This window comes from Mytilus trossulus, chromosome 1, assembly GCF_036588685.1.
Source record: "Mytilus trossulus isolate FHL-02 chromosome 1, PNRI_Mtr1.1.1.hap1, whole genome shotgun sequence".
NCBI lineage: Eukaryota > Metazoa > Mollusca > Bivalvia > Mytilida > Mytilidae > Mytilus > Mytilus trossulus.
Genome location: NC_086373.1, coordinates 54,253,723 through 54,314,670, shown reverse-complemented (window position 1 = coordinate 54,314,670; position 60,948 = coordinate 54,253,723). Strand labels below are relative to the sequence as shown.

General features: G+C 32.1%; 2 protein-coding genes across 2 annotated transcripts; one reads left to right on the top strand and one right to left on the bottom strand.

Moving 5' to 3' along the window:
- Nucleotides 1–3,313: 3,313 nt before the first annotated feature.
- On the bottom strand, nucleotides 3,314–29,824 carry LOC134727670 (polypeptide N-acetylgalactosaminyltransferase 5-like). Its single transcript, XM_063592086.1, has 11 exons — nucleotides 29,731–29,824; nucleotides 17,736–17,892; nucleotides 17,069–17,235; nucleotides 16,206–16,370; nucleotides 14,187–14,409; nucleotides 11,616–11,733; nucleotides 10,219–10,401; nucleotides 9,270–9,404; nucleotides 5,222–5,305; nucleotides 4,223–4,348; nucleotides 3,314–3,436 (listed from the first exon to the last, which is right to left on the bottom strand). The coding sequence occupies exons 1-11, from the start codon at nucleotides 29,822–29,824 to the stop codon at nucleotides 3,314–3,316; spliced, it is 1,575 nt and encodes a 524-aa protein (XP_063448156.1).
- Nucleotides 29,825–46,949: 17,125 nt separating this feature from the next.
- LOC134727450 (uncharacterized) lies at nucleotides 46,950–54,937 on the top strand. The gene is made up of 4 exons (XM_063591836.1): nucleotides 46,950–47,510; nucleotides 50,100–50,269; nucleotides 52,827–53,044; nucleotides 54,514–54,937. The coding sequence occupies exons 1-4, from the start codon at nucleotides 47,210–47,212 to the stop codon at nucleotides 54,692–54,694; spliced, it is 870 nt and encodes a 289-aa protein (XP_063447906.1). The 5' UTR covers nucleotides 46,950–47,209; the 3' UTR covers nucleotides 54,695–54,937.
- The last annotated feature ends 6,011 nt before the right edge of the window (nucleotides 54,938–60,948 follow it).

The window sequence follows — 60,948 nt, the reverse complement described above, 5'->3', positions numbered from 1 at the left end:
TTAAACCTGGTTCTATAGCGCTCATCAATTTCCGTTATATTTACATGATGCGTTAAATAAAAAGTCACAATTAATAAAATGGTCAAAATATGGGTACATCAGTCATCATCGCATAACAATTTTAAAAGGGACAATTTAACAGAACACAAAAACATCTATCTACGAACACATGGATTGACTTGAGTGTCTGACGTCATAAAATTTGTATACGTCACATAAATTTGTCGTTCATATGCATACAAACAGTTTCAAAATTTACATAGGCAATGTAAGTATACAGAGTTAAAAAATCAAAAGTATGTAAGAACAAATTACAGAAATTACAACCTTCACTTACAAATACAGCTTCTTTCCTAGAACCATACAAGAACGGAACAGCTTATCAACAAAACAAAAACATGAATGATGCATAGGCATTCAAAATCAGGCACGTTTAGGATAGGTTTTTGTGTCCTGTTAAATTGTTCCTTTTAAAAGTTTTGGATTCTCATAAATTCTATGTATAACTTTTGGACTAGTTTGATTTCTAAAATTGTTTATAATCCAGGTACTTTGGATAACTATTGTATGCACATTGAACGACAAATTTATGTGACGTATATAATTTTTCTGACGTCAGACACTCAAATCAATCCATGTGTTCGTAGATAGTAGATGTTGTTGTGTCCTGTTAAATTGTTATACGATGATGACTGATGTTCCCATATTTTGACTATTTTATTGATTGTGACTGTTTATTTAACGCATCATGTAAATGTAACGGAATTTGATGAGACTGTTATTAAAGTGAGAGGGTTAGCGCTATAGAACCAGGTTTAAACCACCATTTTCTACATTTGAAAATGCCTGTACCAAGTCAGGAATATGACAGTTCTTGTCCATTCGTTTTTGATGCGTTTTGTTTTTTGATTTTGCCATGTGATTATGGACTTTCCAAATTGATTTTCCTCTGAGTTCAGTATTTTTGTGATTTTACCTTTTAGTTCGTTCATGTTTCAAACATTTGTTTTTTCGTAATTTGTTTTGTTTTATAAATGTGACCGTTAGTTTTATCAGTTGATTTGTTTTATATATATTTCATGTTAGCATATATAAAAAGAAGATGTGGTATGATTGCCAATGAGACAACTCTCCAAAAATGACAGCAATTAACAACTAAAGGTCATAACACGGCCTTCAACAATGAGCAAAGCTCAATACCGCATAGTCACCTATAAAAGGTACCGAAATGACAATGTAAAACTATTCAAACGAGAAACTATGCCTAATTTATGTACAAACAAGAGGCTCTCAAGAGCCTGAATCGCTCACCTTAATTCTTTTGGTTAAATCTCTCATCAATGATTATTTTGGCTTTTCAATTTATTTAAATGTTCTTTGGATCGTCCTGTTTTCTTCAAAAGCCAAAAAAAATAATCATTTTCTCCTATGTTCTATTTCAACCATAGGAGCTATGTTTCTTGACATACAAGGAAATAAAATATAAAATTTATACTAGATACTCTGAAACTCATTAAGCCTAAGTTTGGCTGAAATTGATACAGCAGTTTCAAAGGAGAAGATTTTTAAAAGTAAGTCAACATGATGAACAAATTGTGAAAAAAGTCTTTAAAGGACAATAACTCCTTAAGGGGTCAATTGACAATTTTGGTCAAATTGACTTATTTGTAGATCTTACTTTGCTGAACATTATTGCTGTTTACAGTATATCTCTATCTATAATAATATTCAAGATAATAAACAAAAACAGCAAAATTTCATTAAAATTATCAATTAAGGGGCAGCATCCCAACAATAGGTTGTCTGATTCATCTGAAAATTTCAGGGCAGATAGATCTTGACCTGATAAACAATATTACCCATGTCAGATTTGCTCTAAATGCTTTGGTTTTTGAGTTATAAGCCAAAAACTGCATTTGACCCCTATGTTCTATTTTTAGCAATGGCGACCATGTTTGTTAATTGATCAAAACTTCGGATACAATTTACAAACTAGATACCTTAAGGAACATTCAGTTAAAGTTTGGAAGTATTTGGCCCAGTAGTTTCAGAGGAGAAGATTTTTGTTAAAGATTACTAAGATTTATGAAAAATGGTTAAACATTGACTATAAAGGACAATAACTCCTAAAGGGGTCAACTGACCATTTCCGTTATGCTGACTTATTTGTAAATCTTACTTTGCTGAACATTAATGCTGTTTACAGTTTATCTCTATCTATAATTATATTCAAGATAATAACCAAAAACAGCAAAATTTCCTTAAAATTACCAATTCAGGGGCAGCAACCCAACAACGGGTTGTCTGATTCATCTGAAAATTTCAGGGCAGATAGAACTTGACCTGATAAACAATATTACAAACTAGATACCCTAAGGAACATTCAATTAAAGTTTGGAAGTATTTGGCCCAGTAGTTTCAGAGGAGAAGATTCTTGAAATAGTTTACGACGACAGACGACGACGGACGACGACAGACGACGGACGACGACGGATGCCAAGTGATGCTAAAAATAAACCAAACACAAAGCAGGAACACACACACACACACACACGACAACCACTGAATAACAGGCTCGTGACAAGAGACAGGCACATACATGATCCCAACCCTCTCCCTAACCTGTGACAGTTGTGCAACGGGACAACATAAAAACGAACTATAAAATCAGTTGAATAAGGCTTAACTCATCAAATGGATAAAAATGCAAATACATGTGGAAGTGGCCGGGTACTTGTACATCATAACAAAAAATAGATACTAAGTACAGATCTGCGAGTACAGGTATCCCGATCCGATTAATTCCGCAGAGGGATTCGAATCACGAGAAACGTCAAATTTGGATCCTATTTCCCGGAAGAATTATGCTTCGGATCATTCCGCAAATTATGGATTGGGACACATGGTGTGATGTAGAGAGTACTAATCTGATATGTTCCATTTTATTGCTCCTTTTAAAGGTCTTTTTATCATATAGACAATATATCTTATTGGAAATAATGCTACAAGTAAACTTATTTTGGAGTGTCTTTCCCCACTTAAACTAAAAAGCCATCACACGTAACAAAAAAGTTTTTTAGAGTGAAATTCAAATTAGTCTAGTATAAAAATTAAAAAAACAGAACAGCGTTAGAATATCAAATATAATAAAGTTCACATTGACATATCAATATCGCCAATGGGTTCAATGAAATTGGACCAATCTACAAAAATCTACTTGATTGTCATGACCTTTTTTTTTTATTTATTGAATTTTAAAATAAATCAGTTCAAAGTCAAAGAATATTTATAAAATTGGATATACATGTATTGTTTATTTCTTTCTATTCCATATCCAAATCTGTTCTCCACTTCCGGTACATTGAGCAAGTTTTAACTTTTTGTTGTTATAAACTGTCAAACACAACCCAGAATCTTTATGCTGTATCTGATTGTCCTAAAATTGATAAATAAAAATATCAATAAAAGTTAACTTTATTCGTTTAACCTCAACCAGAAAGCAATAGTTCTGTTATGTGATGCTTTCCATTATTACACATTTGAACTATGCATATACTGATTATTTTCACGTTCGTTACTGCTCAATATTATTAACATCTGAGACTACAATTTCTAATGAATCTTGTAGTCTATTACCTTCCAGTTATTATTTTCTTATTTTACTTCGCATCAGGGGTTCCTCTTGAGATTATTTTTTAATGAAAACAGGTAAAACAGTTATATTAGTTGCTTATTAGTGTTTCCAATATATAAGTTCTTTGGTTATTTATATTTTGGTTATATGTCTCATATAAGTACATTCATCTTCTCTTTTTACTTATATTTCACAAACAAAGAATGACATAGAGATGAGATGAAATTGCTGTAATATAATGCTTTTTTCTTCAAAACTTTGTGTTTATATGTAAACGAAATGTCTTCAAAGGCGCGATTATAACACCGTCAGTCCTCAAAAGACAATTTTATCATGTAGTGTCTTCTATAATAGACAAAGAAGTACGGTGGCATATAGTTGTTAATGTCTGTGTCACTTTGGTCTTTTGTGGATAGTTGTCTTCTTGGCAATCATACCATATCTTCTTTTTTATAAGTATATACATTGATTTTATCACCATAAAATGCATACATTCGTTCTCACTGCAAGACCTGCTGTATTTATTGGTATCTCTCCGATCAAATATATTGAATAAGTTTAAATTATTTATTAAAAAGCTTGATCTACCTGTCGATATTCCCATTGCACAACTGTATTGAAATTACAGTTCTCCTTTCCAACGCCATCCTTTCCTTTTGGTACCAAACAGTCAACTCCATGTCGTATTTCTTTATCCGCTGACCATTCCCAGAACTAAAACGTTGCATTGAAGTTTTAGATATACAAGTAGAATATACACTTGAAACAGTTAATGTGTCTTAGAGACAACAACCTGACCAAACCAGCACAGACCGCCGAATGGTCTTAAACGCAGCTAGACAAACCCGAACCCAGATGGGTGATAAAAAATACTGTATACTATATGTATATACTTTTATTTTGAATAACTTAGAAAAATAAAAGTAATACTAAGGATTCATTTCTGTTCTTTAGTACCGACTTTCGCAGATGAAGAAACAATTGTATTATCTTGAATATTTGATTTCAAGTTTATACATAATTCTGCATATAAGCCTATGGAAAATTTGTACTCAGTTAAACATTTAAATTCGTGGTAACGTATACTTACGAAATCTACGAAAATGAGCATCCCAAAAATGTGATAGAGTTTATTTTAAGTATGTCATCGTTGATTGTTAAGAATTTTTAAGTGTTCTACTAATTTTTATATCTCCCATGCTGTTTCAAATAAACTGATTTACATTCAAAGACCCCAAAAAATTAAGAACTTTCATAGCTTATCACATTTGCAAAATAAACATCTGTCCTTTTATTTTTTTGAGAAAAACTAATCATAATGCTCATAAGTTTTGTGAAAATATAAACACTCATGCTTATCTTTCACAAACGTCTCCCAATTACTAAGTTTTATATGTCGGTAACTCATTAATACCCCATATTTTAGATGATCTTGAAGTTCTAACGAACATATTTTAGGACACCCTATACCAAATATATAAAGTCACCACGTGTAGTCCTTTAACCAATCATATCTTCATAACTCTATAGGAGGCAATATTTATAATAATATTACTTGGTTATTAACATTCTTAACCGTAGCCTTACCTGATCTTTTCCTCTCCAGTAACATTTATCGAGGACAATTTTTCTATAAATACTCAAGCAGGTTTTCTGTCCAGGTCTTATAATCTACAATGTTAATATTGGATAAAGACCTTTTTGAATTTAAAGGAATGTTCATTCCTTCAAATAAATTTTTAACTCTTATACTTATTCATAAATGCTAGTTGAATAAACCATTTCTTTTCGACCACTGCTCTTTGATATAATAGATTTAGGAAGATGTAGTATGAGTAATGAGACAATTCTCCATACAAGTCATAATTTAACCCCTAACATTTATAAAAAAAAAAACCGACAATATTTTATTCTTGTTACAAATGTTTGAATAAATGTACATCACTCAAAATTACTGAACGTATTGGTTGTAAACAATAAACAATATTATAGTAAAAAAAAAGTAAATTAACAAAAATACTGAACTCCGAGGTAAATTCAAAACGGAAAGTACCTTATCAAATGGCAAAATCAAATGATAAAACATATCAAACGAATGGACAACAACTGTTATATTCCTGACTTGGTACAGGCATTTTCAAATGTAGAAAATGGTGAATCGAAACTGGTTTTATAGCGCTAAACCTCTCACTTGGATGACAGTATCATCAAATTCCATTATATTTACAACAATGAGTGAAGAACATACTTAAGAATGTTCGCTGCTCAGTTTCAAAATAAATAATTTTTCAAAAAACTAGTATGTATTGATAGGGAATAAATTGAGGGATAAAAAAAGCTAAAACAAATTGTGGTCAATGTGCGTGTTTTCGAGATATATCCATTGACAGTTTGGCGGGAAAATGTTCTCTCTTTATTTTTCATAGCTTTATCATTGACTAGTTAAGGTTCTCAAATACTATTAAAAAATAAATAAAATTTTATAAGACTTTTACAAATGGCTTATGATTATACATATAAAAGATTTATAAAAAGAAAAATGGTGGTTCATGGTGAAAATTTGTTAAGAATTCAAATGGATAACACCAGATGATTTCAAAAATCTGCAAAAAAAAAATCCAAAACATGACAAGTAGACATCCTTAAAATGTACAATTGTTAAAATATGGGTACAGCAGTCATCACTGTGTCACAATCTCAATTAGAACAAAAAAAAACAAACAAATATTTAACAAAGAAGAACAAAAAGCATCTATCAAATTTAACAACTACATTGATCCCTTGCTTATATATGTATTTTAACTCAACCTTTGCATAAAGTTACCTTTATTTTGATAATTATATTGAGTCTTAAAAAGATATAAAAAATATGCTCATTATCTTATTAACTCGAAAAAGCTGGGCATGAAATACATGTTTTACTAAATTCCTGAGGTGGAAATCCTATTTTCAATTGATCTCTTCATTGTGATAAAGGATAATGAAGTATTGTACAATCTGTAGTATCTGCATTGTATAACATATTTTATTTAATGAAAATGTTATGTGATATCGCCGAATATGAACCTAACATGAGTAACACGACGGGTGCCACACATACAGCAGAATGTGCTTACAATGCCGGACCACCCAAAATAATCCCAATCTTTATCTTTCTATGCAGTGTTTTGTGAACTTGTTTGCCTATTTGTGGTCGTTCGTTTTTTACCATGACGTTGTCAAATAAAAAAAAAAAATGTGGTTTATTATAAGCAGATAGTGTTATACAATAAGTGACGGATACAACAGTTGAACGGAAAGACGAACAAATAAACGGAAAGACTAACAAATTGCCATTAAATGATCTGTATTGGCAAGCAAGATAAAATTGAGAATGGAAATGGGGAATGTGTCAAAGAGACAACAACCCGACCATATAAAAACAACAGCAGAAGGTCACCAACAGGTCTTCAATGTAGCGAGAAATTCCCGCACCCGGATGCGTCCTTCAGCTGGCAAACAAATATATACTAGTTCAGTGATAATGAACGCCATACTAATTTCCAAATTGTACACAAGAAACTAAAATTGAAAAATACAAGACTAACAAAGGCCAGAGGCTCCTGACTTGGGACAGGCGCAAAAATGCGGCGGGGTTAAACATGTTTATGAGATCTCAACTCTCCCCCTATACCTCTAGCCAATGTAGAAAAGTAAATGCATAACAATACGCACATTTAAAAATTCAATTCAAGAGAAGTCCGAGTCTGATTTCAGAAGATGTAACCAAAGAAAATAAATAAAATGACAATAATACATAAATAACAACAGACTACTAGCAGTTAACTGACATGCCAGCTCCAAACTTCAGTTAAACTGATTGAAAGATTATGATTTCTTCACATGAATATCAGGCACAATTCTTCCCGTTAGGGGTTTAGTATCATACCATCATAACATATATGAAAAGAACATAACCCGTGTCATGCCAACAACTGCTTTTTGAATAAATGTGTTTTGATGCAAAGACCCTATAAGTGAATCAATATTAACGCCAAAATAAGCCATCTTTAATGACCTGACAACAGTATCGTAACTATATCCCTTCTTGATTAGTCTATTTAAAGGTTTTGTTGGTTTCTGAGGTGAATACTGACATTTTTGTGCTTTATAAAGAATATTTCCATAAAAAATTGGATGTGAAATACCTGAACGTATAAGAAGTCTGCATGTTGAGCTATATTTACGAATGATGTCCTTATACCGATGATAAAATTTAGTAAATATTTTGACTAGTTTGTGATATCGAAAACCCTGGTGTAATAATTTTTCAGTAATACATAAATTTCTCTCGTTAAACTCTAAAACATTGTTACATACACGAGCGAATCGTACAAGTTGAGATATATAAACACCGTAAGATGGTAACAATAGGAAATGAAAAATCATCTCTTTTATCATTAATTTTAGTATTAAGCTTTCCGTTAGTGATGTAGATAGCAAGATCGAGGAAAGGGCAGTGGTCATTGTTAGTATTAGCTTTATTTAAAGTAAGTTAAACAGGAAAAATTTCTTTAGTATACATACTGAAGTCGTCATTATTGAGAGCCAAAATATCATCCAAATATCTAAAAGTATTATTAAATTTGTTTACGAGATGTTGTTTCGATGGGTCTTTGCTGATTTTTGTCGTAAATTGTAACTCATAGCAATACAAAAACAGGTCCGCAATAAGGGGTGCACAGTTAGTCCCATGGGAATTCCGATAACCTGACGATATACGGAACCTCCGAAGCGAACAAAAATGGTATCTAGTAAAAATTCAAGGGCGTATATAGTATCAAAGCATGTCCAATTGACATAGTTTTTTTGTTTATTGCTACTAAAAAATTACCTAAAAGAGTTTGAACATATATATTCACATTTTCACTTTTTAAATGCCCATTTAATTAGGTAGGTGATTTTTTTCTTAATGAGAATGCGAGGCAATGCGGTATACAGGGTATAAAAATCAAAATTCAAAATCACAAATATAAGCATATATAAGAATATAAGAGAATAGTTATGCGTTGATATCATGAGGAATAAAGCGTTTAATTCGATATCAATAATCTTTGCATTTTAATTTTAGAATATCAATAATTTTTAAATCGGAGACAAGAAAAATAAGTACATCTCATATCTTATAAAAGAATTAAAAAGTAAAAACACAAAAAAACTGAACTCCGAGGAAAATTCAAAAAGGAAAGTCCCAAATCAAATGGCAAAATCAATAGCTCAAACACATCAAACGAATGGATAACACCTGTCATATTCAAGACTTGGTACAAGCATTTTCTTATGTGGAAAACGGTGGATTAAACCTGGTTTTAACGCTAGCTAAACCTCTTTACTTGTATGAAAGTCGCATCAAATTCCATTACATTGTCAACGATGTGTGAACAAAACAAGCAGACACATTGTTTGAATATAAATAAAACTGGTATTCATAAAGGACAAAAAGGAAACTGCGGACATACGAGAAAAATAGTTATCATCTATTGTCATCTTCAAGCAAACCATACCTTTATCATAAGATGTGTAATACAAGAAGTTAGTTTTATTTGTATTCTCAAAAATGCCATATCAGTCATTTGTATTAGAATAAAATACTCACTGCACCAGATGCCTTAAGATTATCTGGTATGTAAAGATGTACTATTTCTTGTATATGATCAAGAAAATATTTAAACGATTTGCAATTATTCCGTTCTCTTATCTTTTTCCTCTCGGAAACATCTCCAGTTTGAAACTGTAAGTAAATGTATATGTTAATAGCATACGTATATATGAACTTGATAACATACTACTGGAGATTTAGAATTGGTAACATTCAGATTATTGATCAATTTTTTTTAACTCCTCTCCTCCTTAATTATTCCAATCATGAGCCAGTATGTATAAAGCTGCTTAAACCGCTCTGATTCAAGCACAAAATGCTCTCATACTGACATCAACAAGATCGTTATAACTTTCGAAAGACGTGATGTTAAAAAAAAATCGGCTCTGTTTAAAGATAGGGAGCACATATACGTTTTCATTACTCTTTTGTCTAAGTGACCTTAACCAAACTCACAGTAAAGGGGATATTAACAAATATTCAGATATACGTTTGAATCCATTTATATTAGTAGATATATTTTTCGTCTGTGTAACACATGTTATTGATACTTTAGATTTTTTTGAAATGTGTCAGGAAATCCGAAATAACACGATTAATATTTTGAATTATTTTCCATTAAAAATGCTAAAGAATATATGGACAGTTATTTAACATAAAGTAGGACTTAAGGTAAAACTGCAAGTGAAGTTCGATTCGAGCGTCACTGATGAGTCTTTTGAAAACGAAACGCGCGTCTGGCGTAAATATAAAATATCAATCCTTGTATCTATGATGAGTTTATATTCATTGTAATTAATTAATATGCAAAAGAAGATGAGGTGTGATTGCCAATGAGACAACTACTTACAAAAGACCAAAATGACACAGACATTAAAAACTAAATGTCACCGTACGGCCTTCAACAATGAGCAAAGCCCATAAGCTCTTTTTTTGTCACACTTACAGTATAGTTACCATCTCTTTCAAATAACAGATGCTTATATTCATCCATCCATACTTCTGCTACTCTGTACTGGTTTGAAGTCTTAAATTCATGTATCTCTTTGTTCCATTTCATTGAACTCCTGTAGACATGTCCAACATGTGAACAGGGAAGAGATTCCATATCACCACCACACATTACATACTGATAAATGACAATAGTAATATAAATATACAGAGTTTTAAAAAAGTCAAATTTCCTTTTCAAAAACATAAATGAAATATAAACAATAATCAAACAAAACATTTAAAACTCAACTGACCGAAAGGGCCAAGTGATCTTTTCTCATTACTTTGCGTCAGTCGTCCGTCGTCCGTCGTCCGGTAACGTTTAAAAACATCTTCATATCTGATACTACTTCGAAAAATTAAACAAACTAGACTATAATCATCACTAGGGTATCTATTTTAAAACATGTGTCCGATGTCTCCGCCTGCCTACCAAGATAGCCGACATGACGAAAAATATAACAAAGGGTTAAAATGCTATTTTTGGATTATATCTCTGATATTTCTTATACATACGAGACATTGAATATCCAGTTCTTTATCATTATAACATATGTGGTGTAGATATACTAGTAAATAAAAACCTGGATTATCCCATTGAACGATCTTAGCCAAATATTTGAAAACCCTGTATGATTGAAGCGAGACTTAGTAGTTGCTTGCCTGTCAATTACAACTACAGGATGACCTTAACTTGTTTATTCTCTCATATTCTCTAAGGTCATCCAAATAACAAAGATATCATATAACATTTGCTCTTATTAGTTTCCTTTTCATCACGACTTATCTATCAATCGAAGCCTGATTTATTATAGGTTTGTGATAATAGAATTACTGGAAGATGATTGATCGAAAGTACACTTATGTAAAACGAGAAAAATATACGATGCCTTGCATTGATTTAAATATGAAAAAAACAAAACCAGTGATTGCTTTTCCTAAACAGTTTAACTGAAGTCAAAATACATGTTTAAACTATATCCATAATCGGTGTTATATTGAATTTCAAGGTGAAGACAATAGTACACCATATATCTTTTCTATCTGTAGTATCCTTCAGTCATATTGATGCACAAAAGCTAAAGGGAAATAGAAGCATGATGGTGATATCATACAAAAATGTTGGTGACCTTCTGTTGTCTGCTCTACGGTCGAGTTGTTGTCTCTTTGACACGTTTCCCATTTCCATTCTCAATTTTATTTGGGTTTAAAAAAAGCCTTTTATAAATACTCCACAAGATATATTTTTGAAAAAAAATGTCAACAAGAATCAGAGCAAACTTGGAATCCATAAAATATCAATAAGAAAATACTAATGATTCGTAAAATTAAACCATTGCACCGATTTACCTTAAACATGAGTTCCATCTGTATTGCTCCCCAAACTTTCATTCCTGGGTCGAACCCTCCTAATTGCATGAAGAAATTTGTGTTTACTGCAAATGCGTTTCCCTGATGTCCAGGAATTCTGTCAAAAAAAGGTTAGATGATATATTTAAAGCAAAAAAAAAAACTACATTACTAGTCTCATGTTCTATATTCTCCTTCCAAAAGTTCCAGAATCTCAAATCAAATTGTTCATTATCTCACTTCAAACTAATATTTATTATTTCACTCAAAACTCCGTTTAAAAGGAAATCAACCTAATTTTTTAATCAGCATGACTCAAAACCCAATTATAAACTTATATAAAGAGTATCGAAAATATTATAATCATATCAATCATATTGGACATGAATGAAGATCTTGCCATTCTTGGTATGTTGAGATCAAACATAGAGGGTCGGCTTTATATTTTGGTCAATTGTCTTGGATATTGACACAATTGGACGATTTTAAACTATAACCTCTGACAAATATGATGTTATCAACTATTTTACTGTCAACTTTCCATTATTCAACAGTAGCATAACTTCAATCATCGTTATATCTCAATTATATTGTAACACTTGTGCATGTGTACACTATGTGGACTTCATTTATAGGGATGTGCTTCATGTACAAAATCTGTCAACACAGGATGAAGAGGAAGACCGACTGGAATCGACACTACATAAGATTGATCAAGATTCACGATCATCATCATGATTTAGTTGCATGATAAGAAATGTGTGTGTTACAACACATAATCGACTTGTGTTCCTGGTCTTAAACTTTTGTTTCTAGAAAAATAATCTTATGTTTAAGTTTACTGATTGTGGCCTTTTCAGTATCGTAACATGTTTTCCTGCCCGATTGCAGATTTTTATGGTGGTGCATAGAGAGAGACGCTTATCCTGTCGACGAAACCTGTCTCGCGACTTTTTTAGTTTTGGTTTTGATTTATATTTTTTTAAATGATTTATATTTTCTTAATGGATTTATATTTTCTTAATGGATTTATAAAAAAAACCAGCAATACTTTGTCATTAAAAAAAAAATGACAATACGACATTGAACAGTCCATGAAACATAACCCTTTAAATGAAACATAATACTAACACAACGAAAAACCAGGGGTAACTTCGTTCCCCGAAAGGAGAAGCAGTTTCTGCTCCACAACATGCAACCGTCAACATGAGTATTACGCGTAAAACAATTTGTATTCAATTTTAAATATCGAGACTAGTGTGTCATGTCTATTGGAAAAACGTATTTGACTTTACCATCTAACCTCGCGTGTAAAGTCTATTGGAAAATATCAACAAGTGTAAACGTGGTCAAAGTGGTGTATATTTTCATAGTGAAATAGTAAAACCTTGCTTTCTCTTTTTAAATGTGTTTGTAAAAAGAAAACCACGTTCATCCCTTTATCAATCCCTTACTTGTTGTGGTGGTATCTTTTTCTCTCTCCTATGATCCCATAAATCAGAGACGATTATTCCTGGTTGTTATTCTAATGTGTAAAATGTACATCAAAAGTAAAAACATTTCCAATATTCGATCTCATATACTTGTCTGAAATTTACTAGATTAATAAATTTGCCGACTTCATATTTTGTTGTACAATATTTCAGAAATGTATATTTTAGCTCCAAATAACGAAAGGTTGTATGTCCTTTTGTCTATAATAATAAATAGTCTCATTGACAATCATACCACATCTTCTTATATTTATTCAGAAAACAAAGTCACAAGTCGCAAAATATCGAATCTATTTTTTGCAGTTACAGAGTTTATATTTCTTAGAATCCCTGCATTTGTACGTTAATATTTTATGTTTAACAGTGAAATAAACATAATGTATGATTTAACATCTGTGTAGCTATAAAACCAGGTTTAATGCACCCTTTTCAACATTAGAAAATGCATGAACTAAGTCAGAAATATGACAGTTGTTACCCATTCAGTTGATGTGTTTGACTTTCCATTTTAAAATTTTCTCGTCGTTCAGTATTTTGTGATTTTATTTTTTAGTATCAGCTTAAATTTTGCTTGCATTTCCTATCATGATTTTCTTGATAGAGGGTTGCTGCTTACAAGGAAGCTATTAAACCAATAGTTCCAAATGGTAAAGTTGAAATCATCCCTTCGTAAATTTTACGGACGCCATCACGAGTTGGTTGACCGTTATGGAATAAACATTTCACAAATGATATCGGATATGTTCCTTACATCGTAACTACAATCCCCTTCCCTTTCATGAATGTGACCTACCGAATTAGACTATTTACTGGATTTGTAATCACATAAGCAACACGACGGGTGCCACATGTGGAGCAGGATCTGCTTACCCTTCCGGAGCACCTGAGATCACCCCTAGTTTTTGGAGGGGTTCGTGTTGTTTATTCTTTAGTTTTCTATGTTGTGTCATGTGTACTATTGTTTTTCTGTTTGTCTTTTTCATTTTTAGCCATGGCGTTGTCAGTTAGCTTTAGATTTATGAGTTTGACTATCCCTTTGGTATCTTCCGTCCCTCTTTTAAACAGTTACGCTACATACCTTATAGGTTCTGTTGGTTTCAATGTTTTAATATATTCTTTCTTAAACGGTGACCATTGTTGATATAAAAAGAAATCGAACGTCATGCCCTTAAAGTCCTCGTATAAGTCCTTTGGATAATGATAGAAGTACTTTAACGTGCTTGAATAGATATTACCAACCATGGGTGTGACAAATAATTTTGGATTTTCTGTCAATCTTTGGAGTAACGGTTGTAGCCAGCCTTTAAAATATGAATAGACAGTTTTATATGTATTTTAAGATTTTTACACAAGTCGTTAAATCAAATGTCGACAATATAACATGCAAAAATAAAGATAAACTGTAACTTGAAAAATCAATTTAAACTTTTTAAACAACGGCATACCATTGATAACTTTGACTATCTACATTTAACTATTTTTTTCGTTGTAAATTTGAAATGTTCATTGGGTTGGTTTACAAAACCTAATTATGAATACGGATTTCGATACTGTGGTATCAATATTATTTTTTGGATACCAATTTTCTCGGGTTTTGTGGGTACAGACAAACACCAAATTCGAATTATCAACGAATTATCCTTTTATAGGCTTTCATACAGACATTGGGAGAACAAAGAGTACCACAATCCACGAACATGCAAGTTTTTCCTCAATCCACGAAAATAGCTTCCCAAAGGATAAATGATTCCACTGTAAAACAAGTAACGTTTGCTATTCAATTATGGCAACCGCTCAATTGTTATGCTATGAGTTCAAAACATATGTCAATAAATTCATCAGAAAATATAAACATGGGACACAATTTAGCATAACAATATATATACAAACAATTACTGCTCTGGTTCTGAGCATTGGGAAAAAATATAAACATATGGTAAAGTTAAACTAGTTTTTCTGTTTTCTTTATAACAAAAATAACAAAATCTCACTAAAATTGCAAGGCAGTGGCTTATAATTTGAAACATCAGGAATACGCGCGCTTCTTCGTCTTTCGACTCCGCAGTATCGTATTAATAAAACACATAGAAGACAATGTGAAACGTTTTATTGATAACATTAAAAAAATAACGTGTTTCAGCTTTGATACTGGCATATGAGATAACAGATCTCGCTACAAGTGAAACAGTACATCACAATACCGCATCAATGTATGATCGCAGATACTGAAAGCAAGATCAAAATCATCTGATGCAGAAAGCATGCCGTCGCCCGTAGCTGTACTTATTTTCCACAACAACGTCATGATCCGTGTAGGATGACAGATCTTATGTTTGAATTGAGTTTAAAAGAATTTCAAAAGAGAACCGATGACAGAAACAATTTGCATTCTGTTTATCATGATACATTTATTTTGTACAAAAGGATGTGCGTTTCTAATTTAAAAGGCGAATGATCATTGCCAGTTTCTCCACTGTCATTTATAACTGAATTAGGAAAAGTATCAATTTGAAGAACAAAACAGTCACATAAAAAATATACCAATAAGTTTCAACAAAATACAAAATACATTCTTCACTATTTCGCTAGATTGAAAATGACAGCAAATCCTAAACATAGCAAAATTACCACAATTAGTTATCAATTTTGAAATGTAACTTATAAGATAGTTAAACACTAAGAATCGGTATTGTCCGATTAAGTTAGCCTAAAATTGTCCTTCAAACCCACATCCATGTATTTGCTATTTAAGCCCACTGCATTTCTTTGTACCCATCAAAAGTCAGGAACCTATTGTTCATTGGTTGTCGTTTGTTGCTGTGCTTCTTAAGTGTTTCTAGTTTCTTGTGTTTAATAAATTAGACAGTTGGTTTTCCTGTTTGAATGGTTTTACAATAGTCATTTTGTGTCCCTCTATAGCTTCGTGTGGGCCATAGCTCCGTGATGAAGGCCGTATTGTGACCTATAATAGTTAACTTTTACAGATTATGACTTGGATTGAGAGTTGTCTCACTGGCATCTTCTCATATCCATTACAAAATATTTCATTGATAACTTTGGATCTTCAAGAAAATAGAAGTATTCCATTTGTTCTTACCGTCGTATACTTCAGAATGAGAGTCCAAAAGGGCAAAATGTGTTGTTTTGACTAAGTCAACTGCTTTCTGGCATGCAGCCATTTTCCCTAGGCTTTTTTGCAAACGCATTATTCTTACTTTAGGAAGGTATGACACATATAAATCAAGCTTGTATTTCAAATCATCTGTAAAATAAAATTATATTAATTCATACAATAATACGGGTTAAATGCATTCTTTTATATTTTAGAAACTGTGAAAATATTCACAATTCTACTTTAAACATTAACCAAAATATGTCAACTAAGAAAATCATATAATGCAGAATTTCAATTGAAGAGATATTTGTTATACGTCATTGTGTGCTGTCAACTCCAAAAATGATAGATATCAAAGTGTTTTGTATGATGTACAATCTCAATAACTAAATCCTCATCACAGATACAGATTCATTTTTATATCTTAAACATATTGTAAAGATGGGTGATACTGGCATTCGAATTGTTCAAAATCTATGCAATACTTTTATGTTGATACTGTAGAAAAAACATAGTTCATTTATGATGCCCTAGACTTTTTACCCCAATTGCACGGTCCACTAAACACAGAAAATGATAGTTCGAGTGGGGCATCCGTGTACTATGGACACATTCTTGTTGTTATTGCTGTGCAATTCAAACAATGTATATACTACAAGCAATCGAAAATATAATAGGATAATGTGTAACATGGGGTTATAATTGTCCCTTTCCATTTAATCGTCTTGATTTGATTTTATTTTTGATTTAATATAAGAAAGGCGTACTATTGTTCCTTTCAATTTGAAAAGATGGTGAATGTGTGTACAAGCTGCAGTTGTCATCAAATGTGATAATCTATGTACCTTCTGTTGATCCGTCATCCACTAGCACAATCTCTTCCAAAATTGAATGAGGGGTTCTATCTAAAACACTATGCAGTGTTCTAATCAGTAAACTCCAAGCTTCATCTCGGAATGGTATTATCACTGTACATGGATCCAAGTTCTCGTTATACATTATACTTTTACACCTGACAAAAATAATTAAACATTTGTCGTAAAATAAGCCAACCTCTGTGTTTTTTTTCCAGTAGGTTTTAATGTTTTCCTTGTTATTTTTCTTATTTACTAATTCAAAAGCTTAAGCTGTTATCATATTTTAAGGAAACAAGAGCTTCAATCAGTGACTTTTTTGTTAGAAGTTATTCATTGTCTCTTGTGGGGGTTGTCTCATTGTCAATCATACCACATCTTATTTTTCATGAAATTGTTGTACTTTCACAATACGTGTTTACTTTCATGGAGTTATGCATGTCATAAACGGTACAAAATATGAGACTAAACTGAAAGTCTTCTTGGAACTATTTAAGTTTAACTGTTAATAGAATTCTACAATTGATTCGTCTCTTTTTGTGACTAGATCTCTAAATCTCAAAACTGAATTTAAATTAAATGCGGTTATTTAGAGACATATATCACAAGACATCGATTATTTAGCTCAAGAATTTATTAATTTTAAACACCTAATTACCTGGGATCAACCATATTTGGGTCTAAAGTTCTGTGCACAGAGACCAGATCAGATACGTATATATTCATGCGCTGTTTCTTTACACCTTCTTCGTATATCTTTTTATCCTTTGGTGATAACAATGTCAAATTTATTCTTACTCCATGACCCATCTCACCTGAAACAATACAGGAAACATATGATTTGAATGTTCACATGTCAATGGTCAATCTATGTTGCTGTTCAAGAGGTAATTAAAGTGTAACCAAATTAAATGAAAAACCATTATTAATCAACATTCTTTACGCATTTAAGCAGCATACAAGCAGCACCGAATACAATTAAAGTTCCAAATATGTACTGGTTTCCGAAGCTGCACAAAACCCCTTACAATTATAGATTTTTTTCGTCTTCAAGCCATTGTTAAACTACTAAACTATCTATTCTATGTACTAGTACATGTGGTACATTAATAAACCTGGTAACAAATTATTCAAATAAGGCCTTTGAAAATAGTGAAATTACTTACTTTTGGAGTGTCAAAAATTCGTTGGAAGTTCTCGATAAATTGCATGCTTATCATTTCGAATCTGTTCACAATTTTGATTTTTTTCTGACTAATATACCACTTTTCCTCATAATCTTATTAAGAAAAAAAATCACACAACTGACTAAATGGACATTTAAAAGCCGGAATGCGAATTTACATGTTCACACCTTTTAAGGTAATTTTTTAGTAACAACAAACATATGAACTATTTCATTAAACCTGCTTTATAACTATGACTCCCCTTGAATTTTTACTAGATACAATTTTTGTTCGCTATGGAGATTTCGTATATCGTCAGGTAAACGGAGTACCATGGGGAATAACTGTACACCACTTATTGAGGACCGTGATTCTGTATTGTTATGAGTTACAATGTAAAACTAAAATCAGGAAAGACCTATCGAAACAACATCTGAATCAAATATTTATATTAAGACGATATATTAGCTCACAATAATGAAGCCTTCAATATGTACATTAAAGAGATTTATCCTGCCGAACTAACTTTAAATAAAGCTAATATTAACAATGAAGACTGCCCTTTCCTTGATGATTTTTCATTTCCTATTATTAATTATTCATTTGTAGACGGTGACGTTCCCTTGTCTGCACCTTATGGTGTTATATAACTCAACTTGTTCGATTCGCTCGTGTATGTAACAAGTTTAACGTATTCGATTTCAACTAAAGAAATATCTGTATTCCTGGTGGTTTTTTTATACCAGGTATTTTAATATCAACCACTTGTCAAAACATTTATTAGATTTTATAATTGGTACAAGGGCATCACTTGTAAATATAAATCAACATGAAGACATTTTATACGTTGAGGAATTTCACATCCACTATTTTATGGTTATATTCTTTACAAAGCACAAAAATCGCGGCATTTACCTCGAAAAAAATATTCTCGTGAGATTTTGTCTGATACTCGGTCCGTTTCTGGGGGTGTTATATTTTAGTGTTATGTCGTTGTTCTCCTCTTATATTTAATGCGTTTCCCTCGGTGTTACCCCGATTTCATTTTTTGAACCATGGATATATGAGTTTTGAACAGCGGTATACTACTGTTAAATAAACCCATATATTCTAAAACCAGTTGTTGACATTAGTACTTTTTATTTAAGAATCTAGGTGAATTAAAACCCATGTCATACAAAAATACCATAATAAGGTGTTATTACCCCCAATACAGGTGATGTTTTAACAGGACTCAGAATTAGACAAAACTACCTCAATTTGATAAATAAGAAAAACATGTAAGGATGTAAAAATCTGTTTTTAATATATCTTTACTTTATTGTACCTGTTGTCACGTCAATAATAAAAAAAAAGTTATTTAAACAGTTAAAAAAAGTAGATGTCATTTGGTCAAGTATGGTTCAGACTGAAAAAAAATTTAGTTCAAGTACAGGTGGAGAATTAATTAAGACTGTTTCAAACTTATCGCGTAATAGTTCGGACTATTTTCAATGGCAAAGATAAGGGTAAAGTAAAAATCAGTAAAGTCGAGTAGGGTTAAGATTGGGGTCGATTAATATCGAGTAAAATTTAGACAAAATGCTGACTGGTAGAATTAAAATCACTACAGTCGAGTACAGATATAGGCCATTTCAGACTATAACTGGCTTTTGGTGTAATGAATTGTACTGACCGATTTGGATTGAAAGCATACTAAAATTTAAAACCTTTAAAACTGTTTTAAGTAATTTAAAAGTCTTTAGGTACAAACTATTTTAGCAGACTGTTGATTAGAGCAAAAGTTTCGTTTGATTGATACTTGAATCGAGCATAACAAGAAGATTCATACGTTCTTTTATCTAGCACACAAACTTAGATGCATGCATTTTCGCACAGTGGTGACACGTCTCTGTAATTCTAGACGCTATGCTTACCTTAGCCAGTCTGTTTTGATGTTGTAATAAAATTAACGGTACCAATTTTCTTGCACCAGATGCTCATTTCGACAAAACATGTCTCTTCGGTGATGCTCGTGGCCAAAAGATTTGAAATCCAAAGCTTATATAAAGAATGAAGAGCTATAATCCAAAAAGTCCAAAAAGTATAGCCAAATCCGTGAAAGAAACCAGAGCTTTGCATGAGGGAGATACATTCCTTAATTTATAATAATTTCTATCATTTTGTAACAGCAATATTTAATAACACAAAAATCCGTATTTTTATGCCAGTACCAAAGTACTGGTTACTGGGCTGGTGATACCCTCGGGGACTAATAGTCCACCAGCAGAGGCATCGACCCAGGGGTAGTAATAAAATTAACGGTACCAAGCGTCATTCTGCCAAACAACTCATATTTTTTTTTAATTTTTATGCTTATAGTTAAAAGTATAACTTGCACTAAGTATTTAATATTCTTCTTTCACTGGTCTGTACATTTCTTTATGAAGTTTACAATTGGGCTATTATATATTATATCAATATATTTGACTGATTTAATATGTTTTGTTGCAGAGAAACAATGAAAAAGTGGAAAGACTTTTGAAGGTAAACACATGGGCTAAATTATACAATAGGTGACATATTGGACTTTGTATCAAAGTAGTTACTTAAACAACCAACATCAATAAAACATTGTAGGTAACAAGATTAAAATTTCTATTTGCGCCAAACGCGTGTTTAGTCTACAAAAAGACTCATTAGTATCGCGCTAATAAAAAAAGAAGAGTTAAAACGAAAAAATAAAGAACGAAAAAAAAAGAGCATTGAGGACCAAACAAAACCCTAGATTGTTTACCAAATACAGCTAAGGTAATCTATTTCTGAGGTAGAAAAGCCTATTTAGTATGAAAAAAATCAGAGAAATGTTAACAGTTAATTTAATATTATGACCGTATCAATGATAACTCATGTCAACACAAAAATACTGGCTAATGGGCTGGTGATACCCTCTGAGAATAAAAAATATACCAGCAGTGGCATTGACCCAGTGGTTGTAATTAAACTCAACATTTATACCAGGATTGAAATTTGGTATTTGCTCCTGACGCGCGTTTCAACTTCTAACTTTCAACTTCTCTTTCATTTAAATAAATGAACAGCTAAACCAAAACACCATAACAATTCATTTTAGGAAATTTAAATATTTAAAAAAAACACGACAACTTGGTTGGAAGTTAATAGACATGCAACCCGGTCAATGAACAGTTATGATAAACCCGGCCGTTAAGGCAATGAATATACAAAATGTAATCTCTTCGACCTTATAATCGCTTTTAAGGATCCAAAAATATTCATTTCATCATTCAATACAAAAATGCAGTAAGAAAGACTTATAAATTATCTCGAATGTCATCATTTCATGCAAGTGTCTCAATGAAAATATGTTAAACAAAAATTAGAATCTGCAAGGTTAATTCAGTGAACGGAAGTCCATAAAACTAAATCTGACACAATCAAATGCTATTAATCGACAGAACACATGACAAACAACTGCCATATATGTGACTTGATGTATACTTTTCCTATAACAAAATGTTGAACTCAACCTGATTTTATATCTAGATTAACCTCCAACTTGTATGGTATTTGTTTATTGTTTCATTAAAAAATATCAGGTGAGTAACCCAAACAGACATAATAGACGAATGAGACTATGTGATCCCGCAGTCAAAACTTTGTAAACATTCATCACATAACAGATTAGTAACTGTAACTTACAACTACACATTACGTCAAACGTCCATATACATGACGTATTCTGTGAAATCTATCCTTTGTTTAGCCAACAACAACAAAAAAAGATGCACATAATTCATACCTGGTCCATATGGCCGTATCATCTCCTTGGGGACATGGTTTATTGTTTTTCTTTTACGATGGTCTTGATGTTTTCCTAATACTGAAACGTTTCTAGTCCTCTTTATATTTATGTCTAATTGTTCGATGTGATATTTCTTGCGTTCTACATACCATACAGTTTGTAAAAATGCTAGCACAATTAGCCATACAAGGAAAAGTTTCCAAAGCAAATATTTATTTTTCTTCATGACAATACCTAAACGCATTTTCATTTTTATATATTGATATTTATTGTTTAAAAGTAAGCAAATTCATATATTCGTAATTCGAAAAAAATGAATATTGACCTGTAACAGATTGAACTCGTTAAATACATTTATATTGATTTTATCAAAGTATCTGTACTTACAAAGAGTTGTCCATGAGAGGGATAGACGAATTTGGAGATTATGATACTACTTAATAGTCAGTAACATAAATATTACAGGCACCTTCATCGCTTAATTAAATTCTTTACAATCTAATATTCCCCCCTTAATAGTCTATATAAGATTTCAAACTTTTCAAATCAGTTTTCTTACTTTACTAGTATATGAAATAGGCAACAATCCGCAAGAGACTGGGATGCCGACTTTCAACAGACACATATAATCTGGTGAAGTTTTTTACTTTTCTGGCGCAAAAACCTGCCCCCAAACCAGGAGCAGTGATGTAAAAGTAAAACACAAAACAGAAAAAAACCTACAAGAATCAGTTGTATGAGTCTTATGTAGACGAAACGCGCGTCTGACGTATAAAATTATAATCCTGGTACTTTTGATAACTATTTACACCACTGGGTCGATGCCACTGCTGGTGGACGTTTCGTCCCCGAGGGTATCACCAACCCAGTAGTCAGCACTTCGGTGTTGACATGAATATCAATTATATGGTCATTTTTATAAATTTTCTGTTTACAAAACTTTGAATTTTTCGAAAAACTAAGGATTTTCTTACCCCAGGAGTAGATTACCTTAGCGTATTTGGCACAACTTTTTGGAATTTTGGGTCCTCAATGCTTCTCAAATTTGTATATGTTTTGGCTTTTTAACTATTTTGATCTGAGCGTCACTGATGCGTCTTATTTAGACGAAACGCGCGTCTGGCGTATAAAATTATAATCCTGGTACTTTTGAAAACTATTGTATACTATTTTAATCATCATTTCGAAACAAATCCGGAAATTATGTAACATCTCACCGACCGGACGTGACAGCTTATTATATATACTCACTACACATAAGACAGCAAGTACAGCTTTATGAGTACTTGCAGTTACTGACAGCTAGTACAAAGCCAACAATATAAGTTATATGGTTCGCTACTGACCCCCTACAGATCCGTAGTTAAATGTATAACGAATTTATCGCACGCTGCACTTTTCTGATGCGTTTTGTTGAAAAATAGATAAGGAAACACAACAACATTAATAGTCGAAATGCGCATATGGTGCAAGAAAATTGTTACCGTTAATTTTATTTTTAATAGATGACGTCACCATTAACGCGTCATGACCACCCTATGGTCTCATAGGGGTCACCACGTGACGGCGTTAAACCATTCACAACGTGATATTTTACCAGCGGTGCGATAACAAATAATAAAAGAATTATGCATATTTGTCTGTTTATACTTTGTAATACAGATGCAAACTACAAATGTTTGCTTTCCTTAAATATATCGTGGTGTTGAACATATTTCGTAAAAACATGAATCCCTTATTTATTCAAATTTCAGACGGTTAATGTTTGTAACCCGGATTTGTTTCCTTTAAATTGATTTATGACTTTTGAACACCGGTTTACTACATTTGATCTTACCTACAAACGGTTCGTGCATTTGTCATTGGTATTGCATAATAAAAATACCTGGAGCGATTGTATTTAAAAAAAAATCCTTTTTGTTGACTTATTGTACTTCGAACGTATTTTTTCAGTAACTTTCAACATAAATAAAGATGTGTTACATTTAGTTTTGGGAATGGTCAACGGATAAAAAAAAATATGACATGGAGTTGACTGTTTGACTACCAAAAGGAAAGGATGGCGTTGGAAAGGAGGAATGTAGTTTCAATAAAATTTTGCAATAAGAATATCTACAGGTAAACCAAGATCTCAGAAAAACTATTTAAAATGTTCTTCAATTTGAGTAGAAAGATATCAAGGAAAACAGTTGATATTGCACTTAAAATGCATGTATGCCTTTCTTGGTGATGAACCAGATTACTTTACCTGTATTTCTTGTTAATAAGTGAGACGATATCTGATTGAAATTTTGTTTTAATAAAAATCCGTGTTTATGATACCAGATATTAAATCGCGTCTTTCAAGTAATCACATATAAATATTCACATACTAGTGGTCGTGGAAAAAACCTACGACCATAGTAAGCAATAAGTTTGAGCTTGAAAATGACCATGTACCGATGTTAAGACCTTCCACGCAGAGGTTGTATACTTGTGTGTTGGTTAAATTGTTGAAATGTTTTTACAGTGTTTTCACCCATATTTTTGTCGTGGTTTAATGCCATGGTCTAACAACTGACTTCTAATAAATAAATATAAATAATACACAAACAACTAGGCCACATATATATTGCCTATTTTTCTTCCTTTCATACCATGATCCCTATTTTAAAACGCATTAAATCCATTCGTATAACCGCTGACAACTAATTGTTCAGTTATTTTACCAAGTGTGTGAACCAAAATAAGGAATACGAATGAAAGTTACTAGACTTCTTATACATATTAGTAATGGTAGTCTCCGTTGTAAATATATGTAGGTAATAACGATTGCGACAATTATCATTATTTGCAAAATTGTGTGATGGTGGAAAGTTGAACAAATACGTTCTGTCTTAAGAAAGACTCTGAAATATATATTGGAATCAATTTCATAACAGCGTGGACAACCGCAATTCTTTTGTTGGTAATGATACTGAATAATTTACCTTTAACTTGTTTTTATCCTGCAATTGGGTGTCCTACTTTACAGATACAGCCCAACAGATATCGCATACTATACAGATATCGCTTTAAAGCTCCGCCCACTTCCGGACTGAGTGATGTTTGAACAGGTGTGATCTCAGAATGTGTATTCCAGTTGCATTGCAATGACGATGACAATTGTCGATTTCAAAACTTGAATGTGTATGATTGTGTTACAAAATCAACCATTTCAATTTCAGCATGCATGTTTAGTGAATGTCAAGTCTGAAGCGTAGGACAACTCGTACACTTCTGTTTCAAAGGAGTAGGTCCGGTAAGGACAGATTTTGGTCTCAAATTTCATGTTCATCTGAAGAAAGATTTTGACCACTCTTTGAACACTTAAGTGTATTTAATTTGTATCAATTAGTTAATGTGAAAGATTTTAACTGATTTAGTCATAAAAAACTAAAATATGAAAAATCTACCAAATATGCCGGAAAATGTAATTTTTTCAGATGGTTTTGACAAAAATGGAAGTAGTCGCACTCGTGTTCATCCTCAACCTTTGTATATGTTATGTATTATCATATAATTCAACTTACATTTCAATATTAAGAATGAACACGAATGCGACCACTTTCGTTTTACACGAAAACCGTCTAAAAATAAACCAAAATGCTAGATGATTTCGGTAATTTAGCATGACTTAATGATGCTAGTACCCAATATATGTGTATTGTGTTGTCAAAATCAGCCCAAATTTATGAAGCAGAAGCATTTTGCTGTCCAATGAATAACCAAAAGTTTAGATTTTAACAATTTTGTAAAACAGCGTATAAATGTGTGATTTTGATATTACTACGCGGCCTCAAGTGATTACAAATCGAAAATGAATGCTAAATATGTTAGTTTTTGTGTCTTTCAAAACACAAACAATATACAGAATTTATTGCAGGATAAAGACAATAACTGTTTACTGTTTTTAAATATCAGCTGTATTTGTACTCGGCTCGAAGCAGATGTAGTAGCTCGTTAAAAGCTCGTATACACACCTTGTTTTATAGTCTCGTTCATATACAGCTGATATTTAAAGACACTAAACAGTTATTGTCTATGTCATCGGCTATCGATAACAGTGATTTAACGCTCCTTCAGAGGCTGTCAGAGAACTTCCAGTGGGGATTTAAATAGAATAATAGAGTAAAGTACATGCAGGTGCACGAGAAAAAAATATATTTAGCATTCAACATTAAAATCAATACACATAGTTTTCTGCTAGTTATTAGTAGTATATGATTTAGTCGTTGAGAACCTTTGGCGACCCCACAGTTTAAATGTCTATCACACATACAATATGAAAAGTGGGCGACTGTTCAACCATGGAAGTAATATTTAGAAGGAATAACAACGACTAATTAGCATGTATTTATAGCATGCTGAGCTCTGTACTAAAGTCATACGATTTCATCCAATTATAGTCTCAGCGGTAAGACCCCTTTGGTTACTATCTGCGTTACCGCGGTTGTAAAATGGCATCTGGAATTTCTTATCAGTCACGTGTTTTTATCGAGTCCGGTAATTTTAAAGTACCTGTGTGAAATCCGAGGTTTATTAATAAGAAGGTGGCGCTGTATCATATAAAACCTCTGCCTTCAGATGAAGTCGTATGATGTAAAAAACTTGAAAAACGGACGAGAATTGTTCAAACTACAGCAGTTTAACATAAAAAATTGTATTTATTTTAGCATATTTTTTGCTTTTTACCTTTTGTTTTAAACTGTTCTAAAAGTATTTTCCGGTTAAAAGCGGATCCCGAGTTAAACAGATAAATACCGTTGAATCGATCAGGTTTCACATGATGTTTAACAAAATAGTGTAGGCAAATGTAGGCATAGATTTTTTTACTGTTGAAATGTGCGAAGTTAATCGAGATTGAATAAAAGAATATTTACTTTCAAGTATTTCAAATTTATATATATGTCATAAATGTCATTGATTGCATTATTGAAACTGGACAACTAAAATGGGGATAATATTTTCGTAAATATATATTATTGTGGAATGCTTGTATTAATATAATAAGCTATACAGCAAAAATTATAACAAACCGACGAAATGGGCTTGAATCTATCTGTCTTACGGTAAATTCATTTTTACACAAATTAGTTTATGTATCAAGACCTTAAATTGAAGGATAGAACCGTTTAGAATTGTGAATATTTTAATTGACTTTAAATACACGAAGGATTTAGATTTTTCGTATTAAATAAAGGGGGTTCAAACGTATTTTTTTTACAATCATCTTCTTAACTTACGGAAATGTTTTCTTAACTGTCTGTAAATATTAAAATTGAAATGACACAATCTTGTTCTCCAATTTTCTATGTGATAGCTGTCGGTTTAAACTATTATGATCAAACTAACCAAAAATAGGCAAAAATTGGACTTAAATAAAAATTGAACGAACGACTCTTTCGGCAGCGTACATCAACGGAATGTAACGAATAAACTATTCGGGTTACTTCGCTCGTATAAACGACAAAAACTTGTCTGTTCGTAGTTCTCCGTGAACACGAAAATGACCGATAAGTGTCAGTGATTTGATCGATCACATGCGGAGAATCAACTTCCATGCCAGATATTGAACCAATTAACAAGTTATTGAAAGATGGGCGGTAACGCAGATGAAACCTTTGAAGTGACGACGTTGTTATTCCTTCTAAATATTACTTCCATGGTTCAACTAATCTGACCCAGTCAATTGATAAACTGAGCGCGCCAAAAAATGGTCTTGTCCACACTGTTATGAAAATAATTCTAATTTATCAATTTTAGGACCTTCAAATTCAACATAAAGATTCTGGGTAGTGTTTGACAGTTTATTACAACAACAAATACACTTTCGGAATGTACTGGAAGTGGTGAACATATATGGATATGGAATAGAAAGCAATAAATATTTATGTACTATTTTATGACTCTGACTCTGCACCTAGGACTATTAATCCTACGGGATTACAGTCTCGTATGTCTTTTTCGTATGATATGACTTTATTATCTCTTTCTATGAGATTAAAGGTGACAATATGAAAAAGTTTATACATTAATACTATAATATTTATCTAGTGTTTTTAGGAACTGGACACGTTTTAATAAAATGAATGATGATAGAGTAAATAAATTAAATACAGGAGTGCTTTAGCCAAACTTAAGATGTGGTGTAGCACCCATAAGAATTGAAACTGGTCGTTATGAAAATATTGATATTGAAAATGGATTATGTTTTAACTGTTAAACATGTTTTGTTAAACTGTCCTGTATATTCAGATATTCGTAATGATATTTTTAACCATGCTAGTATTGTTGATGAGATTTTTTTTACATATGTCTGATAATAACAAAAATATATTTCTTTTAACAAATGAAATTATGGTATTTTATACTGCCGAAATCTGCTATGAAAACATTGAAGACCTGTTGGTGACCTTCTGCTGTTGTGTTTTTTTTATTTTGGTCGGGTTGTTGTCTCTTTGACACATTCCCCATTTCCATTCTCAATTTTATGAAATCTGAATAAAGCGAAAATGTATTTTATATTCATGATAGTTGACTTAAGGAAGCTGGCTTGTCATGTTTTGGAGTTTTTGGTCAGATTTTCGGAATCCTCTGGTTTTATCCATTTAAATGCCTTGAAAAAATTTGCCCGGTGACCCCCATTTTTCTTTTTGAAATTCTTTAACATGTATAATGATAAGCCATCTGTGAAAGTCTTATAAAATTTTAATTACTTTTTAACAGTCTTTGAGAACTTTAACTTGTCAATGATAAAGCTATGAAAAGTCAAGAGAGAATATTTTCCCGCCAAAATGTCAATGGCTCATATCTCGAACAAGCACGGTGACCTATATATTTTTTTTGCTTTTTGGATTCCTTTATTAATTCCTTATCAATATAAACTAGTGTTTTGAAAAGTTAATTACTTTGAAACTGAGAAGCGAGCTCCCTTAAGTTGTATTTGTATTATAATTTAAGAAAAAATGTTTAATAGTCTCTTATAACTCTTTATAGAGTGGCTCTTGTTAATTTGTGTTCTAAAAAGCTTTATATTTTATATGTAACAAGTGGTGAGACTTAAATAAAGTATTTGTCTTGTCTTGTCTTGTCTATGTGTAATATCCAAGAAGTAGAATGTATAAAATGATACAACGTAGATCTTTTGCACATGCTGTTTGTAATCATAGGACAAATGTATTGCTATAAGGGATTCAGTGAATACCGACTTTGATGTAAAATGGCACTACCTACTCCATTCTTGTTTGCAACTTTTATAATCTTGTATTAAGCTAAACCATTAGATAAATTATGTCAGCGGCATATGCAGTTATAAATAAATGATATAAGCATTTTGACATAAAAAATGTCAAAAAAAAGCAGTAGGACAACATCAGACAATGGTCTAGATACTGTCATAGCATGTATGAATGTTTGAATTACCAAGAATATTTCGAGGTTGTGTTGGTAGTTGATTTCCGTTAAATTTTATATAAAAATTTCGTCTGACAGGAAATGCATGATGTTGTTGAAATAAGAAAAGTATAATAAGTAAATTCTGCTGAATTTTTATTTAGAACAAACAACACAGTTGATCAAAAGATTGTCACCATATGGAGGACAAGGTAATGAACCACATTTTGCAGTTGTTGGATAAATCAAGTTTTCATTGTTGTTCCTCTCACCGCCTTGTACATACTCTGGGTCGCTGTCAACACAAATATAAGATGAAGCTTTGTAATCAAAAGCATTAGAGGCCAATAAACCGTGATATTCCATTTTCCATCCACTGTAACATGTCTGTCTACCTGGGATCATCACTGATGTCGACGTATTTTGACTTCGGCAAAGGGCACATGGGACATCCTCATTCCCGGCACCCTTCTTAAAGATATCTCCGTATTCATATTCTGTGCCATACAATAAACTTCTTCCAGGGCCCGTTCTGTTACTGAGTTCAGGATTATTTGGAAGGCACAGGTAATTTGCAGGGCCACCATAATAGCTTCCATGAGAATATTCTTGACCAGAGGCAAATCCTAAAAAATACTTAAAGTGTTACTTTTGTTTTAAATTTTTGGTGAAAGATTTTGTACCTTTGTGTTAAAATCAATGTTTATATGATTGTAATGATTTTTATTATTGCATAGCAATATAATATTTCCCACAGAAGGTAAAATAATTTTTTAACGTGCCAATATTCATAACCCTATATGACAACGAAAAAAGAATTTATAAATAAAATCGAATAAATCAGCTTTGATATTTTGGACAAACGTCTCAATGATAAAATATTGTTGAAACGAGTAGAAAATATTTGAATTATTATAGAATGAGTAAAATTACCTGTATATACTAATTCTGTTTTTAAGGCAGAACACTGCTTTCTCCCCCATCTCACATATACAGATCCTTGATCTGAAAGAAACAGTTCATCATTCTGTTAGGAGAATAAAATATATTCATTTGTGAAATTCACTTATCTACACCATAAGACAAACGAATATCCTGTCCATTTTCCAGTATTAAACCTCGAAACGATTCCATCGTCATTTAAAAAAAGTTGTGGTATAGTTGCCAAAGATACAAATGTGCACTACATACCAAAATGATGTAATGGCAAGCAATTATTCTGATTATTTTGCGACCCGCAAAAATGAGAATATCCTTTTCTGATATTATATTAGAAAACAACATATCATCGATTTTCACTTTTATACACGATAGTTCAATTTATTCACGAACATGCCTTCTTGCGCCTGAGCAACTCAAAACATTTAGTTAGGTCCTTGATCTTCAATAAAGTTTCCGTGTACTAGTAATTAATATACAAATGACGGGTGTTTGCATTTCACCTTTAACAAAAAGTTACAAAATTGGATTAACTGTACGAGCCTTTGTTTGCTGTTTTTTTTAATTAGGTACTTATATGTTATATAAGTTATGTTTATACATAGTTTGATTTTAATTACTCAGTAGTCATTATTTTAGGATTTTCCCGGGATGTGTATTTTCTTTGCTGTTCAGATGAAACAGATTTATTATCATATGTCAATCAGTTAGATGTGAAGTATATCACATGTTCTTAGCAGGAGGTCTAATTTCATCAGTTCCAATACAAATATACATGTCTTGTTAATTAGTGACCACTTGTGGCATTTGGTTTACTTTGTTTCTTGATACATTAATCTGGGTGCAGTTTTAACTCCTCCCATTTAGGAGTATCCCATTAAGAAGTTGTGTATTAAAAACCTGTGTATGCTGCCATTGAGTATTCATTTATCTAAATGCAGATTAAGCAGTTATAGAATAATATTGGCTAATAGTGCTAATAGTGTTTTAGCTAAAAACTTGAACTTTCAGTGTTTGGATTACTTTACTAAAGCTATACTACAGTTTTTAAGCAACTAAATATAATTCATACTATTTAACCTGAAAAATAAACATTTATATTTTGGAATAACTGACAACAAAATGTCTGGCAGAGGAAAAGGTGTGCGAAGGAAAACTAGGAGTTCTCCGTATGAGACCCAATGGGATTCTAATAATCCTTCTAACTGGACAATAAACAAACTAAAAGAAGAACTTAACAAAAAGGGAATAAGAACACCTTCTGGTATGTCATTAAATAGAGAATTGTTTTGATGGAGTAACAGCTTTAGAGACACAACAGACAGACACCGTTAGTGATGAGATTAACACAGATTCCTCACCAGAGAGCACTCTTCCAATTACCTTAGCAGAATATGCACAATATTAGTTTACGCATCATCAAAGCTAGCACAATTTTGCATGGGCGTCACTGATGAGTCTTATGTAGACAAAACGCGCGTCTGGCTAATCGAATTAAAAGATTCGTACCTTGATAAATATTTAAAAAGCAAAAGATGTCATCCAAATGAAGAAATACAGGACAATTTGTATTATCCGAATTAATGATTACACGACAGTATGTGTCCTTATAAGGAATCAGTACACGACAAGATGTATTAGATTACCAAGATAGAGCTTCACACGGAAAGATGTCTCATCCAAATGACGCATTTCACAGTAATTTCTATCAAACACACAAAGCTGTCACTGGAAGATGTATATCGAAGACGAACTTCACACGGCAATTGGTCTCATCTAAACAAAACTTTACTCGGCAATGTTTTTTATCCAAATGGAGCGTCACACGGCAATATGTCTGAAAGTATACTAATAACGTGTACCTTTTAATACTTGGGAAAGAGCCGTTTGTAACTGAGAGATAGTAGTCTGCATCTGCGCTTTTTCTTGTCCAAATTCTGCTTTTAATTGGGTTGTAACTTTTGTCATCTCTTGCATGGATTTCTCAATATTTGATAATCTGGAGCCAATAACATCTGGGTCATTCAACAAAAGCCTCTTAGTCTCTTCAGTTTGTACCAACACAATTATACACAAAAACGAAACAAAAGAGTAATCCATTGCAGTTATAGTATCACAACATGAAATTGAAGAATTACATATAATAAACGTAACGAGAACTTAACCTAAAGATAAGACAAAAATGTCCCGTTATCTACAATGGTGTGAAAGATATTTGTGATTAGTTGTCCACTTATACGAAGGACAGTCAAAGCTTGACTATTACACTCATTTAGAAGTATGGAGAGCAACCCATCGATAGGGGCACTGTCACTGTTTCTCACACTTGCTTGCCACTAACACATGTTAGGTCCTTTCTGATCAGTTTTCAGTCTGCATCTCAAACACTGCTGGGTTACAATAATGAGAAAGACAATGAAATCTCTCTGGGCTTGATTGATTTTCATACTCTGATTAGTTTAATGGAGCTTTTAATGAATATGGTACAGAAAAACAAATATATAGATATCGAGCAGTTGTACAATAAAGATAGTTGGAACTTTTTATTCAACCTTTTTTTGGGGAAAAGCACAGAGATGTCACATTGCTCCAATTTAATATTGTATTGGTTTGAATAGAAAACATAGAAGACAATTAACCTAAAATAAAGAAAACTTAGAAATATAAAACAATGCTGAAGTTGTTTTATGATGTTAAATGTAGTTATTTCAAACGAAGAATAACATACATAATTCATTTCATGTAATAAATCATTTCGTAGGAATGTGACAGTTGTTATCCATTTGTGTGATCTGTTTGAGCTTTTGATTTTGCAATTAGATTAGGGACTTTATTTTTTGAATTTTCATCAGAGTTCAGTATTTTCGTGATTTTACTTTACATTGATTTCTAGTGTGCTGAGAAATATCTAAGTCCTATATGAACGGGACGTTATTTTATTGTTTATGAAAATTACTTAATGTTTCTTTAGTATATATTTTTTTATTATCTTCCAACTGTCCTGTGCACATGCACTTTTAACTTTTGAAAGGAGCCATGGTGTGTAATTTCATATCTTCATACGGTTCATGTTAGATGTCGTTACACGCTATCACAGGGTTATATCAATTGTTATGATCTTGCAACGATAAATTAAAAGACGTAGGGCCAATTTTTAAAAATTCTCGGTTTCTTTAATGATTAAAACATACATTTTCCTTTTTTGTTAACCGAAAATTGTCTATTAAAATATAACTAACATATAAGGATCGTAATGGTGCTATGCGGATAAATTTATCGGTTTTCAAGAGCAAAATTGGAAGCGCGTCATCCCTACAATGGCGTCCATTTCTACGATTGATTGAATTTAAATTGCACGAAGTTGTCAATTGACCTTTTAAATAAATCCTCAACCATCTATTATTATTTTTGTTTATTTCGCACATATTCTGATTGTCTTGTTCACAATTTATAATGCGGCTGTCATAAAAGTGAGAGGTTTTCTACATTATGTACAAGGAAAATGACATTTGTTATCTGTTCGGTTGATTAGTTTGATCTTTTGATATTGCAATTTGATTAGGGAATTGCCGTTTTATATTTCCCTTGGGGTATTTTTGTTATTTTGCTTTGCATGGTTCTTTTCCTGAAACAAACTTCTTTCATAAACATTGTTGTCATATAAATATTAATAAAGTATAAAATTTAACACTTACCAAAAACAAGCCTAACAGTGAAAGACACAAGGAAATCGTGACATGGGCAGACCAAGAATCACCTGGAGAAGGAATGTTGCAGCCGCGATGGAGAAAGAAGGGTACAAGTGGCATCATATGGAGAAGCTAGCAAAAAAACAGAACAAGGCGGAAAAATATCGTTCGTGGCCTATGCTTCACCAAAAATTAAGGGGCAACAAGATTAAGCAAGTAAGAAGCAAAACTATTTGACCTTTTATAACTGCTTTAAATAATTTTCAAGCAAAGTCATTCAAGAAAAGTTTTGGTCACGAAATTTAATGAAACTACTGAAGTCTCTACGGCTAAAAACATGTTGAAAGCCAGGCATACAAGGAAAAGTAATCTACAATGACACCTGTGCCGAACAGAACAATTTATATGTAGGTCCAGAAGTATTATCAAACCGATTTTGGTGTGATATCTGCAGGCCATAAGTATTACAATACACCGACCATGACATTGTCTAATCGACTAAATATTAAGATGACTGTTTTTGTCGCCGAATTAGATTTCTTTAATTATTTCTTTAAACAAGCTTAAATTGTTCAAGACATACATCATCAATCTTTTGAATGAATATTTAATGGATTGCATTGCATTTCTTAAAATCAATGAAAAAAGTAAACGATAGCAAACATATGCGAAAGTGCCCATTTTAACAATTACGTTACAATTTGACCCTAACCTGAAAGTAATTGCAACAGAAGATTTTTAAGTTTTAATCTTTATTTGTTAAACAATTAGTTCCGGCATGGATGATAAAACCACAATAGAATTACTAGACAAATATATAGCTGTGGGTTGATACAGGAAACGTCGTAATACCCAGTTTTAAACATAAACACACTGGGTTGTTTACACACTCGTATTTATGATTATCCTCTAGGTTGGAGGTTAAATATGGACAAAAAGATTCAGGGTTAAATGTCAACCTATTTGGAATTAATATCTTCTCTTTGCACTAGCAAAAAGATTCAGGGTTAAATGTCAATCTATTTGGAATTAATATCTTCTCTTTGCACTAGGGTTTCAACAAGTTAACTTTTAATGAATGTTAATATTAGATTATTATCATTTGACGCTATTGTTAAAATTGAGTTGACTATCAACCATTTCAGTCTAAATTTTCATTGAATCTTTTTTTATTCGATTGTCAATGTTATAAATTTCAAGATAACGTTAAAAAGGACTTGGAAGTACTTTTAAAAAGTTGTATTCTTAAATTGAGAAAACAATAACTGAAGAATGAGGAAATTATTTTGAAAACGACAAAGACGCACAATTTGCATTTATTCTAAAAAAAAATGTAAAAAAAAAAAAATCATCGTCAATCTAACTTGGTAAAATTGTATTATGAAAGGTTTACGTCACGTTTAGATAAATTTCACATACATGTGCGTTACTTAAGGTCTTTCAAAATTGTACTTGAGAGTTATTGTGTTAAGGGAGTTAACTCATGAGTTTAAAAATAATTAAGATTTCAAAACACTAGTAATTATATTGACAGGGGATCAATAAAGGAACAAAAAGAGCAAATTAGGTATGTAGGTCAATGTCCTTGTTTTCGAGATTTAAGCCATTGAAATTTTGGCGGGAAAATGTTCTCTCTTGACTTTTCTAACATGTCTGCATTTTCAGAGTTTAATAGCGTTTTTTCTATTTTGACTAAGTAATTTCGTAACGTAATTATTAATTCTTAAAACATAAACTTCCTCCTCAAACAAATATATATATTTTCCAACAAAACTTAATACAGTCAGTGATAAATGATACACTGTGCAAAACATGTGATTTCTGTAATACAGGTAAAACTGGTCTATACAAAACTAGATAAAAGATTATCAAATAAAATGTCTATCTTCCTCACGGATGTTACTATTTACTGTAAGTTAAATTTAAAAATTCTAATTCTTCTATTATATATTTTGATAATCCCTTATAATTATCCATTGTGCAAGCAGAAGAACACTTTATTATTTGGGTCCTATTTCCTTTAAATCATAGGTTAATTTTAAACATTTTTAGCTCACCGGGCCCGAAGGGCCAAGTGTACTTTTCCCATCACTTTGCGTCCGTCGTCCGTCGTCGTCCTGCGTCCGTCGTCGTTAACTTTTACAAAAATCTTCTCCTCTGAAACTACTGAACCAATTCAAACCAAACTTCATCTGATTGATTCCTAGGGTATCTAGAATAAAGTTTGTGTTTAAATTCACATTTCATCAAAAAACATGGCCGCCATGGCTAAAAATAGAACATAGGGGTAAAATGCAGTTTTTGGCTTATAACTCAAAAACCAAAGTATTTAGAGCAAATCTGACAATGGGTAAAATTGTTTATCAGATCAAGATCTATCTGCCCTGAAATGTTTAGATGAATCAGACAACCCATTGTTGGGTTGCTGCCCCTAAATTGGTAATTTTAAGGAAATTTTACTGTTTTTGGTTATTATCTTGAATATTATTATAGATGGAGATAAACTGTAAACAGCAATAATGTTCAGCAAAGTATGATTTACAAATAAGTCAACATGACCAAAATGGTCAGTTGACCCCTTTAGGAGTTATTGCCCTTTATAGTCAATTGTTAACCTATTTTCGTAAATCTCCATGATCTTTTACAAAAATCTTCTCCTCTGAAACTACTAGGCCAAATTAATCCAAACCTGGACACAATCATCATTGATGTATCTAGTTTGAAAATTGTGTTTTTTGACCCGTCCAACCAACCAAGATGGCCGCCACGGCTAAACATAGAACATTGAGGTTGAATGCAGTTTTTGGTTATTACTCAAAAACCAAAGCATTTAGACCATATCTGACAATGGGTAAAATTGTTTATCTGGTCAAGATCTATCTGCCCTGTTATTTTAAGATGAATGGGACAACCCATTGTTGGGTTGCTGCCCCTGAATTGGTAATTTTAAGGAAATTTTGCTGTTTTTGGATATTATCTTGAATATTATTATGGATAGAGATAAACTGTAAACAGCAAAATGTTCACAAAGTAAGATTTATAAATAAGTCAACAGGACCAAAATGGTCAGTTGACCCCTTTAGGAGTTATTGCCCTTTATAGTCAATGTTTAATCATTTTCGTAAATCTTAGTTAACTTTTACAAAAATCTTCTCCTCTGAAACTACTGGGCCAAATTTTACCAAACATAGCCAGAATCATTATTAGGCTATCTAGTTTAAAATTGAGTTTTGTGACCGGGCAAACAACCAAGATGGCCGCTACGGCTAAAAATAGAACTTAGGAGGTTAAATGCAGTTTTTGGCTTATAACTCAAAAACCAAAGCATTTAGAGCAAATCTGACAAGGGGTAAAATTGTTTATCTGTTCAAGATCTATCTGCCCTGAAATTTAGATGAAACGGACAACTCGTTGTTAGGTTGCTGCCCCTAAATTGGTAATTTTAAGGAAATTTTGCTGTTTTAGGTTATTATCTTGAATATTATTATAGATAGAGATAAACTGTAAACAGTAATAATGTACAGCATTTTAAGACTCAAAAATAAGTCAAATTGACCAAAATGGTCAATTGACCCCCTAAGAAGTTATTGTCCTTTATAATCAATTTTTAACAATTTTCATAAAATTTGTAAATTTTTATTAACATTTTCCACTGAAACTACACGGACAAGTTCATTATAGATAGAGATAATTGTAAGCAGCAAGAATGTTCAGTAAAGTAAGATGTACAAACACATCACAATCACCTAAACACAATTTTGTCATGAACTGTCTGCTTACTTCACATATACCAAGGTGAGCGACACAGGCTCTTTAGAGACTCTAGTTTTTATAGATGCTACTCTCATATAGGGTCTTTATATTGTTTTTATATTTGTTGTTTTTTGTGCATTGTACCGTTCTTTGAGTTTAAACAATTGTAACATATTTCCACAGTTTATTCTTTTTTTTTATGTTACATCATGTTTAACCGCCACATTCTTTAAATCCTTGTCCCAAATCAGGAGCCTGTATTTCAGTTGTTTCATATGTCTGTCTTTTTTTCATGTCGTAATTTTCTCGTTTGAAATGTCTCACAATTTGTCCTGTCGGAGCGTATCATAAACGATTTATAAACGGTATGGGTTTTTATCATTGTAAAAGGCCATAAGGTGACCTATCATTACTGATATCTTCATAGGAACTTTGGTGGATAGTTATCTAATTGGCACTCATATAACATCTCCTTATTTTGTATAAATTGTATAATGTCATATGAATGTTATGTAAAATGAAATGAAAATATTGTTATTTTGAAATCATTTTAACGTTAACGGCTCAAAAACTTTGTGAAACATTACCCAAAATATTTCAGTAGAATGTGGAGAGTCGTGTTGTAGTGGTTAGAGCATCAGACTTCTGACAAAGGTTCCTGGTTCGATCCCCGCTGCGGGGAGAACATTTGTTGGACTGATATTTCGGCTCTTCCTTGACACCATTTGCGAGTATGGTCTTGAAATGTGATGATTGTCCATATCTCTTGCACGTAAAAGACACTCTTGTAGATTTCGAGAAAGAGCAGGCTAATGCCGCTACAAGGCAGCACTTGCACCATTAAAGTAGAAAGAGATTCAGAAAAGTTTCAATAACATTTTTTCCAATCCACTATAAATGAATATGTTTAAACTAAGTAGAATGTAGTCAAAATATTATTTAGCAATTTCAATAAATTTACGATAATTTGTTATAATTGTTCAAACACACACAAACATGACCCCTTAAAACTTGGAATAAAAAGTGAATTAAAATGTTTATTCTTTAAATCTTGTATATTTGTATTGGAGATATGGTATTCGAGTGTTTATATTTAGTTATATTAATAGGAAACTTATTAAGAAAAAAGGAGAAGAAAAAAATGTACTAGTTGTACAAAAGCATCAACCAGAAAAGCCATTTTGTATATAAAATCAGGAGATGTGGTATACTTGTCAATGAGACAACTATCTACTAAAGTTCAATTGAAGTGGATTTCGACAGATAAAGGCTTCCGTACGGCCTTCAACAATGAGAAACAACCCGTACCGTATAGTCGGTTATAATAGGCCATGACATGAAAAATAAAAAAAACTTGTATATTACAATGTAAGAATATTGTATTGTTGATGTTATACACTGGTAATTGCCAAGGTTTTATTAAATGATATGAGCAAATAATACGAATAAATCAGCATGTGCAATACTAAAAACGTTCCACTGTCGATATAAATCAAGATTTAATATTGCTCTTCGAACAGGGCCAATATAGAAAAAAGCGGAAAAAAGCCTTGGGCTAATACAGGACGTTCACTTCCGGTTTTCAATTTTCTTACGCCATTACTTAACTTTGGAAGTATCGTTATGCATAAAAACCTTTGTATATAATTTTTTAAGTTAAAGTCATAAAATAAACAGGTTAAATGATGTGCAATGTTTTGTAACGTCTTAAAGTTTTGAAACGGAAAAACAGGACCAATACAGAAAAAAGCGGGAAAAAAGCTGTATTAGCCAATGGGCTAATACGGGACGTTCACTTCCGGTTTTTAATTCTCTTATAATCATTTAATAAAAGTGTTACGAACTGGCTGTTCTGTATTGGCACTGGTATACATTCTCGGTCAGCTGTATTGGCCCTCGACCCTACGGGTCTCGAGGCCAATACAGCAAACCTTGAATCTATACCAGTGCCAATACAGAAACAGCCAGTTAATAACACTATAGTATTGACTGAAATACCTAGTTGCGTGTTTACCTACAGGTATCTATGATTTACAAGTTAAAAACCGCAATATTATTGTTAAATTTTGTACCATTTTATTATCTGAAGTTTGATGTGAAATCGTGAATTTATTGCCCTAATAGGCAAAAATGATGAAGTGCTTTTACAGAGCTAGATTTCCAAATTAAGAGTAAACAAATCGGACATTGGACACCATATCGTAAAATGCTTTGCAGAAAAAAACAGCTTCGTTTCAAGTTATGCTTTACATATTTTGAAAAGATTAATAAAAGAATTGGCTGAGTGAAAATAAAAACGGTGACCGAGTGGTTTAAGTCTCCAACTACTGTATCACTAGCAAGTCAACACTGGAGTTGTGTATTAGAATATTGCACCGGGCATGTGCACTCTGAACTAATCTGTATTGACTAGGACTGCATTTTTTTCTACCAAATGTCGGTGGTTCTCTCCGGCCACTTCGGCTTCCTATACCAATAAATTGTCCGCCGCGAAATGGTACAATTGTGTTGAGTGTGACATTTAACATCAACCAATCAATGAAAACAAACACAACGCCATAGGAATGCCTGGTTTAGCACCAGTTTTTATTTTGGGTTGAGAAAAGGATTGAAAATTGTTCAGCGCCCTTGTCAATAGAACCTTGATTGTGTTTATTGTTTAGATGTTTATTGATGTTAGGTAACATTCGTTTCCGTTTCATAGACAAAACTGAAATAATCCATATATTTCGCACGATTCTCTTTTGTAATGTTAAAGATGTATATTTAGCGAATTTATTTGGTATATTCCTTATTATTACAATTATTCTCGTCTTTCTTATCAGGTTATTGACGTTTGTCTTCATTGTTCTCTTGGAACAAAACATAGATAATTGTATATCTGTGGGAAAAGATATATTACACTAGAACACACCCGTGATATCGCGGGTCTGTGAATGAATTGAAGTATATAACTATGCGCAAGCCTTATTTTAGTATAGTATTGCCATCTGATAAAGTCATGCCGATTATAAGATACACAGTTTTCTCTGCTTTCAAATCTTTCTGTTTGAACCCGTCGAACTGGAACTTATCAATTATTGGTAATATTAATTATTTGGAAAACTATATAACTATGCGCAAGCCTTATTATTGTATTAGTATTGTCATCTGATAAAGTCATGCCGATTATAAGATACACAGTTTTCTCTGCTTTCAAATCTTTCTGTTTGAACCCGTCGGACTAAAACTTATCAATTATTGGTAATATTAAAATTTGGAAAACAAAAGGTTAATAGTTATGAATAAAATTGAATTCTTTGATTCGCTGTTTTTTGTCATGCATGCCCACAAACAAAATTGAAAAATGTACCTATACGCCTTATTTTTAGTCCAGATTTGTTATCTTAGAAAGTCTTACTGATTGAAATACTACAATAGGTAACAATTTGACAATTTAGTAGTGTCAACCCTGTGATTATGACCCGTGTATATAGCATATTAATCCTGAATATACCGTTTGGTGGTGCGCCTGTCCGATGCGGAACGTACAGATAAGGTAATAGGTAACAGGTGAATATACTATTGGTATCGGTATCGGACTCGACCCGGAACTTCTTAATTATTGGCAATATTAATTACGTGGAAAACAAAAGGGCCTGAAGTGGTGTAATTTTTAATCTACACCTTTGTACTATATAAGTTAAATATAAAGTTGAATTCTTTGATTCGTCGTTTTTACGTGATGACGGCTGACAAATTGGACCTCGTAATTTTAGTATTATAGATAAGAAGTATGCGTAATTTTTTAGTTTTGTCAATAAGGCGAAACTGTATACTACTTAACACATCCCTTTGAATTTAAACAATGATCACTTTTAACCAAATACAAATAGCTGTCCTTCAAATAGGTAACGACGTTTAACTTGGAAAATGAAAAAAAAAACTTTAGTGAAAAAATGAGAACAACACGTTTACTATTTCTTGTTTAATAACTGTAACAACGACCTTCTTTCTGATTTTTTTCTTGGATAATATATGATTGTGATACAACCTTAAGCATATGTTAACCAAAAATATTACAAGGATTATCTGTAATCAAGTTTATTTTATTTTGTAGAGTATTTAAAGGAATTTATACAGGGTTCACATGTACTTTAAATGTCTCTAAAAATACAGCACTGTATACAAAGTTATCAATAAGTTAATTTCTTACTCATAAGTATTCAGTAATTGTATGTTTATTTTCAGTAATGTAGAGAAAAAAGTTTTCCGTACTGAAATTTCAGTCGTTTTTCGTTCTAATTATTTGTTTGTTTTGAGATTGTGACACAATGACGACTGCTGTACCCATATTTGGCTATTTTACCTATAATGTCTGTTTTGTTCACGCACCGTTTTAACGGAATTTGATGCGACTGTCATACAAGTGAGATGTTTAGCGCTATACAACCAAGTTCAATCCACCATTTTCTACATTTGAAAATGCCTGTATCAAGTCAGGAATATGACAGTTGTTTTCTATTCGTTTGATGTGTTTTATCATTTGATTTTGCCATTTTATTATAGATACTTTCCGTTTTCCTCAAAGTTCAGTATTTTTGTGTATTTACTTTTCAGTCGTTTTTCAGTACTTCAAAACTGAATTATTTTCAGTACTTCAAAACTGAATTATTTTCAGTACTAAATATTTTTAAATAGCAATATATGCTGTTAATGTAAAAAAGAAGATGTGGTATGATTGCCAATGAGACAACTGTCCACAATATACCAAATGACAATGAACTAAACAAATATAGCCCACCGTACGGCCTTCAACAGTGAGCGAAACCCATACCGCATAATCAGCTATAATAGGCCCCGAAATGATAAATGTTAACCAATTCAAAGAAAAATCTAACAGCCTAATTTATGAAAAAAAAACCCGGAAAACCAATATGTAACAAATCAACTAACGATAAACCACTGAAATACAGGCTCCTGAATTGGGACAGGCATATACATACACATATGGCGGGGTTAAACATGTTAGCAGGATCCCAAACCTCCCCAACATGTGACAGATGGGTAAAAGTCTTTTTAAATTAAATTCTTAATACAAAATTAAGATAACGAACAAAAAAGTATACCAGAAATACCGAATTCTAAGGTTAGTTTTAAAAGAAAACGTCCATGAAAACTGACATATCAAACGCAGTCAATTAACTGATGGAGTGAAACACAAATGTTACATTCCTGATAATAAAGACAATATTCAATTCACCAGTTCAGTAACAATTGCTTCTATACTGTCAAGGATTTATAACATGCTTTTCTTAGATTTTCCATTGCTACATGCACAAATGTGTTTTATTTTAAATTCTATGTAATTTTGATTTAAATTACTTTCCCTGTAATGCATTATGGTATGAAAAATTGTTTTTTATTTATTTTTACCAATACATAAGTGTTTGTTTTGAAATTTTACTTCGCTGACGACACGTGAACATTTTGGTAAACACGTGTTTTGTTCATTTGAATTATAAATATAAAATCATCGAAGTTACTACCCTTGAATATGCTTATTCATAATATTTTGAAATTCTTCAACAATAAAGCAATTTTTATCTAATTAAACAGAAAAATTGAAAAGAAGTATCAAATTCTAAAATAAAGAAAAAGCAAAATAACAATGCCATCCTTTGAAAATTTTTAATTGCTAAGAATAAAATTTTTAGATAACACCTGGTACATTACTTCTTTGGAAATAGAAAAAATTACTTCAATAATTAATTTATATGTAATGTGCTCAATCCTAATGAAGAATACTGAAGGATTGAGTGTCGCCTTTTTCAGATATTGGTTGGCGTGGTGTCCTCTGCGATTGTTTAACATAGCATGTAGAAACCATAGCGTCAGCCAAACACTTAAACAATAGTGTATTTTCTATATTGGCTGGAAAGAGCTAGCCACAAAAATATATCTGGAAAGGGACTTTCTCTCTTTCTCGTTCTCTCTCTTTATTAAATAACATTCTTTTCTTAACCCTCACTCTCTCTGAATCTCTTCCTTCCACTGTCACTTTTCCTTCTTTTTTTAAATCTTCTTTCTCCTTTCCTTCCCTGTGAAAGTGGGTTAGAGACTGTGGGAGTAAAAGAGCGACAGATAGTGTGAGAGAGTGATAGATAATGAGAGAGAGAGACAGACAAATAGTGTATGAGCGTGAGCGACAGTGCGAGCGAGATACAGAATGAGAGAGAGACAGTTAGTGAAAGTGAGAGTGATAGAGTGTGAGAGAGATAGTGTGATTGTGAGAGTGGGATAGTGTGATTGTGAGAGTAAGCGACAGTGTGAGCGAGGGACAGAGTGAGAGATAGTGTGACAGTGAGAGATAGGGTGAGTGTGAGAGTGAGTGAGATAGTGTGATTTTGAGAGTGAACGACAGTGTGAGTAAGGGACAGAGTGAGAGTGAGCGAGTGTGAGAGTGAGAGATAGGGTGAGAGTGAGAGATAGGGTGAGAGTGATAATGAGAGATAGGGTGAGGGTGAGAGTGAGTGAGAGATAGGGTGAGGGTGAGAGTGAGAGAGAGATAGTGTGATTGAGAAAGTGACAGATAGTGCGAGAGAGAGATTGTGAAAGTGAGAGATAGTATGATTGTGACAGTGAGAGATAGTATGATTGTGAGAGTGACATTGAGCGACAGTATGACAGATAGTGTGAGCAAGAGAGACTTCATGAGTGAGCGAGAGCTATTGAGTACGAGAACCAGCGAGCTAGAGCTATTGGGTTCGAGAGTGAGAGCGTGAGACCGAGGAAGTGTGTGAGTTAGCAAGCCTGAGAGAGGTGTCTGAGAGTAGACAGACTCTGGCGAGCGAAAGAGTGAGCTAAATCGAGGCTGTCATCGATTGTTTGAGCTAAAGTGAGAGTTGGACATTATGTAATAGAGTGGTTGAGAATGAGAAGTGGTATGATTGTTAATAATCCTTTGCTTTCAAATTTAGAAAAAAAAGTTATATATAAATTTGTCCATCGACATATGGTAGTACATATTCGTAGTCGAATAAGTTAATATAATTCTATTTATATAATATTATCCCATTTTGTTTACTCATTCTAGTACTTTTTCATATATTTTCAGAGATCAGACTGCTGTTATAATTCAAATGTGAACTAAATGATGAGTCCCAGATATTCAAAATATAGTAAAGTTCTATTGCTGTCGATGTTTATATTTCTTTTCTTTATCATAAAACAAATCACACTAATGAACGATAATAAACAACATGTGAAATATATGAATGGAATAGAAAAGATCCAAATTATGTGTGGAGAGCTCTGCAAGACCTCACGTGTTGGACATCCAGGACTTTTTTTTCGCAAAACATCTGGAAAGGTAAATTACAAGTTATTATTCAGAATGAGTATCAAGGGGTACAATCAAAATCACGTGATGGATATACACACACCGGAAGTTACAGTCGAACTCGCCGCTTGAAAGGTTAGTAGTTGCATTTTCTTGTTTATATCAATTAAATTTTGATTAATAAGTTGGCACACCGAATGTCAGATAGTATGTAGTTTTAAAATACACAATTGCTTTTGCTAGAAAGCGTGCAGGTATTGCAAACACTTCGACACAGTTATCTGGTGACATTTTGGAACTGTGTCGAAGTGTTAGCATTAACTGCACGCTTTCCAGCAAGGATAATTGTGTATTTCAAAACTAGATAGTATCCGACATTCGGTGCACTGCCGTATGCATTAAGTTTTATTGATATAAACAAGTAAATACGACTACTTACCTTTCAAGCGGTCTGCTCGACTGTTACTTCCGGTGTGTGTATATCCATCACGTGATTTTGATTGTACCCCTTGAGTATGTTGATTTAACCAAAGGACACCAACAGGCTCCTAGAAATATGCTAAAAAAAAAAATTTTTTTTTAATATCTGCTTCATCTTGCATGTACACTTACATTTGAAACTTAACTATACCAATACTTTCTTACTTTATGTCCCAATGAATTATGTAAAATTAATGATTGCATTTCCTAAGAAAATGTTTAGAAATTATTCGTTGTGTCCATGCATGAAGATAAAATTCAGCAGTAACAAAACAAGTAATTACTATTACATTTCAACATTTCAAATTTATATTTGTTCTCATATGCTACATTCTTATCCACATTTGAAATTCTGTTGTCAGGGAGGCAAAGTTTTGGCTTGATGAACTCAGAAAATGTAGGATTAATGAAGTTGAATATAAAAAAATAAACAACACCTACCTTAGAACTTATTCTAAATGCACCATTATCCGAATTTGGAGGGTTCACATAACAGAATAACCTGCAACTTTAGTGTTTTCTTTCGTATGACGACATGTTAAGAATGACTTTAATGCATCAAAAGCAATTATTGATTTTCGTAGAATTTCAATTCATTATATTTTGACTTTGAGATGCATTAATTCGTTTGGAATGCATCATAATAGAAATAAAGTTTCTGTTGAATGTTTTTCATTCCAATTTTAACACAGTGAAAACGGAATAGTGTTTGCGGATAGCTTACGGTACATATAGATTTACGTGGGATGTATATTGTAACAGCCATTATTGTCGTGGTGATGGTCTTCATGATCAGCAGGTAAAACAATGTGGATCGAGTATTAAAGCACACACTTTTGATTCATTAAAGTGTGTAATCCTTGTATCCCATTGCATGAGTACGTAGCGTTATTTTATTTATCGTGTGGTAGCATGTATGCATTCAAAAATCAACTAATCAAATAATTACATTAACGGTACCAATTTTCCTGCATCAGATGCGCATTTCGACAATACACGTCTATTCAGTGATGCTCGTGGCCAAAATATTTGAAATCCAATGCTTATATGAAAGATGAAGAGCTATAATCCAAAAGGTTCAAAAAGTATAACCAAATCAGTGAAAGGAATCAGAGCTTTGCATGAGTGAGATACATTCTTTAATTTATAATAATTTCTAATATATCGTTGGAAAATGTTAGTAAAATAAAGTCAAAATGTGAATATCCGTAGTTTACAATTGGTTAACTGACCTGTATTATAACCTGTCTTTTAATTATGTATTAAACTATATTTCTTTGTAATAATCTTATTGTTTCTTTTCAGAATATTGAATCTTGCTCAGAAAATGTGCATATAATTTCTGCTGTAGCACAAGCAAAAAGGGATTTTAGTAGGATAGAATTTGTAGTTCTAAATGTTCTTGATGGTTCCAAGCGTACAAATTTCGACTGTTGTATTTACGGAGATGAGAAATTATCAGTTTATCGCGTTAAGGCTATTGTGAAAGAAACTTACAATGAAAACAGAAAATTTACCGATCTGACCGCAAGACAGTATCAATGTTTTGTACACAACATAACATTCCCCATGAAGCATATACAATTGGTAGGAAAAAAAGAAATTTGTAATTCTTCTCATATTCGTCAGCCGGTGTTATATGCATCAGTCAAGGAAAACAAATTTGCAATATGTGCTAAAGTAGCTTATAGCTATCTGAATCCTTTGCATCTTATTGAATGGTTCGAATATCAAAAAATGATGGGTGTAGATACAATATTAATATCGCTTCAAGAAGTAAATGAAGATGCATATGCGGTATTAAAATATTATGAGAGAGAAGGCATTGCCATACTTATTTCCTTTCCATGTAAATTGCCTGGCAATATTGGTATGTATTTAAAATTGAAAAATATTTCGTCTGTTTATGTGGTTCATAATTGGTTCTCGTTTCTTTTTTTGATATCAATTAGATTGTTGGTTTTCCCGTTTGAATGGTTTTACACTAGTATTTTTAGGGCCCTCTATAAGGCTGCGTGTTGAAGTACCTTGACTTATAATGGTTTACTTTTTTAAATTGTTACATGGATAGAGTAATCTCATTGGCAAAAAGGAGAAAACAAAAAGACATAATTAATAGTTTGAAGTGGAATAAGGTAGAAAAAAACTCTATAAAGTCAAACAAAAATTCTATATTATCTAAAAACACAATCCATGATTTATTGACAAAAACAAAGAAAATTATAGTGTTATAACCGTAAAAAAAGTGACGGTGATTATTAATGCTTCTGAATGTTTTACACATCCTGACATCCTTTGGATACACTTTTGCAAACATTATTTCTTTTTAAAAAGTCATTTATGAATATTTATGTCATGCCAAATATATTTTCTAATGCAAATGCAGAATTGGACCTTAATTTAAAGCTAGCTAAACCTCCCAATTGTATGACTTTTTATAGTTTTGTTATATTGACAAAATTAAGTTAAAACCCCAATCAGGCATAACAGATTAATATGACAATAGTTAAGGTCTATAATATATTACATACAAAGATATTGAATAATAAGGGCAACACTAGTATACCGCTGTTCAAAACTCATAAATCCATGGACAAAAAACAAAATCGGGATAACAAACTAAAACTGAGGGAGAACAACGACACAACATTAAAATGTAACACACACAGAAACGGACTAAGCATTAGACAAAATCCCATGAGAACAACAAATATAACATCAAAACCAAATACATGAATTTGGGATAGATAAAACCGTGACACGTCTTATAGCAATGTGAATTCACACTCAAAAATAAGAGAAAACAAACGACACAACGGAAACACAACGTTAAAATGTAACACACACAGAAACGAAGTATAATATAACAATGGTTATATTCCTAACTTGGTACAGGACATTTTTAAAGGAAAAAATGGTGGGTTGAACCTGGTTTTGTGGCATGCCAAACCTCCCTCTTTTATGGCCATGTGAAATATAACATTAAAATGACAACACAACATTACAGGACTACAATATAAATAAATAGGAGAACATAATTGACAAAGAAACACACGAATGATAGCTTACAAAAGGCAACAGATACAAAAGTTTGAAAGCCGAAACAAGTAAACAATTCAAACAAATATGCAATTAAATCTAACACATCCAAGACGCCAATGCAACAGTTTATGTATTTGTACATTTAACGATTATTTACATTCCTATTCCGATAAACTACAACCCTTCGTATACATATACAAAACATATTTTACAAATTAGTTTCAGTGGTTATATCATTCATTAGTATAGACCATCAGGCTGCTTAAACATTATCATGTGAAGTCCTTAAAGGCCCCCGGTGGTCATTACACAACGTTTACTTCAACATCTTTCAAGACCAAGTCCAAAAAGGGTTTATCACATGTATGTCGTCATGATAATAAAACCACCATTTAGACCTTTTGTAAAAAAATTGGTTAACGGTTTAATGCTGATGAAATACTGACTCTAAAGGCAAACAGGTATTTATATTGTGAGAATAAGCAATTATATTTTGAGCACAATTGCAATTATAAGATGGCGCCTAAACGCCCATGTCAAGGAAAATCGACGTCGAGGAATTGTGTTTATGATTAAGTAATTCATTTTTTTATATTTCGTTGCCTTTATAGCAAGCAAAACTTAAAACAAGCATTTAAAGCAATTATGAGACCGTGTTATATCTTAATCTAGATAGATACAAATTATTTTTTTAGAATGCACCATTATTGCAGCCACTTGTTCACAGGAAACATATTCTTTTATAATAACTTATTATATAGTTAGTGTTTTGATCTACAAATATATGTGTACACAATTCCACTCGTTAGGGGCTGTCTTAAATATGCAGTGAAGTAAGATTATGTATTTGTTCTTCGTGTTGAAGACCCTACTGTAACTTTAAGATAATGAACAGCAACTAAAGTGCTATTCCTTTGCTTTTTGTGTTTTTGTGCTGATCATGAACTAGTTTTGTGACATGACTGGATACCATATATCCTTAATTTTTCTAGTACAGTAAAACTATGGATGAATTCAATGGAATAATAGGCGGTGTATATAAAACTTATCTTTTTTAAAAATTAATATAAAATAATAAGATACTATGTATCAGAATATCTGAATGATTGCATAGTACTAGTGTATAATCAAATATTTTGAGTGTCTTTTTCGCCATTAATGTATGGTAACTGTTGATTTTAAATACAAACAGAGCGAAAGGGAAGTACTGACTACAGTATCGCCAATATTTTCACTGATACTTCCAAATTATCGTGTGGGGAATCAGGTTTATGATTGCATGGTCTCAATATGACATACATTTTTGACAGTTGACGTATATTGTTGGTGTACGGGTTATAATATGTCTACCATTCAAACACAATATGCTTGTCAAATATTATGGCTATTAATTCGACGGGTTTTTAATCTTTTTTAGACCGCAGTTTCGCACCACATAAATGGCATAACCATCAAAGTACCCACGATGAACAGGTCGCAGTGTATTCATGTAAAGAAATTTTACAAGGATTCGATTTTGTGGCTGTTATAGATTTAGACGAGTACATTGTCAATAGAAATTTCTCAAAATTCACAGATATTCTAAAGGTAATTAATGGTAAATTGAAATAATCGCAATTTTAAATTCCAAGCTCTCTGTGTGTAAGAACTCTTGCACTTACCGTTTAATAGGTAAATTTCCATGGTAAAACCCTTCGCCCTTTATTTTCAATAGAAGCAAACGATAAAATAATTATTACAAATACATTAATGAGAACACAGTACATGGGAAATCAGTATTCATACGATGAAAAAAAAAAAAAAAGGATAACAGTAAGGGGCGAGTGTTATTACCACGGCTTTATTCTATAATCCTTCATTAAAACATTAAGAAGTTATAAAGAAACTAAAATTTCAAAGCTGACCCGCATCCAAATTTATTTTTTTCTTGTTTGATCCCTTTCTGTCAAATGGCTTCTCATTTTTAATTGTCTTTATCTTTGCTTTTCAAATGAACAGTCCAAATGGTGGTGAATCCTGAAAATCACCTGACTCGGTGATGTCACATTCGGGGACAAGAAAGAGGGATATATTGATACAAATAACAGGAATACCATTTCTTATAAAAGAAAAAAGTCCTGCGGCCATCTTTATCCGTAGAAAGTGTTTTGTATTTTCTAATGTAACTCATCATAGATACCAGGATTGAAACTTTGTATCTGAGCCAAACGCGCGTTTCGTCTACAAAAGACTCATCGGTGACTCTAGTAAAAAAATAGTTGTGGTCGCTTTAAACATATTAATATTTAAACAAAATACTAAAATTTGCGGTTTTGTCTTAAAGTTGCGACATCTAGACCAATAGCTTATGCGATTGAATCATTAAAAATGATAAATAACAGTAAGATAGACGAATGTCTCTATAAAGTATACCTTTCAATTTTTTTTTAGAAGAAATAGATATAGGAAGATGTGGTGTGAGTGCCAAAGAGACAACTCTCCATCCAAATATCAATTTAAAAAAAAAGTAAACCATTATAGGTCAATGTACGGCCTTCAATACGGAGCCTTGGCTCACACCGAACAACAAGCTATAAAGGGCCCCAAAATTATTAGTGTAAAACCATTCAAACGGGTACACATATTATATCATGTATATGACGGGAACATATATTAAGACGACGATTTGACATTAAAACCTAAAATGTTCGATGCTCCACACAAAACATGTTTACATTTTTATATACACATGGAAAAAAGTATTGCAACACCTTGATTTTTTAAAACTTGAAAAATCAGCCTCTTATTTTGAATGGAATATGATAAAATATTTGTAAAATGATATTGAAACATAGTTTATGATTACATTGGCATTTTAACCAACAAAAAACGTTTTGACAAAAAATGATTTATCTAACCACAAATTTAAAGACAAAATGAAATGTTTTTTGTACAAAAAACTGCATTTTACAACTTTTACTGTAGTCGAACTTTACAATGTCAGACATTTCAAAATTTATCTTAAGATGATGGTTCACATCATGGTTGATCGTTATACGCCAAAGAATTAGTACTTTGTGCGCAGCCTCCATTCAAACGGTTAACCGCCACTTAACGTCTTCTGATTCCTGCCATAAATCGACTAATGTGTTGCTAAGGTAGCAGCAACCATTTCTGATGAAGGGCATTGTTTATTTCATCACGTGTTGGTATTGGGGTGTCCTTTTGCGCACATTACGCCAAATAGTGTCCCATATGTGCTCGATATGGTTCAAATCCGGGCTACGATCGGACCAAGGAAGATAAACCGAATTTAATTGGAACAATGGATCTTTCTACGCGATGCTAATTTTCAACTTAGACGAGCTCTGCTCTACATTGGATACGGACAACTGTGTGTCTGTTCGTAAGTAAAGGTCCCCGAAAGGTCTTATTGCACAATAACAGTAGCGATAAGTCGATCTCGAACAACTTGTGTTAAAAGGCTCCTGTATACCCACCACTCTGTTTTTAGGATTGTATTGTATGCAATGGGTTTCTTTCAGACCATGCTTCATTATGCTTGATTTTCCCTAGCAAATGGAATAGTTGGTCTTTTTGATCTCGGATAGTCTTTAACATCGTTTATTGCCTGATTTTTATTCTCAAAACGACTAATAGTGGAATGGTGATGACCAACAATACGTGCGGTTGTCACAGCGACATTTCTGCTTCTCTCGTGCTGATAATCTGCCATATTGCTGCAGTTAAGAGTTGTTGAGGACCCATTACAAGGTGTCAATCACATAACTTTATAAACTTGGTTACTTAAAGTGTTGAAAACAATGAGGATAAAAACACCTGTTTTGCTGTTTACGGGTATAGTAGCTGCATGTGCAGATAAGAACTTATCGAGTCGATAATTATTGATCAAACTCAGGTTATATTTAAATAATGTTTACCTTGTTCTATTTTAATAAATTATATCACAAAAAAATAAAGAGTGTTTTTTTTTTAATTTCAATTTCAATTTGGTGTTGCAATACTTTTTTCCATGTGTATAGATAGATATTCGATCTAATTTCTAAAAACAAAACATAAATGGCAAGATTATTAATTTCAAACACTGTCAGTTTTTTAGTGTGTTTGAAACATGTTTGGTCTTTCAATATATATTTGTCTTTAGTCAGAGTTGTTACCAGCTTTTCCAGATGCTGCTGCTTTTACCCTGAGAGTTTCATTCTTCATAACAAATTGGGGAGTTTCAGGAGTCGAACCTCTTCTAACAAGTAAATACATAAGAAGATCAAAGCCACTTTTCAATCGATATAAAAATATATATTTGCCTAACAGAAGTGCTACCATGGATACACATCTAGTGTGGCCAATGAAAGGATATCGAAGGTATTTATCATTTACTCAAACAGTAAACTTTAAATCGATTTTTTATCAAATATAAAACTCATACGGATTGTTGATTCTATAAATGTTTTTGTCCTTGTATTATTGGTCTGGCATAGATAATTGTGTCCATACTAAGCAGTCTATCACTTCTCAAAATTGAGGATGTACATGAGGGTAGCACCACTTCATATGTCAGCACTTTTGTATAGGCAGTGCATATCATTGGTTTATGCATTTTCCGTACATTTTTGTTTTTTAATTACTGGATACAATAAGGATTTTCTTTCCCTAAGCGTGTACGGCATACGATTTATTTGACAAAACGTTTTCTGGGGTTTTTTTTAATTAAATTTTCTTTCAATTACGTTTTTGATTTTGCATTACAACTGATTTGATTCGATTTCCATTGATGATTTTTACGAAGATAAATGCGCATCAGATGCTTTTAATCAAAGCCCTGCTAAAAGGTTAAACTGAATTTGCGAAATATTCCTAAAGGGAAACTACACACAAATTGTAGTTATTACCATTTCCTAGAATAGTTATTGTTTTTAATAATTTTGTTGTTATAAGCCTGTTGTTTATCTTTTTTTATTTTATGTTAAATGAATCGTTTGTATACTTGTTTGTTTTACTGTTACAAGATTGTCTCAGAAAGGGGAAGATTATACGCCAGCAAACATATTCAACCAGCCATATTCTGTAAATGTCAGAAGCCTGTCGTCAAATTGTAGTTGTTGATTGATGTCTGTTATATATGTTTTTCGTAATTTGTTTTTGTTATAATTAAAGCCGTTAGTTTTCTCAATAAAATTGTTTTCTTTTATTCATATAGGGGTCTTATAGACGACTAAACGGTATGGGGTTATCTCATTGTTGAAGTCCGTATGGCTGTTTATACATACCTTCAATTGGTGGATGTTTTTTTCATTAGCAAATAAACGACTTCTTTTTATTTTATAGTCTACAATATATATTAGATTTACTTGATATGAAGTTTGACAAATTCAATGATATCTACAACCCTGCTGAACTGCTTCAAGTGACGTTCATTACAATATGGAATATACCTACATTATACAGTATTTTCTCTGGTGGTATATAAACCTATAGTTTTGTAGGTTTTTGTGTAGTTCTTTACTGTCCTATTGGTCCTTGTGATGTTTATCCACTATAAGCTTTTAAGAATTAAAAAAATCATACAATTTCCATTACAGCTGAATATTTGCATTGCTTCAAGTGACGTTCATTTCAATATGGAATACATCAAGTATACAGATTTTTCTCTCGTGTTTGTAAATCTATAGTTTTGTAGGTTTTTGTGTAGTTTTTTTTTACTTTACATTGGTCTGTGTGCTGTATATGCACACACTTTAAGGTTCTTGTGTACTTTAAAAAATCATTCAATTTCCATTACAACTGTTTATTCTTTCTTTTGAAATTCAGAACAATTAATTTTTCTGTTACAGGATTATACTCCGATCACACAATGTTATACTGTATCACTACAGAAAATGTAAGAACTCAGGCAATACTACGGATGTATGTATGACATTTTCCAAACATAAAGATATTAAAATGATGAATATAATGTTTGAATTATATGATAAGGTAGTTACCGTTAAAAGAAGGTGTGGAATATATCCTTGATAAATAACATATTTATGAATTGAACTGAATTACAAGTATTTGACGTCAAACAACAATAAAGATTTTATGAACATATTGTTAATGAAGACACGAACAGAATTGGAAATTAAAGTTTATTCTGTATTTGTTCAAAAACAGCAACTTATTATGGAACATATATAAGGAATATGAGCAGGTTGTCGTCAATTATATTGCATGTCTGAAAACATTGATGGAAGTTAAATATACGACTTCGTGAATCTTCATTTTGATATCGTATTAGGATTCATTTATTGACCTGGTTGTGCGTACATAAAAAACCTTAAAGAGTGATGTTTTGCGTTTAAAAATTATTGACCTTGCGTTAATTAAACCGCTATGACTATTAATAAACAGATTTTAGTTATATATTTCCATATTTGAAATATTGTTATAAGAATTGAAAGCAATGTTATGCATGTATGACGCTGCCACTTAAGAAGTATGACTGCTTGCAAAGGTATGTAGATAAAATACTTTGAAAATTAAATCTGAGTCAAAACGTCTTTTTATTTATTTTCTTAGAGACTTTATTCTTTAAGATTATTTTGTGATAAAAACAAATCAGCCCCGCATACGTATAAATCAGCATGTGTAGTACTGATGACGTTGCACTGTCTATATAAATCAGGAGTTTTTCGGACAGGGCCAATCCCGAAAAAAACCCAACAGATTGGCCAATGGTTCCAATTCAAATTCAATTGTCGGACGCCTAAGCTAACATAATTTTGGACATATCGTTATGCATACAATACATTTGTATCATATTTTCTAACTTAATATTATGAAAATTTAAAATGATGTTCAGCGTTTTGAAACTTGAAAAGGAAATCTTTCACAGCCTTTTCTAGTACAACTTTCGCATGTTTCAATTTTACTGATTCTGTTATGTTAAATAATTGAAACAACTCTTCAAATGCGACCAAATAACACAGAAATTAACAACTATAAGCTACCATACGGCCTTCAACAATGAGCAAACATCAAGTAGAATCTAGAAAAGGTTACTTTAAAATGGGAAATAATATACGGTAAACCAGATTGTATATTCCGGTTTTTTTATACTTCTTTGGTTGATATTTGTTACCCGGACTTCACATTTTACAGTATAAACAAACCAAAAAGTACCCGCGTGAATTAAAAGCAAAAAACCGTACATCTGCAGCAATTAATTGGAATTGACAATCTGCTGCTTTAGTACGAAGACGGAATACAGTTCCGGTTTGGCGTTAAATATTATTTACCTCACAACATCATAGTTGTTGCAAAATACTAATGAGAATTTTTTGCAATTTTTTTTAATTTTTCCCAATTAAATTGATAAATCACTTTACTAGTACTAGAATTCCTCTGTTTATACGATATCAAAAAGCAACACAGGAAAGCAGTCTTTTGGAGCCCCTATTATCTTCTACATTTCAAACAGAATCAAATGGCATTTTTCAATGATAACAAAATTCAAAATATTACAAATTGAACTATACTTTATTTCTTCGTCTTATTTAAATACCGTTGACATAGATACATAATCAATTCATTCAATTTAAATGCATCCATTTAAAATAATAACTCAAGCGTAAAGCATACCAGATCGGTATATAAAAAAAGCACGCTGTTAAATGGTTTTCTAGCACGTGTATCATTTTTTTCTTATTTTTTTCTCTCTAATATGATTAATCTTAAAAAGATGGATTATGTGCAAATATTCAAGGACGCAAGGATAGAACAAGTGCAAATTTCAAACTTTAAAATAATTAAATAATAAGAATGTGCCGTGAGTGGGGAGTATTTATAAAAAGATTAAAGACATTATATAATCGTCAACTAGGTAAGTCGTTTATACAGTATGATTGATTACTTGTACAGAAATTAATATTAGATTAACATGTGCTAACTAATTAATCAATCAGGATCAAATAAAGGCAAAAGTAGTATACCACTGTTCGAAACTCATAAATCGATAGAGAAAAAAAATCGGGTTACAAACTTAAGCTGAGGGAAACGCATCAAAAATAAGAGGTGAATAACGACACAACAGAAACAAAACATTAAATGTAACACACAAAGAAACGAACTATATAATAACAATGGCCATTTTCCTGACTCGGTACGGAATATTTTAAGAAAAAAAAATGGTGGGTTGAATCTGGTTTTGTAGCATGACAAACCTACCACTTTTATGGCGATGTTAAATATAACATTAAAATGACAACATTACATGACAAGACTACAATACAAATAAATGGGAGGACATACAGGACAGAGAAACACACGAATAATAGCTAATAATAATAAACTCATCATAGATACCAGGACTAAAATTTTATTTATACGCCGACGCGCGTTTCGTCTACAAATGACTCATCATTGACGCTCGAATCCAAAAAAGTAAAAAAGGCCAAATAAAAGGTACCGGTTTAAAATTTAGTACGCCAGACGTGCGTTTCGTCCACACAAGACCAACCAGTGACGCTCGGACGAAAAAAGTTCGAAAGCCAAAAAAGTACAAAGTTGATGAGCACCGAGGACCAAACGTTCAAAAAAGTTGTGCCCAATACGGCTAGGGTTTTCTGCCTGGGATAAGATCATCCTTGTTATTTAGAATAGTTCATACTGTTGAGTGCCAACTTATAAGTAATTTGAATGCAAATAAAATATTATATATTGGATAGATAAAGTAACGACCTCAAAAAATTTAAAAAAAATCACTTTCCCGTAAAATAACAGTTTTTAGGCATACAATTTGATAAATTTCAGTACATTCCTTGCAAATATGTTTTACAATCTTTTGTTTTGTCGTGTTATTTTTTTGATGGTTTTTTTTTTGTACTGTGGAAACTTCCACAATAAATCGATTACAAAGATACATTCAAACTAATGAGTCGAGAACAATCAGACAATGTCATGGCTAAAACAGAAAGACAAACAGACAACAAGAAAGTAAAAAATGTGGGATACAATAAGCTAATAATTGCGCAATACGATGTTATTTCGCCTAAAATTGATTATGAATGTTTTGACAAAAACGAACACGAGGGCAATTTATTCTTCCGTATTTTGTTATATAATACATCCTGGCAAGACATTGTTAACAATAACTTTCGATAGTGAAATTAATTTGCCATGTAATTATGGACTTTTCGAATTGATTTTCCTCGAAGTTCAGTATTTTTGTGATTTTACTTTTTACATTCCTTCATATAAATTCATTTCCTAATATTTTGCAAATGCAAGTGAAACAACTACACTCATGAACTTGCATGATAAACAAATCTATTTTAATCTTCGATGCAAAAAATACTTGACTTTTCAATTGAAAACAATCCTGCAAAAACACATATATAGTTAAATATATACAGAACACGACCTGTATTTTGTCACTATATTTCACTTTATTGTTTTATGTGCTTGATCCAACGAATTTACAGTTAATAATATTGACGTGTACTTTGTGTACATTGGCATTCGAATAATGGCTGTATTTACTCGTAGTCGGACATGATTTATAGTGTTAAGTATGCAATGTTGTATAATTAGTTGTAAAATTCAGAATGGAATTAGAAAATGTTTAACAGAGACAACAACCCGACCAAAGAGCAGATATCATCTGAAGACCGCCGATGGGTCTTAAACTCTGCGAGTATATCCCATAGCCGGAAGTGGTCCTCAGAGAACCCCTGACTAAAATTGTGTTTTTAATGTAGTTCAGTGAAATATCAAACATCCCTCTATACCTCTAGCCAATGTAGAGTAAAAAATAACATAGCAATACGCACAATAAAACTATCTATATTTATTTTCAGAGAACAAGCTGCTATTCAAATTTAACTAGAACCAAATGAAGACCAGATATTCAAAATATAGAAAAGTGTTTTTGCTATTGATGTTTATATCTCTTCTCTTTATCCTAAAAACGAACAGATTGCTGAACAAAACGAAACAAAAACTGAATCCTATGAAAGAAATAGAAAGGATACAAACTTTGTGTGGTGAGCTCTGCGAGACTTCACGTGTTGGACATCCAGGACTATTTTTTCAAAACCCACCAAAGGTATATTACAAGACATTATCTATAACGAGTACGTTGATTATTCATACTCGATCCCGAAGACTTCCTAAAGTATACTCAAAATTTCAAACAAAAGATTTTACTATGGGAGGAAAAGTAGGATTTAATAACTGTCCCTCTGGTATCTTTCGCTCATCTCTTTTTAGGAAATATGTTCTCAATCATTCATATCTATAAAATAAGGTATAACAAAAAAAACCTGATTGTTTGTACAGGTTACTGTTTGCAATAGTATGAACTATTCTAAATACAAAGGATTTTCTTATTCTAGGCATAGATAACCTTAGTTTTTGGCACGACTTTTTGAAATTAAATACTCTTTAAGGACGTTGGCTTGTCATGTTTAGGAATTTTTGTCAGATTTACGAAATCCTCTGGTTTTATCCATTTGAGTGCCTTAAAAATATTTGACCATGGACCCCCATTTTCTTTTTTAATATCTTTTACATGTATAATAAGTCATTTGTAAAAGTCTTATATAATTTTATTTGTTTTCTAATAGTTTTTGAGAACTTTAACTGGTAAATGATACAGCTATGATAAATCAAGAGAGAAATTTACCCGCCAAAATTTAAATGGCTAATATCTCGCAAACAAGCACATTGACCCCTATATTTTTTTGTGCTTTTTTAATTCCTCAATATATACTCTATCAATATATACTAGTGTTATAAAAAGCTATTTATTTGGAAAATGAGCAGCGAACATCCTTAACTTCATACTTGTTTGGCTTTCGGAATATTTTAATCTGAGCGTCACTGGTGAGTCTTGTGAAGATTTTAAAGACGTTACGCACGTTATTGCGTCAATACCGTGTAATCAACCAGTCCACACTAATAAACAGCTTTTCTATAAAATCCTAACAGTTAAGTTATATAAAACTTATATTCATAGACTAGACAGGTAAATACTATTCCAAAAAAGTACAAATTGTTTTATCATATTTACTTTAGTCTAAAATAAGGACAACATATTGACAAAACGTTAAAAAAAATATGCGTGTCAGACGTAACAGACTATACGCATAATAATTTTAACAGGGGTGTTTGTGTTTTTCAAAATAATGTTATATCCACGAAAATTCGAATGAATGATATGCTTCATATATAAAGTATAACAATATTACTGGATATGTGGTTCTGATAGGACCAATGCTATTTTTTTTGGCAAAACCAAATAGTGTTCATATTGGTCATATTTTGGAAGATGTTAAGTTATAGGTTTTAAAATATAAGATTATATGATATTTCGTTTGTGTAAATTCGGCTCAGATATGTGCATACATAGACCATATCGAAATCGAATTTTTGGAGCACTCATCCTACACATAAAAATGCAACGGCTTCTGGCAAATGTCTTGCAAGATGTCCAATGACGGATTTGCCGTTTTTTACAAATAAATTGTCATTTGCGACGTTATTTATTAAAGATTTAGATTAGTTGCATGCTAAAAAGTCCTTTTCCGTAATTGTGCTTTAACTTTACAAAACAGCTACATACTTTTTAATAACTTGCGTAGTCAAAACGACTTCGTTTTCAAAGAAATTTTTTGTTTGTCCAATAGACGATTTTCGTACGTTTTCAACATTGTCGATTCGGGGTACGCTATTTATAGTGAATCGTCTGTATATAGTTCCTCAGATAGAATTTTCTTGATAGTCAGATACTATCAACAAGACCACAAAGTATCATAAAAAAAATCCTATGACTAGGTGTGTTCGTTTATATGAGGTTCTTAAGTTGTATCATAAGAGGATAACAAATCATCTTCATCAAATTTTCAAATTTGGGAAGCGTAAACTAACTGGTTTGTTTTTTTATTTCTCTGCAATAAGATTCATGTGTATATATTTGAAAGTGAAAAAAATTGGGCCTAAAGCGTGGCTATATACCTCTCCACATCATACAAAGCTTGTAAACATGCGAGATGAATTTAAATTAACCTTTTTTTCGGACAATCGTTTATTTCATAATCTAACTGTACCGCTATTAAAGAAAGTATAGTGAATTTTATAAGCAAGACCCGTTTAACTTGTTATTCTCGACAAACTTTTTATATTAAAGCAAAATATATATCCTCCTCCCTTTCGGATCTAAATGGGAAAACATTGCACTTTTAATACGTTTTATGTCAATTGATCTCTGGTAGAGAGTTGTCTCATTGGCA

Coding starts and splice junctions, on each gene's coding strand:
- LOC134727670 (XM_063592086.1), bottom strand. CDS start 29,824: ATGGAATATCACGGTTTATTGGCCTCTAATGCTTTTGATTACAAAGCT. Junction 16,371..17,068: donor GGATGACGGATCAACAGAAG/GTACATAGATTA, acceptor TTTATTTTACAG/ATGATTTGAAATACAAGCTT. Junction 5,306..9,269: donor ATCTTAAGGCATCTGGTGCA/GTGAGTATTTTA, acceptor TTAACATTGTAG/ATTATAAGACCTGGACAGAA.
- LOC134727450 (XM_063591836.1), top strand. CDS start 47,210: ATGAAGCATATACAATTGGTAGGAAAAAAAGAAATTTGTAATTCTTCT. Junction 50,270..52,826: donor AATTCACAGATATTCTAAAG/GTAATTAATGGT, acceptor ATTTGTCTTTAG/TCAGAGTTGTTACCAGCTTT. Junction 53,045..54,513: donor CCAATGAAAGGATATCGAAG/GTATTTATCATT, acceptor TTTCTGTTACAG/GATTATACTCCGATCACACA.